Source organism: Quercus lobata, chromosome 12 (assembly GCF_001633185.2).
Source record: "Quercus lobata isolate SW786 chromosome 12, ValleyOak3.0 Primary Assembly, whole genome shotgun sequence".
Lineage (NCBI taxonomy): Eukaryota > Viridiplantae > Streptophyta > Magnoliopsida > Fagales > Fagaceae > Quercus > Quercus lobata.
Window position 1 is genome coordinate 16168681 of NC_044915.1, and position 70877 is coordinate 16239557.

The 70877-nt window shown below is 37.4% G+C and overlaps 3 protein-coding genes across 5 annotated transcripts; 1 reads left to right on the plus strand and 2 right to left on the minus strand.

Annotated features, from left to right (window-relative positions):
* Positions 1–37876: 37876 nt before the first annotated feature.
* Positions 37877–41060, minus strand: LOC115969912 (glyoxylate/hydroxypyruvate reductase HPR3-like). The gene is made up of 2 exons (XM_031089552.1): positions 40447–41060; positions 37877–38734 (listed from the first exon to the last, which is right to left on the minus strand). Exons 1-2 carry the CDS (start codon positions 40942–40944, stop codon positions 38210–38212), a joined length of 1023 nt encoding a protein of 340 aa, XP_030945412.1. The 5' UTR covers positions 40945–41060; the 3' UTR covers positions 37877–38209.
* Positions 41061–41895: 835 nt separating this feature from the next.
* Positions 41896–43854, minus strand: LOC115972570 (glyoxylate/hydroxypyruvate reductase HPR3-like). Its single transcript, XM_031092896.1, has 2 exons — positions 43357–43854; positions 41896–42741 (listed from the first exon to the last, which is right to left on the minus strand). Exons 1-2 carry the CDS (start codon positions 43789–43791, stop codon positions 42217–42219), a joined length of 960 nt encoding a protein of 319 aa, XP_030948756.1. The 5' UTR covers positions 43792–43854; the 3' UTR covers positions 41896–42216.
* A 6265-nt stretch (positions 43855–50119) lies between these two features.
* LOC115971519 (YTH domain-containing protein 1) lies at positions 50120–57835 on the plus strand. Of its 3 annotated transcripts, none has more exons than XM_031091486.1 (9): positions 50122–50301; positions 54100–54200; positions 54507–54736; positions 54817–55068; positions 55198–55274; positions 55412–55793; positions 56578–56634; positions 57079–57140; positions 57216–57835. In XM_031091486.1, the coding sequence occupies exons 2-9, from the start codon at positions 54110–54112 to the stop codon at positions 57274–57276; spliced, it is 1212 nt and encodes a 403-aa protein (XP_030947346.1). In that variant the 5' UTR covers positions 50122–50301; positions 54100–54109; the 3' UTR covers positions 57277–57835. The 3 variants fall into 3 exon arrangements, with proteins under 3 accessions (XP_030947348.1, XP_030947346.1, XP_030947347.1); XM_031091487.1 differs by having other exon boundaries at positions 54106–54200; XM_031091488.1 differs by lacking the exon at positions 57079–57140 and having other exon boundaries at positions 50120–50301.
* The last annotated feature ends 13042 nt before the right edge of the window (positions 57836–70877 follow it).

The window sequence follows — 70877 nt, forward strand, 5'->3', positions numbered from 1 at the left end:
TAGTTATTTTCGAAAACTTGTAAAACAAATGAATGTACATGCCTAGATTCAGCTGCAGAACCTGAAATACCAAAGCAAACCTCTATAGATAGTGTAGCACAAGATGTAGCATCAATATTATCCTAGCAATCTAATTATCTATTTGATCCATTGGTTGTAGTGGTGGGCCATTGAATTTGTGAACATTTGTAGAGTCCTTACTAATCTCTTAATAAATTTAAAATCTGATTGGATTAGTCATGATTTCAACCATTTTGCTGCATTACTTTTTCTAAGTGTAAAATGTGACAAACCTTGTAATGCATGGCTTATATTGCCACTATAACATTATACATTATAATGAATATGATTTGCATTTAATCTTTTAATACTGGACTAAATTGATCTCGTAGTTGCTTAACTATATATTATATCTAATTACAACTAACCTAATGAATATTTATATTTGCTAAATTATATGTTATAATCTGATTACAACCTCCTTAGTTTAGTTGAACTGAAAATAGTCAAAACACTAAAATTCTACAAATTTAAAGTATATGCAACCCAAAAAATTAGAAAGCAAGCAATCAACACCAATCCAATCAAATATGGTGATGAACAGTTCTATTCAAGCATTTCTTTGAACACTTTCAGTGGAGTTGAGAAACCAAAGGGAAAAAAAGAGTTTCTTAGAATTGAGAAACCAATTAATATAATAAAAAAGAAAACTGTACTGGAAAAAAGAAAAGAAGTTACACAAACAGTGTGCAAAAATACTAAATAGACTTCTTCATGTTATTGTCTTAAACATTAACAAAGAAATTTTATCTTCACTCATCCTATGCTTATCCACTTAAAGCTTTTTTTTTTCTTTTGGTAGCAAATCTAAGTCATGGATGTGTACGGGATAGAACAATATAGTACCACTTTAAAAGGCTTAGACACATAAACTTACCCCAAGAGGATGAACTTCTGATGGAATCATTGATTTCATAACTACTACTTCTAAAAACCTTTCTCATGGACATGCAAGGCCCCATATTTTTGGGTTTTACGTTGCCAAAAAAATAAACATTCTTAAGGAATATTATAGAAACAAATCATTTTGATCTTTTGCAATTCAGAATCACTTGGAAGTGATTGTTTCTTACATTAAATTCAAAAATCATAAAATTATACATAGAAAAATTGGATATTGTACTTCCATAAGGATAGACTTAATCAGGAAATTAGAAATCTCAAGCAAGAAGTTCATGGACTTAATCGGCAAAACAGATCTCTGAACTCAGAGTTGCAACAACCGAGGCAACTGGTGTCCTAAGTACCACAATCAACAGAGAACATTAGAGGTTTATCTTATAGATCCCATATATGCTTGTTTTACTATGACGGTCACCTTTTTAGCACACATTCGTTAGTTTTGTTTTTGCTATGCATATGTAACCAATTTGCACCCAAAAATCTGGGTTAATGGTCAATTTCTTTTAGTCATCATCTCCTAAAGCTCATGCTAATCAAATAACCTGTAGCTAAGCATACTGCCTATTAGGCTAATTTCACCTCATGTATTGATAGCCACAGAATCAAATCAGAATCAAGCAGTTCAGTAATGGAACAAAATTTACAAAACCCTAGTTAAATTTCTAGTCCCTTGAAAATCCATAGAGATTTTACTCAAATCAACAAATAGTTTTACAGATCCGAACACACACACACACACAAAGTTGAAGTACTCAGTATTAATCGATTGCTAATTAATCAAATCGAACCCTAGGTTTGATAAAGAAAAAAAAATCAACTTTATGCGATTTTGATCGAAAATCTCAAAAAATAAGAAATATAAGAAGAAGAAGAAGAAAACGAACCCTAATTTTCTGAAACAAAGTTCTAATTCAATCATCTGATGCAATCTGTATATTTTTTAAAGAAAAAATGCAAAAAATTTCAGATCCAATGTGAAATCATATAGATTACCTGAAAATACACCGAAATCAGCAAAGAGCGAGCAAAGCAAGCTGAGATAAAGCTTTAAACTGAGCGAATGAGCGAATGGAGATGGCTTGTAAGGGAGAGGTTTGAGGAATAAAGAGAGAAAGGGGAAACGGCAAAACCTAAGACAAAGCGGAGAGAGAGAGAGAGCTTAAAAGTTAGGGTTTCGGGTTTTAAGAATGCATATAGGTTAGAGAGAGTGAATGAGTGAGTCGCATAAAAGACTGAAAAAGATAAAAATTAAAATAAAATAAAATAAAATAAAATAAAAAGCGAAATTTAAAAAATAGAAAAAGAAAATTTTAAAAACGAAATTTAAAAAATAGAAAAAATAAATAAATAAATGCTGACATGGAAAATTGTGGGAGCTTTAAAAGCTTCGGTTTTATATATATATATATATATATATATATATTGTAAGGACGCGATTCGTGGCGAACCGTAACAGTGTCGGGTTCGCACGTGAAAAGGCCCCTAACAACATCATTTGTAGAGCGTGGGTTTGGAAGGCTAGGCCTTGATCGATAGGCGGTGGGTTTTTCGCGGTGTTCGTACCAGTTTAAGTTTTCCTACACCCCTGGAGTCTTTCTCCTAGAGGTGGGCTGGGAGGCTCTGGTTTTTGGCCATTTTTCCCAACCCCCTATTGGTACACCTTCCTTTTTATTATATAGTCCGTCTTGGTTGATCCTGACCCTCCACTTGTAGGTCAGGCAGGAGCTTACTTCTGTATCCATCCCATCAATCGTCCCGTCTAACTTTCTATTAGTTGCATGGATCGATGTTTGCACCGCCCAAACGTCTTTTCTCATTAACCAGCTCTGGGTATTGGCAGGTGCATTTACTGAAGGGGGTGGGACGCACTTTCCTTGGTCCGAGTTCACACCCTGCTTCCCTTTGGGCCCCATTCCGTTCACATCCCCTTGAGGGGGCTGTTCGGGGATTGCCTACACCAGGGTGTTGGTCTTCCTGTTGAAGCTATGGAATGCCGAGGACAGGGTAAGTTCTCAGCCGTTCCCCTTGCTACCTCGGCCACTGATCATTCGTCTTCGGCAAGGTACCTCCTCGGCACGGGCCCTGGGCCCAGATAGAGTTTGGGCCGGACTGCAGAACTCTCGGACCCACAATAGCCCCTCAAAATCCTGCTATCCGTCCCCTCGGACGGATAGGAGGGTTTTGATGACATCATGGATCTGCCAATGCCTATCAATCCTTGTCATCTAGCGATTCCCGAGGTTTTTCACCTGCCCAAGGCACGTTCCTAGAGCCGTTGGAAGGCGAAACGTGGCCTCATTAAATACGGGCGGCTTGGTGCTTCCCACGTTCAACGGTGTGATGGAAATCGAACGGTGGTGATCTCCTGGCCTCTTTGGGCGGGAAAAAGGGCGTGCAGTTTACCCTAGAAAGTATAAAAGATTTTTTGGAGATGGATCCGTCTCTCCAGTTCTGTACTTAAGAGTTTTAGTGCGTGTATCCAGGGTTCATCCGAACTTCCGCCTAAATTCAAGTCTATCTCAAGCACATATAGCCCATTCGAAGCGTAATTCTCCTTTTATGTAAGTTCCCTACCTCCATTAACTCGCGTTTTTTCTTTTCTGAGTTTATTTCTCTTTGGCTCCCTTTCTTTTCCGTCTCGGGTTAGGTTTGTTTTAGCAAATGACAAAGGCGACTAAATTGAGATTGAGGAAGTTGGTCGATACTGAAGAGGCGATGAATAAGTTCATCGTTGATTATAGGATTCCCCCCAACGTAAGTCTGGAGCACTGTAAGATGGGGGAATGGCACATTAAGAGGGGAACGGGCGCGGTTGTAATTCCCGTCCTCGCCTTTGTAGAGGGAGGTATGAGAATCCCTATGGGACCAGTGACGAGGGGTTACCTCAGGCATTTCCGTTTAGCCCCTACCTAGTGCGCCGGCAACGTTCTTAGGATTTTGGGTTGCGTGGACGCTTTAAACGAGAAGATGGGTTTAAGACTGACCCACCATGATGTAAACTGGTGCTATAACCTCCAGAAATTGAAAGGAAAAACCTACTACATGAGGTCGAGGGATGATAGGGTTCGGTTGATCCAGTGCCTCCCTGATTCCAACAAGGGACTGAACAAGGATTTTCTTATTGTCTCTGGGGAGTGGCATGATGGCGATCCATGCCCCGTAGTAGAAGGAGAACCAGGTGGGGTATTAGGAATGGAAGAGGGATAACCCTTTAAACCACTCTAACCTAACTTCCTTCGATAACTAATTACGCATATATGTTTGTTGCTTTTGTAGATGAACGTGCCTATAAACGGCATTTTCATTTAGTCAATCGGGTAGACTTGGAAACCGTTTTACAAGCGGCAGTTTTTGTGAATGACAGTGATGACCAAGTTCGTGCAGCTTACAAAATACTAGGGTACCCTCCGGTTCAGAAGTCGTTCGGGGACGCGAAGCACGTGATCAGTGCCCGCCGTTCTTGGCTTCCAAAAATTACCGTGGTAAAGAAGGGATTTTTGATCTCGCAGGAGCCAGCTGTCCCCAAGAACATCCCCTTGGCGGGCCCCTCTTCGTCTCATCAAGCAGCAGAGGACGAAGGTGAGCCAGATCAGCCGGAGGAAGGGTTCGGGGTATTTGACTTAGTCTACCAATCCGAGGACCCTCCTGGTGACCTAGGTGACCCAGCCTTGTCCGAGGCGGAATTATCATTAATAGGCACCTCTTCTCAAGCCGAGATGGGAGTCAAAAGAATACCTTTAACCCCCATTCTCCAACTCCTCGAGGACCAACCAGGGAAGGATACCCAGGAGGCACTACAACCCAATGCTCCTCCTCCATCAGCTCGGCCCCTTACAATCCAAATCAGGTCATCCTCCACCAAGTCCCAACCACAATCCACCCGCTATGAACCTCCCACCTCCTCCTAACCAGCTCGGTCTCCTCGACCCGAAGGTGCTGATTCCAAGAGAAAGAGGAGCCCCAAGGGCAAGGACATCGTGGACGAGGGAAAATCCCAACCTCCTAAGGAGAAGGATGAGACTCCGCCCACAAAACAACCGAAGACCGGACCCCAAGGCAGAGGCAAAGGACCCGCAGTTCAAACCTCTCAAGGAAAAGGAAAAGGAATTGATTCCCAATCCCTTCCGAGCGCCTGGCTTCCTGCCCCAATGCTTCACGGGGGTCCATTACTGGAAACTGCCTCTCTGAGGGACCTTGGAGACGGCGAGGGTGGATACGTGGCAGATGCATTAGGGAGAACCATGCTACTCCCTAATGACATGGAAGAGCTGAAGAGAATGAGGATGCAGGAGGTTTTTCTCAGTACTAAGAGATACTTGGGCATGGTAAGATTTCTTGAAACCTAACACTTTACTAATTCTCGTCACCAGTTTGTCACTCACTACACGTTCATCTTTCTTGACAGGCTCTCCAGGCAACCTATAGGATGGAGGAAGAAGTGCATGACAGGAGTAAGGTGGCCGAGAACGAACGCGAGAGGCGCATAACGGCCTCAAAGACTCTCGAAGCTTCTGAAAAGGAACTTGCCAAAGTCAAGGATGACTTAACAATGACCACTCGCGAGAGGGATAACGTCTCGGCGGGCCTTGCTAGTGCCCAAAAACAGGCCAAGGACCAAACCAAGCGCGCAATTGAAGCCGAGGATCAGCTGCAAATAGCCAGAACTCTGATCGAGGATTTAAATAAGCAGCTGACCACGGCTCTGCATGAGAAAGGAGTGGCAGAATATGCCCGTGATGAAGCCGTAAGGGCAAAGCAGGAGGCCGAGTTTGCCAGGAATGAGGCAGAAGCTGCCAAGAATACGGTCGAGGACAATGGTTACAACATGGGAGTAGCCGAGACCCAGGCCACCCTTAAGGCGCAGATCCCTGGTGTGTGTAGGTTTTATTGCTCCCAGGTTTGGGAGGAAGCATTGAAGCGAGCTGGGGTGGATGCCTCATCTAATTTGTGGAAGGCGGAGAGCATATTCTACCCGGCAGCCATCCGCGAGGCCACTTCGACCAGCCCCGCGGCTACTCGTGATCAACCCGAGGAAGAGATCACCCCGTTGGAAGACTTGCAGGCCAGCGGTTCTTCTAGCAAGGCGCCCAAAGAAGGAGAACTTCAGGATGTGACAGTGATATCCCAGCACATGGATTCTGAGGCACCTAAAGAGGTTGCCGAGCCCGTGGTTGGCATTCAGGTGCCTAATACAGAGGAACCCACCATACTTGCAGAGCCGCCACAGGCCACTTCCCTTGCTGTGGTTCCCTAGAGTACCAGTGCTGGTCCTGTTCAGCCTTCCCCAGAAGGGACCATCCTTCCAGGCACCGAAACTGAATCTGCTCCCATCTCCCAAAATGTCACCGACAAAGAAGCAAAAAAGTAGAAGCCTTCGTTGGGCTTTTTGTATTCGTTTCTATTTGAACGATTAACTTGTTTCTTTTCCTTTCACAAACTTCCTAATTTATTGATGGTTTACAAGCATTTGAACATGTATATATGAAATCTTGCTTTTCCTTTTTCCTTCTGATTGCATCGTTAACCGCCCTCGTTGATGCGCACTATTTGCTTATGAACTCTGCGCTGATTTATTTTAACATGTACAAATAGCTATGCATGTAATACATTCATCATCATGTTCCCCGAACCCTAATTTACTTGCGCCCACAAAGGCCTTAGATTTATTCCTAACCTTCGTCTTACGAAGATATAAGCACCATTTTCAACGTCACGCATAATAGCTAAAACTCGCTTAGTGCCTGGTTTTCCTCATCCAAGTAGTTGGTTTCCCCATAGGCTTGAGTCCGAGGACCATGCAATGCCTTGGTTCTGTCCAAAACCTAGTTTTCCACATCCAAGTAGTTGGTTTCCCCGTAGGCTTGAGTCCGAGGACCGTGCAATGCCTTGGTTCTGTCCAAAACCTAGTTTTCCACATCCAGGTAGTTGGTTTCCCCAGAGGCTTAAGTCCGGTGGACCATGCAATGCCTTGGTTCTGTCCAAAACCTAGTTTTCCACATCCAGGTAGTTGGTTTCCCCAGAGGCTTGAGTCCGAGGACCGTGCAATGCCTTGGTTCTGTCCAAAACCTAGTTTTCCACATCCAGGTAGTTGGTTTCCCCAGAGGCTTAAGTCCGGTGGACCATGCAATGCCTTGGTTCTGTCCAAAACCTAGTTTTCCACATCCAGGTAGTTGGTTTCCCCAGAGGCTTGAGTCCGAGGACCGTGCAATGCCTTGGTTCTGTCCAAAACCTAGTTTTCCACATCCAGGTAGTTGGTTTCCCCAGAGGCTTAAGTCCGGTGGACCATGCAATGCCTTGGTTCTGTCCAAAACCTAGTTTTCCACATCCAGGTAGTTGGTTTCCCCAGAGGCTTGAGTCCGGTGGACCATGCAATGCCTTGGTTCTGTCCAAAACCTAGTTTTCTCTTTGTGTGGGATCTTGGATTTAGGGGAGTTAGCTCCTCAGCCAAGCCCCTAGAGTTTATCCATACGGTTAACGTTACCAAGTGCCTAGTTTGCTCTTTACGGGGGACCTTGGCTTTAAGGGAGTTAGCTCCTCAACCAAGCCCCTAATCAAGAAACGTAGTCCGTAACAGAACTTTGTACTAGAACTCTATAACCAACGGTTAGATATAACGAAGAAACTCTATCGACCCACTCCCTATACCAACACACAAGCCTTCCCCACAGACGGCGCCAATTGTAAGGACGCGATTCGTGGCGGACCGTAACAGTGTCGGGTTCGCACGTGAAAAGGCCCCTAACAACATCATTTGTAGAGCGTGGGTTTGGAAGGCTAGGCCTTGATCGATAGGCGGTGGGTTTTTCGCGGTGTTTGTACCAGTTTAAGTTTTCCTACACCCCTGGAGTCTTTCTCCTGGAGGTGGGCTGGGAGGCTCTGGTTTTTGGCCATTTTTCCCAACCCCTCTATTGGTACACCTTCCTTTTTATTATATAGTCCGTTTTGGTTGATCCTGACCCTCCACTTGTAGGTCAGGCAGGAGCTTACTTCTGTATCCATCCCATCAACCGTCCCGTCTAACTTTCTATTAGTTGCATGGATCGACGTTTGCACCGCCCAAACGTCTTTTCTCATTAACCAGCTCTGGGTATTGGCAGGTGCATTTACTGAAGGGGGTGGGACGCACTTTCCTTGGTCTGAGTTCACACCCTGCTTCCCTTTGGGCCCCATTCCGTTCACATCCCCTTGAGGGGGCTGTTCGGGGATTGCCTACACCAGGGTGTTGGTCTTCCTGTTGAAGCTATGGAATGCTGAGGACAGGGTAAGTTCTCAGCCGTTCCCCTTGCTACCTCGGCCACTGATCATTCGTCTTCGGCAAGGTACCTCCTCGGCACGGGCCCTGGGCCCAGATAGAGTTTGGGCCGGACTGCAGAACTCTCGGACCCACACATATATATATATATATATATATATATATATTATTCTTTTTTGTATGTTTGATTAATACTTTTTAATATTATTATTTTTGCATGTTTTGATTAATAATTTTTTAAGGTGAACCATATTCTTTTAACTTATGTATTGTAGTATGTTATATTTACCTAATATACAACTAAATTGAATAAGTTTTAAATTTATCATTCAAATTTCTCATCTCTTAAGGAATAAAGAGATTATCATAATAATAAAAACTCATAAAAATTTACAATGTTATCTTAACCAAAATTAAACTGAAACTAAAGGAATAAAAGATAGACTATATAATAATTTATTACTCAAAAAATTGGTAGTATATTCAAATTCATACTCATGTAAATTGTGTTTTGATATAAACTCAAGTTCTTATTTCCAAAAAAATACTAAGTATTAACCCAAACCAAAATTCAACCAAAGCAATAAAAGGGAGCAAGAAGACTTTGTGATGAGAAATTTTAGAAAACAAAATACCAAAACACATATTTAATATTAAAAAAAAAAAAAAAAAAAAAAAAAAAAAAACCCTTCAACCTTAGTCAGAGTTATAAGAAAGAACAAAAATCCCCTAAAAGAGAGAGAGAGAGAGAGAGAGAGAGAGTACTCATAATTTTTTTGTGGGAAAAATATGGATTAAATGGGAAAAATAATATTGAATTTATACAAAATAAAATGGAAAAAAGAAGAGTCAAAATATATAAAAGAGAAAATGAAGAAAAAAGTGTAACAGTAAAGTTGAGAGTAGTGGGGAGATAAAGAGGCAAAGAGAGAGAGAGAGAGGAAATATTGAAGGAAGTGTAACAGTAAATGTGAACTAATAGGAAGAAGAAGGGTGTTTTTTTTTAGTATAGAGAGAATAAAATTTTAAAAAGAGAAAATAAGTGGTTGAAAATAAGTGAATGATGTGGCCACTGACGTAGTTCAACAAAAGCGTAGTTACAATAAATATTACGCTTCAACATATATATATATATAGATAGATGAGTACATTTAAAGTACATATAAGCATATGTTATGTTGATTTTAAAAATTTTAAGTAAATACAAGGCGAAACCACACTATTGGTCCCTGAAGTTTATCCTGTGAGTGCAATTGGTCTCTAAAGTTTCAAGTGAGCACTATTAGTCCCTCAAATTTTAAAAATGAGTGATATTAGTCTTTCTGTTAACTGTCGTTATTGATATTTTCTATGTGGTTAACGGAATAATGACATAACATTTTTAATTTACTAAAAGTACTTGATAGGACCGATGATCTCTCTCTCATAGACAAGAAAACCAAATATCTCCGTCAATATATCCACGTCACTGACGAAGGTAGGGAAGCTATTCGATGCAGTCAATGATGCTTCGGACGGTTACAAAACCAGCTGTATAGACCATTGAAAACCCATCAAAGTCCACATTACTGAGCATGAAGCGTTACCAAGAGAGGCATTAAAACCACAATAATAGCCACAACGGCTAGGAGCTATGGAAACATATATAATGCCCTCACAATACCAACACAAGGTACATAGACACACTAAAAAGCACTCATAGTTATTATGATATTCTGTGTTATTCTCTAAAGGCTTCCTTATACTGACTTTGGCATCAGAGATGTTGTGGCAAGTACCACACCGGTGACCACCTTGAGGGAGTCATCTTACCATATTTGCAAAGACACAGACGAGGACTCGGCTCCATCTAGACGCACTTACAAAAATTGACGATTTGCACTTCATTAGTTTGGCGCCATCTGTGGGAAACAACATTTTCGTACCTAGGTTTGAAAGCGTAGTTTCCAATTAACTTCTATATTCAGATGGAGTCCAACCAGGATTCTGCAGCATTAGCTCTGCAAGTCCAGGCTCTTGCGACTAGCTTCAAAGATCTCACTAGACAGAATCATGAAATGAGGCTACGGCTTCAACAGAAGGAGAACCGGTCTAGAGCCAATTAAGAGGATGAGGGAGATAGTCATAGAAGGAGCAACTGTCGAGGACCGACTACTACAGATGAACAAAACTCAAATCTTCTCCAGGAGATGAGAAAGGAGATGGACAAGCTGAGGAACGCCATTAAAGGGAAAACAAACCAAAGCCTGGATAGAATGGTCAGGGCAACAAATTCATCCTTCACCACGGCGGTCTTGGAATGCCCTGTGCCGCCGAAATTTCGCTTGCCTCAGCTTGAGCCATTTGACGGATTTAAGGACCCTCGGACCACCTCAACACCTTCAAGGAGCTGACGAAATACTGTGTCATTCCTTCCCTACCACTCTTAAAGGAGCTGTAAGGGAGTGGTTCATAAAGTTACCAACATCGTCCATCGACAGCTTCGAGCAGTTAAGCAACGCCTTTTTGCGCCACTTCGTCAGGGGACAACGCCCAAAGAGGCCAGCAGACCACTTACTCACCATTAGACAGGGAGAGAAAGAAACCTTGAGGTCATACGTGAAATGCTTTACTCGGGAGACTCTGGAGGTGGACGAAGCTGACGACAAGGTGTAGTTGACAACCTTTAAAGTGGGATTGAAGTCCAGAGAGTTTGTGGTTTCACTCGTGAAGAATCCTCTTAAGACGATGGTAGAGATGCTCCTGAGGGCATAGAAGTACATGAACGCTGAAGATGCTTTAGCTGCCATAAAGGATGTGGAAAGGCCAGGAGACAAAGGAAGGAAGGAGGACAATCGTAGAGGACAAAAAAGGGAGCACCCAGATCTTAGAGGACAATCGTACATTCGTTGCCCAACGTGCGTGACAAAAAGAAGTATTGCCAGTTCCATAAGGATCACGACCACTGCACAAAGGATTGCAGGGACCTAAAGGAGCAGATAGAGGAGCTTATACAGAAAGGGAAACTGTAGAAGTATGTGAAAAAGGGGAAATCTAGTAGGTTCAGAGGCGACAGCAAAACCAGCGCGAATCTTCACCAAGGGACGAGGATCACACATCCCAGCGCCCACCAAGTGTGATCAGGGAGATAAAGACAATCACAGGTGGCCCATCCACAAGTGGATCGTTCAGATCCCTTAGGAAAGCATGCCAAAGGTAGGTGAACAATATCCACAGAATGCCTCCATTTAAGTAAAGACGGACAGACCGTGACATGTTTTTCTCGGAAGAGGATGCTAGAGGAGTGAAGTAGCCTTATGACGACTCATTGGTCATAATGCTCATGATAAAGGGATTAAATTTCAACAACTAAAGCTAGATCCAGGAAGACTTCACCCATTTGATTCCCCCCTCGTCAGCTTCAGTGGAGATAAGGTGTATCCCAAGGACAGAGTGACACTGACGGTTACAGTGGGGACTCACCCGAGACAGCTGACTCGTCAATTGGACTTCTTGGAGGTAGACGTCCTTGGGTTTCTGAAATAGTATAAAAAGAAGTGTTTTGAATCATTGCTATTTGACTCGGACCTGTTCTAAAAAAGTCGAGGCATTTCGAATTGTTTGTTAACACGGACAAAGTCAAGCAAACCTCTGAAATTATTTCAATATTGGACCTTGGACATATAATAGTTCCAAATCGAATCTCTTTAGAAAGAAAATCTTTTGTCTCATGGTAGCCTACTCCTGTTCCCTTACGAAACTTTCGTTATTGAGTCCTTTATCTTACAATGTGATCATCGGGAGACCCACGCTTAACCGTTGGAAAGTAGCCACGTCTACCTACTGCTTAAAGATAAAGTTTCGAACAGAGAACGGTGTGGGCGAGATAAAAGGAGATCAAGTACTGGCCAAGGAATGCTACCAAGCCATGCTAGCTTCCAAAGAAAAACATATATGGATGATCGAGGAGAAGGAAGAAGATAAAGTGGAAGCCCTAGAGACAGTGGAGTTGGTTGAAAGAGAAACAACATGGACGACCAAAATAGGGATGACATTGAGTCCCGAGATGAGGACGAGACTCGTCCAATTCCTTAAAGAGAACCTAGACATCTTCGCATGGAGTCATGAGGACATGCCAGGTATATCCACGAAGGTCATCCAACACAGGCTAAACGTGGACCCCAAGAAGAAGGCAGTCCAGCAGAGACGGAGGGTCTTCACTCCAGAATGGAACCAAGCAATCACGAACGAAGTTAGCAAGCTGTTATCAGTAGGCTTTATTCGAGAATTTTACTATCCAGATTGGCTCGCCAATGTCGTCCTTATGAAGAAAGCGAATGAGAAATGGAGAATGTGTGTAGACTTCATGGACCTAAACAAAACTTGCCCAAAAGACAGTTTCCCTCTGCCAAGGATAGACCAGCTAATGGATTCTATAGCAAGGCATAAGCTACTGACATTCATGGATGCATTCTTAAGCTACAATCAGATAAAAATGGCAGAAGAAGACCAGGAGAAAACTGCTTTCATCACAAGTCAAGGACTCTATTGTTATAAGGTAATGCCCTTCGGACTGAAAAATGCAAGAGCAACCTACCAGAGGTTAGTAAATAAAATGTTCAGCAAGCAGATCGGGAGAAATATGGAGGTATATGTGGATGACATGCTCATCAAGAGTAAAGAAGAGCTTCCTCATCTAGACAACCTCAAGGAAACATTTGCCACACTCAGACAGTACCAAATGAAATTAAACCCCAGTAAGTGTGCCTTTGGAGTAGTCTCAAGGAAGTTCTTAGGGTTCATGGTGTCCCAAAGGGGGATAAAGGCAAACCCGGAGAAGGTGCGAGCCATACTCGACATGACGTCGCCAAAGACCGTCAAAGAAGTCCCGTAGCTCACAGGGAGGATAGTGGCACTCAACATGTTTGTTACTAAAGCGACGGACAAATGCTTACCCTTCTTCAAGATGTTGAAGCAAGCCTTTGCCTGGACCGACGAATGTGAGGCGGCATTTCAAGAACTCAAGCATTACTTGAGCAATCCACCCCTCTTAAGCCCATCCAAGGAAGAGGAAAACCCTATATCTGTATTTGGTAGTATTAGCCACAGCTGTGAGCATAGCCTTAATTTGAGAAGAAGGCAGGAAACAGCTCTCGATTTACTACGTCAATCAAGCTTTCCAAGGGGCAGAAGCCAAGTACCCAAGGATTGAGAAGATTGCGTTCGCATTGATAGTAGTTTCGCGCAAGCTGCAACCTTATTTTTAGGCGAACCCCATCTTGGTAATGACGGACCAACCCATCAAGAAGTCCATAAACAGGCTCGAGGCAGTAGGGAGAATGGTCCAATGAGCAATCGAGCTTAGCCAGTTTGACATCGAATACCACCCCAGGACAGCCATTAAGGCTCAAGCTTTGGCAGACTTCATCGCCGAGTTCACTCTTCCAGACGAGGACAGCCCCACTGACGAGACAGAATGGTGGGCGATACAAATCTATGGTTCGTCAGCCCAAAAGAAGGGAGTAGTAGGGGTCGTCATCACCACTCCAGACGGAGAAATGCTTAAATATGGAGTTTAACTAAAATTCCCGACCACTAATAATGAAGATGAGTACAAAGAAATTTTGACGGGGCTAAGGGTCGGAAAAGCATTAGGAGCTAAAAACTTGCTTCTCTAGAGTGATTCTAAGCTGGTAATAGGGCAGATAAAGGATGAGTATGAAGCAAAGGAGGAAAGAATGCAAAAATACCTTAGGCTGACGAAGCATTTGACACAGGAGTTTGATAGGTTAGAATTCATGTAGATCCTCAGGAGCCAGAACATGATAGCAGACGAAATCGCGAAGCTAGCATCGTCAAAAGAAGGGGTAATGAGCATGGGCTCAAAGATGAAAGTCCAGAAATGTCTAAGCATTGAAGAAATCTCTACATTTGCAATCCAGAGCACAGGTAGCTGGATGACCCCGATCATATCATTCCTCCAAGATGGCCACCTCCCACAAGACGTTGAGGAGACCAAGAAAGTTAGGAAGAGAGCAGCCAGATTCATGATCCTGAATGACACCTTGTACAAGAGAGACTTTTCCATGCACTACCTGAAGTGTGTAGATGAAGAGGAAGTCAAATATATTCTGTAAGAGATTCATGAAGGGGTTTGCGGAGACCATGCAGGCCCTAGATCCTTGGTAAGTAAAGTTGTCAGAACAGGTTACTTCTGGCCTACAATGTAGGTAGACGCAAGGAAGCTTGTCAAGAAATGCGACAAGTGCTAGAGGTTTGGGAATGTCCAATGCCTTCCAGCCGAGAGACTGACAACGATAGCCTCCCCCTGACCATTTGCACAATGGGGAATCGACATCGTTGGCCCATTACCCCAAGGTAAAAGACAGGTAAAGTTCCTACTAGTTGCCATTGATTACTTCACAAAATGGGTTGAAGCGGAGGCATTAGCAACGATCAACTAAGAGTAAACCTGGACTACTTGGACGAAGTCAGAGATGGAGCCTCCAACAAGATGATGAAGTGTCAACAGAAGATGGCCGATTACTACAACAAAAGAGTGAAGCTTATACGACTTGAAATAGGGGACCTCTTCCGATGCAAAGTCACCCCGGCAACCAAAGACCTTACCCAAGGGAAACTCGGCCCAACTTGGGAAGGACCCTACCGGGTCGTCCGTTACTCCAGACAAGGCAGTTATCACCTAGAGACCTTGGATGGGCAAAGACTCCCATGACCATGGAATATTGTGCACTTGAAGATGTACCGCCAATAGATGTAACAAACAATTGTATTCATTTTTTAAAGCAATAAAAGAACTATTCAACCAACGACTTAATACTAGCAAACCCAGCAGCTTAAAAGCCAAAAAATTGGCAAAGTAACAAGATTCCGCCTAAACAGATGTAAGTTACTAACGAATCCAATAAATGGGTGCAAGCTAAAAAATTGGCTAAGTAATAAGATTCCGCCTAGACAGATGTAAGTTATTGATGAATCCCATAAACGGGTGCAAGTCAAAAAATTGGCAAAGTAAAAAGATTCCGCCTAGACGGATGTAAGTTATTGAAGAATCCCTTAAATGGGTGTAAGCCAAAAAATTGGCTAAGTAACAAGATTTCGCCTAGACTGATGTAAGTTATTGACGAATACCTTAAATAGGTGTAAGCCAAAAAATTTACTAAATAACAAAATTCCGTTTAGACAGATGTAAGTTACTAACGGATCCCTCAAACGGGGTGTAAGCCAAAAATCGACTAAGTAACAAAGTTTCGCTTAGAAGGATGTAAGTTATTGACAGGTCAAAAATTGGTTAAGCAAACGGGACTCCTCTTGGACGGGAGTAAGTCACTGACAAGTCACTACTCTTCAACAAAGGTGCAAGCCATTACAAAAAGTTTAAAGGAAGAAATGATTAAAGGAATAGAGCAAACAGAGATCATGCAAAAGGAGAAACAAGTAAGTATATGATCATGAATGCAATTAAAAGCCCAAAAACCATAGGTACCCATCATTGTTTCAAGATTGGAGTTAAAAAGCCCATGAACACTGGGCCCAAAAACATTGTTCTTAAAATAGAGTGAAAATATTGTTCTCGAATTGGAATTAAAAAGGCCCAAAACACAACGGGCACCCAAAACAAAACATTAAAAAAAATATACAAGTAACAGGTTCATGTATCAACAACCACATCATCATTAACAGGGTTCGGGGGAGTATTCTCGAGGGCATCACCTTTAGGAGTTGCGGCCTGGGAAGCCTTGTCAGCAGCCATCTCTTTGTCAACCTCCTCAAGATCAAGGTCCTCCATATCCACTCCAACTAGGTGCTTGACGAGATAGTGCCTCAGGAGTTCGAATCCCTTGAAGTACCAACTGAAGAGCATAGTATTGTGCTCTTCAGTTTGCTGAAAGGCCTCAACGGCCTTAGTAGCAATGGCCTTGATCTTTTCATTGGCTGCTTGGAGTTGTTCGTCTTTCTCCACCGTCAGTTGGCGCTCAGCTCTAAGGTCGTCCCCCATGACCTTGAGTTTCTCCTTCATGGTGTTGACCTCGCCCATGGCGGTGATCAAGTCCTTCTTTAGCTTTGAATTCTCCGCCTCCAAGGCCTCCACCCTCTACACTGCAGACACGACCTTGGCCTCTTGAGCAAGATACTCTGAGGTAATATGAATGCTCTCTCCCAGCACCTAAAAGAAGGAACTAGACCTCTAGACAACACAAAAAAAAAAAAAAAAAAAAACAAAAACAAAAAAAAAAACAAAAAAAAAAAGAATAAGAAGAAGTAGAAGAAGAAAGAATGAAAGAAAGAAAGAGAAACAAAGGGGAAAGAGATGAGTTTGCACAAGTACCTCAATGAGCTTGTGGAGATGACGACCCACATCCTTATTGGCAAATACCCCCGAGAGAACTTTCATCTCCTTGGCAGTAAAGGTATCTTGCGCCCGAGCTAGCGTAACCCTAGCATCGTCCCAGATGCTAGAAGATCAAGAGTCAGCCTTCTCTTTCTGCTTATCCCCAGTTCGCTGCCTTTTATTCCGTTGAGGAGTAATCACCTCAACCGAAGTGGCTGGGGAAGCAGTCCTTACCATCTCGGTGCTAGGAGCAAACGAAGTCGCTGTAGTGACAGGGGTCCCCTTCTCCATCACTCATACAGTCTTGGCCCCAAGATTAGATAGGAGCTTGTTCTTCTTAGCCCTCATCCGAGAGTACATTCCTTGGTTAAATTTGGTCGTCATTCCTACAAGAGGAAAACACTTGTAAAAATAATAATAATAATAATAATAATAATAAAAATAAAAAAAGAGGAAAAAGAGGGTGCAAGAGAATCAACATGAACGAGCCTAACACTTACTCTTTTTTTCCTCAATCTCAATATTTCGCAGGACGAAGGCAAATGGTTCTAGACCAAGGCAATAAAAGGCAAGAGTTCACAGATCCACTAGGTTGTCGAAATCCTCGATCGTCCTTACATACTCAATGGCGTTCTCAACGTGTCCTTTGTACCTGCTTTTAAGCTTGGGCCATCTCTTAACTGCATAAGACAATGGGTAAAGGAGTTAGTGACGATAAAATAAACACGATGAAAATTAAGGGACTAGGAGAAATAATGACGCACCTAAGTTTGGGGTACTCCACTGACGGAGCAACCTTGGGAGATCACCCCAAACCTCATTAGAGGGAGTCTTCTAGTCATCGACACAAAAAAGAACTGGGACTTCAAGTATTTGAAGGACGAAGGTAGGTCCCGGACGATCCTAGTCCTCCTCTCCCAAGGCACCTACTCATAATACCCATGCTCCTTAGAGTCCTTTAAGCGGTATAGGTAGATGAGCTCATCCACTCTAATCATGTCTCCGTCCGTAGCAGCCAGCCATATCCTTATACAGCTAACCACTATCCTCCACGAACTGGGCATAAGTTGCTGGGAGCAATACCATAATGGCCTAACAGCTCCATAATAAGTGGGTGGACGGGGAATCTAAGCCCACACAGGAAGGCAGCCTCGTAAAAGCATACCTCCCCAAGGAAGAAGTGGCAAGCTCGTTCCTCCTCACTGGATAGACGAACCCTAACCCTATCTGGGAACTAGAATCTATCCTTAATCCTAGAAAGTGTCTCGCCGTCCAAACCGCACACCTCCTCAAGGGCATGGAAAGCCCTAATCTCTCAAGGGACAGAGACGGTGGTATCCCTCTCCACAGGTTTGTCACTGACGATAACTCAGTCTCTAACTCACTTGACCTCACCTCTGACATTACTCCCTGCTCCCTTACTAAACCCTCAAACCAATCAATTGACTGATGGAGCAATGGTAGCAAATCACCCAATGCAATGCTCAAACTACTACCCTCTAATACAAAATTCTCAAGGTACGGGAAAGCACCTAAAGATCCCCCTAAACGTGCGCAAAGGAAAGAGACAGAGGGACAAAGGGCCCTAACCTCAGAGCTACTAAGCATAGAACCCAAAAAGGGAAAGGCAAAATCCTAGAAAGACCAAAAAAAAAAAAAAAAAAAAAAAAAAAAATTAGAAATTTCTACAAAGTTATCTATTTGAGAAAATAAAGGAAAAGGGAGGAAGGAACCGTACCTCAAAAGCACAAGCAAAATGCAGGATTCTCAGATGGTAACTTGGAAGCACAAGTAGCAATAGTAGCTCGGAAGCACAAGAACAGCAATGGCAACTTGGAAAGCACAGAGCAAAAGGGAAAGTGAAAAGTGAGGAAGAAAGAGAGGAAGGAAGTTTAAAAAGCTAAGCACAAAAAACTGGAAAAAAAAAAAAAAAAAAAAAAAAAAAAAAAAAAAAAAAAAAAAAAGGGAAAACCGAGAGTCACACAGAGTGAAGCATTAAAATCACCCCTCAGGTTACACCACGTGGCCACAACACACCCAGAACTACTACTGCGCATTGAATACGAAGGGAAATCCCAAGAGACATGAAAAAAAAAAAAAAAACAAAAAAACAAAAACAAAAACCTTTCACCTCTTAGTGATTGTCACTACACGGACGACCACAGAGCTTAGGGGGCAGCTGATAGGACCAACGATCTCTCTCTCATAGACGAGAAAACCAAATATCTTCGTCAATATATCCACGTCACTGACGAAGGTAAGGAAGCTATTTAATGCAGTCAATGGCGCCTCGGACGGTTACAAAACTAGCTGTATAGACCATTGGAAGCCCATCAAAGCCCACATTACTAAGTATGAAGCGTTACCAAGAGAGGCATTAAAACTACAATAACAGCCACAATGGCTAGGAGCTGTGGAAACATATATAAAGCCCTCATAACACCAACACAAGGTACATAGACACACTAAAAAGCACTCATAGTTATTCTGATATTCTGTGTTATTCTCTAAAGGCTTCCTTATACTGACTTTGGCATTGGAGACACTGTGGCAGGCTCCACACCGATGACCACCTTGAGGGAACCATCTTACAATATTTGCAGAAACATAGATGAGAACTCAGCATTTGCAAAAACTGATGATTTGCACTTCATCGGTACTTACAAATTGATGTGGCAACTTAAGTGTATTATGTCATTTTTAATTGATTTTTATTTATTCTTATGGAAAAAAATATATATATTGGCTTCAGCCCCACCCTCTCTTCCCCTGTGTAAGTATTTCCCTGTGTAAGTATTTCCCTTTCACTTCACCTTTTTCCAGTTTTTTGATCAAGTTGCCAGAATTCCTCAGAGCCAACAAAATATGCTGGGAAAACTCAACAAAAATCAAGAGCTAAGAGAAGTCTAAGGGTCAGTGCAAGCAACCCAAAAAAGAAGATTTTGAGTGCAACAAATGTGACAGGCAACAAAGATTCTCACAATAACTGCCACTGGTTCAGGGCGGAGAAAGAAAAAGGATCAATATTTCTTTCATTTTTTTTCCCAGATAATAAAACTTGTATATAATACTTAAAATTCTTCAAATATTTGAAGATTTCTAACTTTCATGCCTTAATTTTTGAACTTTCAAATATCACACCTAAGTTTTTGTTTGAATCCTTATAACTTAATAGTATCTGAAACAATTGTAATCCATTGCTATGTAGTTGATTCAAATAGGATCTAGATTTGGAGGTATATGGAGTTGCTCTTTCGTCTTTTTCCATAGGGCTTCATATGCATTGTGGAAATTTTGAATTAGGTTTGAAAAGAAGATCGAAATTATATTTAGATTTGAAACCCTAGTGAAATTGAAACAAAAGGGGGGGACTTTAGAAAATATTTTGAAATTGAATAAAGTTATTCATCGTTGATTCTGACTCATAAGAGATGTTGATATTGTGCAAATGAGTCAGTTGAATTAGAGTTTGATATTGGGTATTTTCTAGGAAATGGCAGATGAAGAACATGAGAGAGAAAGGCTGAGGGGAGAAATATGTAGTTTTTAATTTTTTTTAATTATTAAGTTTTTACCAAAATGATAAGGACGCCTAGACGTGTAAAACTATTTTTTAAGTCACTTACGTGGCATAATAAGTTTGTAAAACTTATATATACTAATATTTTTAGTAATTTCTAATAATTTTTGTAATTTTTTAAATTAAAAAATGACACATCATTAAAAAAAATGACAAGTCATTACTCAGTTAGCCACATAAGTAATATTATTAATTGTAACTAACAAAATGATTAACATTGTTCATTTTTAAAACTTGAGGGACCAATAGTACACACTTGAAATTTAAGAGACCAATTGTAATCACAGGGTAAACCTCAGGGACCAATAATGTAATTTCGCCTAAATACAACTATCAAAATCTTTAAAAACAAATTTAGCATTGTAAAATAAGTACTTAATTTTTTTCTTCCTACACATTAATTGTAAACACACATACAGATACAGGGGTGTCTCCGACGTGTTTGGTTGGGGATTTGTTGTGAAACATGTATTTTCTTTTCTTTTGTTTTTTGAATCAAACTTGTTTTATGCACCATCATTTTATTCAAATAGATGAAAGTGTACTTACCAAACAAATACGACAGAGTAAACTGGAATTTCCAATCGGTTGTACTAAAAAATTTTGGCAAGTGATTTTAGGACGTGCTACAAAAATTTGGCTGAGTAATTTTAAGACCACAAATTACTTAAAAACTTTTTACTGCATTTATGACGTGATAGGTTGTGAGTGGTTGTCTATCACTTATATATGAACTCACTATTTTTTTTTACCGCTCTGCCATATCACATTTGTGACAAAAAAGTGTAATAATTGTGACATAGATTTTTTTGAAATGATTGGCTTCAACCTAAGATATTTTTTGGCTTGGATAAGGGAGTGTATCTCAACATATTATTTTTCTGTGATTGTAAATGGTGGCAAAACAGGCTGATTTAACCTTTCTAGAGGGCTTGAGCGAGGGGACACCCTTGTCCCCTAACCTCTACAAACTTCGTAGGAGTTCTATGGAAGCTTATTGAAAAAGAGCATGTGGATGGAAGATGCAGTGGGATCAATATAATCATCGGTGGACCTAAAGAACTCTCATGTGATGTATGCAAACGACATTATGATGTTCTCTAAAGAAAATAAAAGAGAAGCAAGTGTCCTCAATGAATGTTTGGAGAAATATTGCAGTTGGCCAAGGCAAATAACAAATAAAAGAATATATTTAGGCGAAAGCTATTGAGAATTAAAATAAGTTAGTCTCAAGGAGGGAATTAAAATAAGTTCATCAGGTGAAAGCTATTGAGAATTATGCAATGTATTTAGGCGACCCTTTTTTCACCTCAAGAAACAAAATCTGGGACTTCAAGTTCCTCTAAGACAAGTTGGAAGCAAGATTAAAGGGATGGAGGAGTAAATGTTTGTCATGGGCTGGTAGAAGTGCCTTGATAAAAAGTTAAAAACTGTGCAGGCATTGCCAACATACTCCTTATCAACGAATGAAGCTCCTATCAGGGTATGTGAAAAGCTTGATGCTACGACAATGAGATTTTGGTGGAATTGATGCAGGACAAAATCTGTAATTTAATTTTCGTTGTTAATTAATTTTGATATTTTTATGTAATTTTCAGAATTTTAAGTTTAAGGTTATTATTTCCTTATTTCTAGGTCCTTTTAATACTTTTTAAAAAAGACAAATTAGAGTCCTATTATGATAGGATATCAATTAGGATATGTTTTAGAATATATTTTCAATTAGCCTCTGTGAGAGTGCATTTTTTCTGAGCACACAGGCCCAAGTGGAAACAAGGATCCTGGGCCCTTTACTTGTTGTTTGGTGGACTGGGCTTGGTTCAGCGCAGCTAAATGGAGGCTGATTACGAACCAGGTTGTGCGCAAGTCACATAAATCTCCTCAAGGCAAAAATGCGATTCCTCCTAAGCAATAAAATTCCATTATAAGAGTTTTAGTCTCATAAAATGACCGTTTAATAACTAAAATAAGTATTCATAATATTCACAATGAGAAAGAGATTGAAATAGAATATTTAAGGCTTATCTTTTATCGTATAAACATTTAAAAGAGTTCCTTCACTTGGTACCCCGGGCGTACTGTCGTAAGATCCCGGGGCATACTAGGCCTGTAAGAACCCAGAATGCTGATTCTCTGAACTATATGATCTTTCTCCATGTTTATTATGCAATAGAATTTTGTCCTTTCCCTTTACCTCTATAGGTGCTATATAAAACACACTATACAATACACACATCTTCAAATAATTGTTAGTTTCTTAAATTAGGATATATATTTTAATACATATACATATATGTAAATAAATTTCATAAGAATGATTCAGCCACAAGGATCCTGACCCCAATTCTCACAGACTTAGTGTTTTTGTATAAGACTTGTGGGATTTGGAACTCAAGTCCGAGTGGCTTTGCTTGGGCATTACCTTCCAAGATGGTTAGGTGAGAAGGATTTTTGTGGGAGAGAGAGATATTTGATGTGTGTATGTTTTGGTATATATTTCTTTGGAGGCTAAGTGTGTCCAAGGCCCAAGTTGAAGTGAGGACCTCGGTAAAAGGACTCAGTTTTTGGCTGAGTAAAAGGAAAAACTAACAAGCAAGAATATTTGTATTGAGCAGCAAGAAGCAGTAAAGGAAGATAATATAATAAAGAAATACGAGAAGTAATTATTAGAAATCCTCAAATCAATATGAGATATTTCATTATTTTTCTTAATTGTGGATTACAATGTGCTCACTAAGACATGTTACAAGGTCCAAATAAGCTCAAAAATTACAAACTTAGATGACTATCTAAGCCTCTAAGACTTGCAAAGTTTGAATCCCTTTAAATCCAAGTATGTTCTATAGTGGCTGTTTCTGGGATACCGAGCGCTATTTTCTACTTTCTTTGAGTTTTTGACCGAGTTTTCCTCAACGATTCTTGTTTTGATTCCTTATTTCTAAATCCCCTCTTCAATGTTGGCTGTCTTCCCCTTTTATAGTGTCATTTTAGAGTTTAGGATACCGTTGATTCTCCCCCCTTGGCTCCCTAGGTACCAAAGCCACTGTTATGTCAGTCACTTTAATGGCTGGTTTTTTCCCTGTTTCTGATAATTTTCATCTTTTAGTGTTGTTTCTCTAAAAGTCACTTGCTGACTTTCCATTCCGGGGCATCCTTGGGCAACTAACCTTCAATCTCTCTTCTTTCAAGGTTTCTCACTTTTCAGACTCAACTGTTGGTTGTCTTCCTTACTGTCATTCTTCTCAGGTGGGCAGAATCCATTTCTGCTGGGTTAAAGGTTTTTCTAGCCACTTCCTCTTATAGTTCTTCATTCTGGGTTCCCCAAGGTACCAGCCTTTTTTCATGAATTGTCACTCTCCAAGCTTTCTGGTTCTTTGGTGCACCACTGGGTGCTTGGGAAGGACATATCTGTTTTTCGTTTCTTGTATTTCGTGGTACCCCTCTGACCTGTCTCAATCCCACGCTGTGCTGCACGTCCTGAGGATCTCGAGCCTCTGGCAGCCTCTGGGTATCCCAACCCAATTCTTTCACTAAATTTTGCTAGATTTTTTAATGGCCTTTTTTGCTGGAAATCTGAACATACATAGGGCATTGATGTTGATTCTTCTTGTTGCACAAATTGGGCCTTTTTTACTTTTCATGGAATGGGCTTTCTTGTGAAATTTTGGACCTCAACATTAGCCCCCCCGAGCTCGTGGGTTACCTGTAGCCCACGCGCAAGAAAATAAATTGTTTTTGGACACTTTCCTGGTTTGTAGAACCAATGTGTAGATCAAATAATTCTTGAGGGAACCTCCAAAGGAATTGCTACACTTCCTTCATGGGATGAACTAACATGTTGCGAAAGATTAGAATTCACCTTCATGTTAGTATTAAGCTGTAGATTGGTATTCAATAAATAACTTTGTCAAACTGACAATAATATATGCAGATATATGTGTATAACCAAATTATATTGGTATCGTATTTGATGCTAAGAGTATATTTCTAGAACTAATGTTTTTGCTAGCAATTCTAGGATATGCTTTTTTGAAAGTAGCATACAAAAATCATGTTGAATGCATATTAAATCTTAATATGAGATAGCATAGCTTTGTCAACAAGATTTTGTTTGTTTTACAAAATAGGTCGAATGAGGGGAGCCCTCATGAACTTTGCCAAAGATATTCTATGCATTGTAGTACATGCTTGCTACGGCTAAGGTGAATAACACCAAGATGTTTGCCCCGTGAGATTTTTAGTCCATGGATAGTGACTTAACAATGGGACCATGATATCATAAATCATTGAATCATAAAACATGTTGATTTAGAGTCTAATCAAGATTAGCTATTCTTCTCAAAATATATTAAGAGATAGAAACTTCCCTGAGGACATGACTTAGAAGGCTTAAGAATATCTCCATGCCATGCTTTAGCTAAAGACCTTGTTCTTCTGGTGGATGCTCTTGATCTTTGCCTTATTCTTTTTCCAGATTGTGAGAGATTGTATAATATTTCAGATTGCAGCAAATTATTCACATACCATGCCACCAATTATATTGTTGTTGAGTTACTATATACCATATAGTTCATGAGCCAAAGAAAATAATAGTGACTGAACTTATGTACAGTAAAGTTTGCACTAGACTTCTCAATTTTTATCAAGTGAAAGATATATCTAAGGAAAATTTTTAATCTTGTCTTAGACCCCAATGTATGCACTGGAAAAGCCAATTGCCAAATAAGATATAGCAATAAAAATTACTTCATGTATATGAAACCATGTGAGGATTTCAACCACACAAGAATTCCAAATTTTGATTTTTGATAATTGGTCAAGTAAGAAGACCAAAATATTAGAATTTTTGTTTTAATCTATATGAATAAAATATTAGTGGGGGTGATACCTCTTGCACAACATTTTGCAGTATTTTGATATATTCAAACATGGTATTAATGAGTGGGCTTACCGAAAGGGTACCTTTTCTTTTGTTGAGTCAAAGTACCTCCAAGCCTTTGGTGAGTTTGCACCTTGTAGGAGGAGGGAAATGTCGCAAGCTGGTTTGCAATATCATTGACTAATCTCTTTGTATAGAGACTTGCAAAAGTATCCATGCTTTTGCGGCTTTGAGTGATGTACTCTTAGAATTTTTTTAAGTTATGCCTTCCTTGCTTCCTTAAGCTCCCTTAAACCAATTCCTTTCAAGGAGGTCAATCTTGTGCACTTTGCACACCCACTTTTGGGTTTTCATACCCATTCGAGGCTCTTTCTCTTTGTACCCTTCGTTGGGCCTTGCTTACAATTTGCATCCTTTGCTAGGACGTGCTACGGCTTGTACCTATTGCTGGTACGTGCTACAATTTGTACCCAGTGCTGGTACGTGCTACAAGTTGTAGCCATGACTGGGATATGCTTACAATCTGCACTTTTACCTATTGCTGGTATGTGCTACAGCTTGTACCCATAAACTTTTGCTTTTGACCATTTTCTTGGTCGTACTTGGAAACTTTTGCTCTTGGCCAATTTATGGGCCACGTATTTAGAAAAATTATTCTAGGCCAAGTCTTGGGCTAGGTACATTGAAAATTTGCTCTTACTAAGTCCTAGGCCATGTCACTTGGAAAAATCTGTTTTGGTCAAGTCTTGGGCTAGGTACATGGAAAATTTTCCCTTTCCCAAGTCCTAGGCCATGCCACTTGGAAAATTTCTTTTTTTTTTTTATCAAGTCCTGGGCTAGGTACATGGAAAATTTGCCCTTTCCCAAGTCCTAGGCCATGCCACTTGGAAAATTTCTGTTTTGATCAAGTCCTAGGCTAGGTACATGGAAAATTTTCCCGTTCCCAAGTCCTAGGCCATGCCACTTGGAAAATTTCTTTTTTGATCAAGTCCTGAGCTAGGTACATAGAAAATTTTCCCTTTCCCAAGTCCTAGGCCATGCCACTTGGAAAATTTGTTCATGACCATTGAATTTTTCGATCTTCAGAAAAAGTTTCTTCGTACCCTTCGTTTTCAAGTGGGCTCACTGAATTGATTTCTTTTCTTTTCTTTAAAGGGTTGAGGATTTGTTTTCTTCTCCGAGGATCTTCTAAAATATCCTCTCTTGGCTGTGAACAAATCCTTTATGGAAATAATCTTCTTTTATCAGTCATCTAAGGTTGCTCTCACTGGTGAACTAGTGGCCAGGAGTTCCACCAAGATGATTCTGCCATGGTGTTTTCTTCAAGTGGGGATCCTCTTACAGGAATCCTGGAAGAGGATGGCTTCCTCTAGCGTTGAAGGCTGTCTTCACAAACCTCATAGTCTGTTTCTTTACAAGGATCTCTACCGCTACTATTTTTTTAGAGATCTTCTCACTTAATAGGTACTTCTCTTCTTCGAGGAACTGGGTCAGTGAGCTTGTTACAGCTTAGCTCTTGATAGCTTTGAGGATCCTTCAGGACTATGTTGTATTGGGAAATTAATATTAACCATCGAGCTACTCTTCAAGATCGCAAGGGCTGATTGAGGAGGGCTCTTATTGGATGAGAGCTTGTCACTAATAGGATTTGGTGGGATGAAAAGTAATGATTCAGTTGTTGAAATGCATAACTGCCATACACGCCCTTTCTATGTTGGGATACCTCATTTCGGTGTCCTTCAATACTTTGTATACTTAGGATCAAGATTTCAGGTACAGCAATAGTGATTTTGCCATGGACTAGTACCCATATGGTAGGCAAATGACTCATGATCTGTTGAAGTTTTATGAAAGACATTTGGTTGCTCAACTCCCCATACGAAAACATTCCCCTTTTTCAACAGTTTGAATAGTCCACTAGTGACCAAGGCTGGTCTTGGTGTGAACTTCCTAATGTAAGAAACTCTTTCTAAGAAGCTTTTGAGTTCCCTGACCGTGGTATGCTTCTTCATGGTTGATATTGTTGTTGCCTTAGTTGGATCTATAAGGAGATCGATGTTAAGGAAAGGAAATTTATCCTTTGGACGCTCCTTATTTAATTTGAAGGAGTTCATGCCAATAAATCTTCATATTTTTTCAATAGCTCCACCAGTTGCTTTTTTTTTTTTTTTTTTTTTGGTACTGATAGCTGATTGCTGATTAGGATGGGCCCCGGGTTCCTTGGGTCAGCCCCCAAGTTCACCTCCTCTATTTTTTTCTTTGGTAAGATTTATGCCTTCCTTTCCATATCTGTAAGTTTCTCCAAGACCTTCATAAGCAGTATATTAGCCTTCCTCCTTCTGTCTTTTTATGTCCAAGGGATCCCTCAAACCATGGGTATTGCTTCTTTCATCTGGGATGGGAGACCCCCGAGATCCTAACAATGGGATATTCTCTAGTTGGAGCTGATTCACCATAAAGTATATTTTTCACAAAGTTTACTTTATGCTGGATGAAAGGATTAAGATTGATAGCGACTTTTGTGGGCTTCCCATTCAATCCCTCTTTCACATACTAGTAGTACATTGAGAGGATTAGGCAATACTTGTGATGTCATGGTTGGCTTTTAGAGCTAGTTGTAGGTGTCCTCCAGTGGTCTCTGTATCTCCTCCAAATCCTATTATTTCCATGGGTGAGCCCAATTATTGAGCTGTAAGAAATGATAGATGCACTGTATAGTTGTTGAGCTTTCAATAATGTTGATTTTGTTGCTGACTTGCAATATAGTGTTTCTATTGATTTTCTTCAAAATATATTTAAGGTCCACTGCATAATAGGCTTTAGCCCCCAAGACATGAGACGGTTGTTGAATCATGCTTGATCCACCTTCTCTTGATGCTATTATGAAACTTCTATCCATTTTCCGAATGCCTCCATTTTTTTTTTTTTAACCATTTTACTTTGCTGGATTCGTGGAAATACTTCACCTTTGCTGGAACCAACGATTTTTTAGGCTTTGCTGAAATTGAGGGTGTACTTAGCCTTGCTGGAATTAAGGATCTTCTCAGCTTTGTTGACATCAAGGATCTCCCAGGCTTTACTTTCCTAGAGTCAAGGATCTCCTAGACTTTGCTGGAATTAAGGATGTACTCAGCCTTGCTGGAATAAAGGATCTCCTCAACTATGTTGGGATCAAGGATCTCCTCATCTTTGTTGGGGTCAAGGATCTCCCAGGCTTTGCTTTCCTGGTGTCAAGGATCTCCTAGACTTTGCTGGAATTAAGGATGTACTCAGCCTTGCTGGAATAAAGAATCTCCTCAGCTTTGTTGGGACCAAGGATTTCCTAGACTTTGCTGGGATCAAGGATCTCCAAGGCTTTGTTGGGATCATGGAACTACTCCATTTTGCTAAATCCATGGGCGGAGCCAAAGAACTTGTCCATTTTGTTAACCTGCACCATATGATATTATTATCAAGTTGCTGCAAAATTATTTAGCCCCACAACGTGAGGAAATTTCTTTGCTATGTAATTTACATTTCATCAAATCTCTTTGATTCACTTACTTCTCTTTCTTCTTTTTCTTTTTAAACAAATGAAACAATATCAAGAATTTTTTTTTTTTTTTTATAAAGAAAAATACATTAGCCCCCAAATGTGGGGCCATTTCTTTATTATGTAGCTCATACAATCTTCATTTCATCAATCTCTATTTTTTTTTTTTTTTTTTTTTGCTCACTTCTCCATTTTTTTTTTAATAATGAGACAATGTTTTGATTGTTAAAATATTATGACATGACCCCTCTTACCCCCTTTTTGTAAAGAGTAGAATCCTCATGAGAAACAAGATTTTGCTTCTTCTAGCTGAGTTCAATATTTATTTTCAACTTTTTGGTTGTACTCTATAGGTTGGCTGTACCCTCAAAACACCTTTAGTATTAGTTAAGTTTTTATGAAACTAGTGAGTTGCCTTCGGAGACCAATGGTACAAAGTAGTTTCACACCACCAATACCTCATTTAACAAGCATCTTCAAGTTTTGGACTTCAAAGTTTAGGACTAAACTAACTGCATAAATGCTAATCAAACTGACCAACTTTCTTCTCATCACTCCCCCCTACCCTTTCTATTGCTCAGGGTGTGGAGTCATCAACAGCCAATCCCATGCCATGTTCAAAACATTGTGAACTTTTGGATCAATGTCAAAACCATTTAGCAACATGGTCTCTACCACCAATAAGCTGAAATAAAACAATATTGCAGTACCCCACCTCCAACATAAGGTTGAAGAAGAAGTTGAGCTGAGCTAAGGGCTTGGCTACCAGAGATTCCAAGTCCTTGTGGAGCAAAGGAATTATCCAAGCCAAAATAATTTTTTTTAAAATAAACATGAGTTTTTTTTTTTTAAATAAATAAATTTAATTATTTATTTATTTATTTATTATTTTTCGAAACTAATTAATTCAGTTGGGCAGTTATCTTTTATGAATATCTTTAAATGAGGTCCATTTAATTGGAGGATAAGTATGACAACTAAACTTATCTATGATTCTATATTGTGTAGAACAAGTGTCTACTTCTATTACTAAACAATACAATGTTTTTGCTTTCATGCAACATAGTGATAGCTATCCATTTGAAAACCATAGATTTCAGTCCATTATGTTCAAAATATAAAATGAAGAAAATAATGATGCATAAAACTTATCTTGTGTTGGGAAGTTCCCCAAAATTCCATATAGAGTCCCTCGATAGAACGTTCGTTGGAGGAACCCGGACTTTTGGGATCTTGATGTTGAATGCACTAAGGGGAACTTTCCTTCCTCTAGGTGTTTCCCAGCTTTGGAGCCATACTTGTGAAGGGACTGCTTTTTCCCTCTCCTTTTTCCCAGTCCCCATTAGAGTCACCAAAATGTGAGAGTGCATTTTTTCTTAGCACACAAGCCCAAGTGGAAACAAGGATCCTGGGCCCTTTACTTGTTGTTTGGAGGACTGGGCTTAGTTCATCGCAGCTAAATGGGAGCTGATTACGAACCAAGTTGTGCGCAAGTCAAATAAATCTCCTCAAGGCAAAAATGTGATTCCTCCTAAACAATAAAATTTCATTGTAAGTGTTTTAGTGTCATAAAATGACCATTTAATAAGTAAAATAAGTATTCATAATATTCACAATGAGAAAGAGATTGAAATAGAATATTAAAGGATTATCTTTTATTGTATAAACATTTAAAATAGTTCCTTCACTTGGTACCCCGAGCGTACTGTCGTAGGATCCCGGGGCATACTAGGCCTGTAAGAACCCAGAATGCTGATTCTCTGAACTATATGATCTTTCTCTATGTTTATTATGCAATAAAATTTTGTCCTTTCCCTTTACCTCTATAGGTGCTATATAAAACACACTATACAATACACATATCTTTAAATAATTGTTAGTTTCTTAGATTAGGATATATATTTTAATACATATACATATATGTAAACAACTTTCATAATAATTATTCAGCCACGAGGATCCTGGCCCCAATTCTCACAGACTTAGTGCTTTTGCACAAGACTTGTGGGATTTAGAACTCAAGTCCGAGTGGCTTTGCTTAGGCATTACCTTCCAAGATGGTTAGGTGAGAAGGATTTTTGTGGGAGAGAGAGATATCTGATGTGTGTATGTTTTGGCATATATTTCTTTGGAGGCTAAGTATGTCCAAGGCCCAAGTTAAAGTGAGGACCCCGATAAAAGGACTCCGCTTTTGGCTGAGTAAAAGGAAAAACTAACAAGCAAGAATATTTGTATTGAGCAACAAGAAACAGTAAAGGAAGATAATATAATAAAGAAATACGTGAAGTAATTGTTAGAAATCCTCAAATCAATATGAGATATTTCATTATTTTTCTTAATTGTGGATTACAATGTGCTCACTAAGACATGTTACAAAGTCCAAATAAGTTCAAAAATTACAGACTTAGATGGCTATCTAAGCCTCTATGACTTGCAAAGTTTGAATCCCTTTGAATCCAAGTATGTTCTATAGTGGCTGTTTCTGGGCTACCGGGCGCTGTTTTCTACTTTCTTTGAGTTTTTGACAGAGTTTTTCTCAACGATTCTTATTTTGATTCCCTATTTTTGAATCCCCTCTTCAATGTTGGCTGCCTTCCCCTTTTATAGTGTTATTTTAGAGTTCAGGATACCGTTGATTCTCCCCCCCCCCCCTTGGCTCCCTGGGTACCAAAGCCACTGTTATGTCAGTCACTTTAATGGTTGGTTCTTTCCCTGTTTCTGATAGTTTTCATCTTTTAGTGCTATTTCTCTAAAATTCACTTGTTGACTTTCCATTCCGGGGTGTCTTTGGGCAAATAACCTTCAATCTCTCTTCTTTCAAGGTTTCTCACTTTTCAGACTCAGCTGTTGGTTGTCTTTCCTTGTTGTCATTTTTCCCAAGCGGGCAGAATCCATTTCTGCTGAGTTGAAGGTTTTCCTAGCCACTTCCCCTTATAGTTCTTCATTCTGGGTTCCCTGAGGTACCAGCCTTTTTTCATGAATTGTCACTCTCCAAGCTCTCTGGTTCTTTGGTGCACCACTGGGTGCTTGAGAAAGACATATCTGTTTTTCGTTTCTTGTATTTCGTAGTACCCCGCTTGAGCTGTCTTAATCCCACGCTGTGCTGCTTGTCCTGAGGATCTTGAGCCTCTGGGTATCCCGGCCCAATTCTTTCACTGGATTTTGCTAGATTTTTTAATGGCCTTTTTTGTTGGAAATCTGAACATACATAAGGCCTTGATGTTGATTCTTCTTATCGCACAAATTGGGCCTTTTTTACTTTTCATGGAATGGGCTTTTTTGTGAAATTTTGGACCTCAACAGTCTCCAAGCCTGTAAACAAATTTTCAATTCATATCCATATTTTAAAAATTACAGAATTTTGTCTCTATTTTCTGGTGGATGAATGTCCTGAGAATGAAGTAAGGTGGGTGCTAATCGGTTTAGAAGAGATTCAGCAAAGTGGCTAAGTTCAAAAATGAGGAGAGAAGATTCAAAATAGATCAATTATTAAAATTTAAAAAAAAAAAAGAAAAAGAAAAAAAAGAAGCATGTTTTCTAGTGGGCCATGGGCTTTCTGAATGCGGCCCTATACATTTTAGGGCCTAAGGCAAAGATTAAAATGAGGTCTTTTTTATATTTAAATATTTTAAGTATTTCTTGAAATATTACTTAAATTCTTCTAAAAAAAAAAGTATTACTTAAATAAATTTTTAATTAAAACCTATTCTTCTTGCTTTTTTAGATGCAAAATTACATATTAAATTTTTGTATTCAAGCTCTTCTAACATTTCTTTTTTAATAAATAATATGGTTAATCCACTTCATCTCTCTTGTGACATTGTCATTCTTAAATATGATTTTATCAATTTTAATTAAAAAAAATTTACCAAAGTAACTGTAACATGTATTGTTAATAAAATTCTATAAGCTATACGTACACATGCTTTAAAAAAAAAAAGATAAAATATAAATAAATAAATAAAAGAAGAAGAAGGAGAAGAAGCCTTACCTTTTATTATAAATTAGTACATCAATTGGGCTATTTTCTTTTGTTTGTAGAACTTATCTTTTATAACTTTTAACTTTAAAAATAAATCTAAACCGTACAAAAAAAAAAAAAATATATATATATATATACACTCTATCCATAAAATTATAATAACTAGAGAAAAACTTCAAGTATAGTAAAATAGAACCTGATTCATAAAATGTAAAATTATAGCTCCACTTAACCATGAAATTATGTATTTATTAAATCACTCAATAAATTGGATTAAACAATACAATACAACAAAAAAGAACAACAAAAAAAATTAAATACTAGAAAATTATAATGAAATTATATTTTTCATAAGTTAATTTTGATTATAAATTAATTTAGTAGTAATTAATTATATATATTTGACATTTTATTTTTCACAAAAATTAATTTATTATTTAAAAAATTAAAAGGACAACAAATTTTGCTTGAACCAAAAAAAGAAAAATGATTTTAATATGGTGAAACATGTGGTATGTGGAGAGGATTGTGGACCAAATAAAAGAGGTCCACTACTCATCTTCATGGATAAGAAGACTAAAGTAGTAAAGCTTAGGCAGACTAGAAATTCTCACTCATCAGTACTAAAGAAACAAACAAAGACAATCTAAACTCTAAAGCAATGGAGTGGCAAATCAACGCAAGACTACTAAATCAAATTCAGTAACAGCAAAAAAAAAAAATATATATATATATATATATATTAAGAAAATAAATTTTTTTTTCACAGATGTGTACCAAAAAAAAGAGGTTTTAGTTTTTTTTTTTTCGGTGGGGCCCGTGGGTTTGGGGGGGGGGAGGAGGTATATATATGTCAAAAGAGAATTAATTTTTCTTTCTTTTTATATATATATATATATATATATATAGGGTATAATTTATGACTTCTAGATTGGGGCCTTCTTTCCCCATTTTGTTTTTCTTTGACATTTTTGTTTCCTAATTTTTTGGCTCTAATTGGAGGTTTGATTTATTCATTTTATGGATAAATAATTAAATATATATTTTTTGGTAGAGGGTGGAGGAAATCAAAGAACTAACTTAATTGTTTAATCGCTCTCAAAAAAAATTATAATTAAAAAAAAAAAAAAACCTTAATTATTTAAAGTTTGGGAGCTTTAGGCAGTTTTCTAACTCGCCTAAAGGCAAGAGCCGCCCGTAAGGCTTTCAATTGATATGTGGAACAGTAGCAGGATCCTTGGGTCCCATGGCCTAATGGATACAAAACAAAGTTTAAACATACCTCCATAATATGTAGGGATGGCAATGGGGCGGGGCGGGGCCGAAAGATGAGATCTTTGCCCCCGCCCCGCATGGATTTTTCTTGCCCCATCCCCGCCCCGCCCCGCATGATGGGGAAAATTTCTTGCCCCATCCCCGCCCCTTAAGGCCCTGCGAAGACCCGCGAAGCCCCGCACTACACCGTAAAACTTTATTTCTTATTAATTTTCCCTACAACTATTACCATTTTTTCAAATAAAATGACATGTTTCAATAATAAAAATATACTTGAAATTATAAATAAATTTATCCTATCAAATCAAACTAATTTTTAGCAAAAACTAAATAATATTATCTAAATGTTTAACAAGACAATATCACAACAAAAATCTCATAACATGATAAAATAAAATTTTAACAAGCTTAAAGAAACAGTGTTGTTAAGCAGCCAAATGTCCACACAAAATTACAAAAACAATGACACAGACACATATTTAGAGCCACAGACCCGTAACTCATTAAAAAAAATTATATTATGTTCATGATGAAAAGTAAGTTGAAAAAGACCGTATGAATCATGAATGAAATCATCAATTCAATAGTATATAAATTTGTTTCCAAAAAAAACAAAAAAAAAAAAAAAAGAAGAAGTTAAAATTGGTACCTTATTTCCAACTTTGCTAGAGAGAAAAAAGAGGTAGAGTCACGTTAGGTAAAATAAAATAAGCTGATAATATTTTTGTTTAAATAATAGGGTTTTAGGGTATAATAAAATTACAATTTAACCCTTATTAATGCGGGGCGGGACGGGGATGGGGCGGGGTGGGTCTAAAAAGTGTAAACCCATCCCCGCCCCGCCCCGTGGTGTGGGTCTAAAATCTCGCCCCATCCCCGCCCCAACACCTTTGCGAAGCGGGGAAAACCCGCACGGGGCAAAGCGGGGAGGGGCGGGTCAAGCGGGGCAGGGAAAAATTGCCATCCCTAATAATATGCAATCCCATGATGGTATCAAGCCTCTTTTTTTCAAGATTGTAAACATTGAGAGATTGGTGGAGCTATTTGATGCTAAATCTGTGGAAGCTATTAAGAAGAAGATTGTCATCCCTTCCTTACCAAGACAAGATTGACTGATATAAATTAAAGACCCAAAGGGAAGTTTTGTTTTATATCAGCAAATGTGACAAGTCAAGACCATAGGGTAAATCATAAATGTAAGCACGGGTTAATTGGAAAAGTCTATGGAAATCCCAACAGGCATCCTACCCCCAAAACAGAACATAGCTCTGAGATTGCAATTGCTGGTAATTTCCCCTTACTTTGTGTAGAATAAGTAGAACATAGCATTCATTTATTCTTCAAATGCCACATTGCCAGGGATATTTGGTTTGGAAGCTTATGGGGCTCTGAGATCTGAGATTCTCCCAATAAGATATTGTGAAGTTATTGCTGGACCCCATAGTCTGTCCAAATTTGGATTCTCCTACAAATTCGTTACAAGAACAATGTACTGCTCAAATTGCTTTCACACTTGAAGTAATCTGGAATCTCAGAAATCAAGCAAGGTTTTCAGACCCGGACCGTTCAATGAACCGTAAAACGAAGAGGTTCAAGGTTTTTGAGGTTGGACCGAGGTCGAACCGAGGTCGAACCGTGATGACGTCATAATTAATTTAATAATTATTTAAAATATAAATAAATATATTAAATTAGTACAAATAAAAAAAACTAACTAAAATAGTCCAACTAAATATAAAGATTTGTTTTTTTCAAATGTATTTTTCATATTATAACTTTTATAAACAAAAATATAGTGTTTCTTGCTTTATTTATATTTTGATTAGTTAAACTTATGATAATAATAGTTAATAATAATTATTATAATATAAAAATTAGAAGGGCAACCACCCACCTTAAATAAATTTTTTAAAAGTGACATATTTTATTAAAAAAGAAAAAAGAAAAAAAAGAAGATACAAGCTGGTATCAACACTGGCGGATAGTAAAATTTAAAAACATTTGAATAGTCAAATCACTCTAATTACTTCATTGGGCTTCACAAGGTCAAGTGGGTAGTGGTGTTGTCAGCAAAACAGTGCAGCACACTTAACAAAAACATGAATCCAATGAAGCTGGGCAGCAAGTGTCCGTGAACTTCAAAATTTAAAAGCTTTCATTATTTCCAAGGCTAGGCAGCAAGTGTCCATGTACTGTAGACACGTGGAGAGCTTAGGAAGTTTTCAATATTTCCAATACTAGGTCCGTGTCAGTGTAGTCAAGTCATAACAAATACAAGGGAAAGTGAGAAATCAGACCACATACTTAACAAGGTTTCAGCAAAGAAGAGAGAGAGGGAGACGGATAGAGAAGAAGAAGAAAAAAAAGAAAAAAGAAGCAGAATATGAAGAAAAAAAAGAAAGGAGAAGCAGAAGAAGAAGAAGCAGTTGCTTCATGGCGCCACTCCTGTTTCGTCGTTGTCTTTCCTTTTCTCCTTTTTTGTGTTTTTTTTAATTTTTGGTTCAGATTCAATGGGTTGCTTCATGGCACCACCCTTTCTTCATCGTCATCTTCTTCCTTTTCTCCTTTTCTGTGTTTTTTTTTTTTTTTTGGGTTCAAATTCAATGGGAAGTAGAGAACCGTGAGAACCGGTCTGATCACGGTTCTCAGAACCGTGAGGTCCGACCGCGGTTAGCACGGGTCCCTGTTTTTTGCTCATAGAACGATTCTTGATGCTAAAAGAACCGCAAAAATGAACGGTTCGAGGTTTTTCCGGTCGGACCGTACGGTCCGGTCCGGGTTTGAAAACCTTGAAATCAAGTAGAGCACAATGATTCACAGATCAACATCATGACCACTATCAATTCAATGGAACACAAGGTAATTGTTTCTTGTGGTGTGCTTTTGTATTAAAACCTCTTTCTCTCTCCCTTATGTGTGTGTGTTTGTTTCTAAAAAAAAGGAATGAGTAATTGTCCCACATTGCTTAAGAAAGTGTGTTGTGTAGTATAATTTGCCTCACCCTTGCTTAAAAGTTACCATGACTTTTGAGTGGAGTTGTGGTATGTCATTATGCTAAAACTATTTTCCCTTTCCCTTGTGTGTGTTTGTTTCTTAAAAAAAAAAAAAAAAATTATGAGTCTTATCAAATAAACCTGGTATCATTATTGATAAAAGGGTCTAAATGGACACATGCCCCTTAGAGCATCTTCAACAGCTTATTTAAATTTTTGTATTATTTGGACAATAAACAGTAATATTTAGTTTTTACATACTTACTTTTTCAAATACACTTTCCAACAGATTCTCTATCATTTTCTCCATCTCATTTGAATATTATTTCTTCATTCATTCTTCATTCATTATTTATTCTTTTTTTAACAACTACACATCTTCCAACATTTTTTTATTCAATAACTGATTATTATAATAGAAAAAAACATTTGAAGTGTAAACAGTAAATGCTACAGTGTTCTCTACTTGTAGAGAAGCACTATAACAATTCTAATCTAAAAAATGGAAAGGGAGAAGCTGTTGGAGTGGGTTTTTGAGGTGTTTTCTCTTTAAAATTGGCTTTAAAGAAGCCATTGGAGATGCTCTTGGGGGTCTAAATCAAGATTTTTCAATTGGTTTAAGCAATGGCAGAGCAAAATTTTCATATACATGCACACACTCAAATATAGTATTTGAGATCAATATGAAATATATAAAGTCATTCAAATGTATATTAAGTGAAAGTTTAATGTAATAACACCCTCAAAAAATAACATATTTGTTATATTTTATTTATGTGTTAATAATTTTTTGATTGAATAAGTTTTTTTTTCCGATTTTTTTCCAAATTCAAAATACCTCTTATAATTGGGGGAAAAAAAGAGTAATAGCTAGATAGACAACAAAGATAATTTACATAAATTTATGTTATTAATTATTTGCAAAATTTTATTGTTTATTATATAAATTTTTTTGAAGGAAAATAAATAATTATATTATTAAGAATTTGAGGTCCTATCAGAATAAATTTTCTTACACACATGCACTCGAACCCTCTCGCTCCACCCTTGGTCTCAAGAACATTTAGAACACGTTAGGGTTAAAACAGAATTTGGAAAACATACCGAGTGATTTTATGTAAATGGCTGGAGAACATTTACAGTTATACATGTCTGAGGAACCCAACTTCCTATTTTCCCATCTAGTCTTTATGAGCCATTTATTTCCAGCTCAAGGGAAGTCACTTGAAATCAAAATAGCACTAAAAGCAGCCTACAAAAGAAGGCAATGCCAATACAGGAAATGCACAAAGTTTTCAGCAACTTTGTGTTTGTTATGATTCAAGAACTTGAAGCTAAAAAAATGATCACTTGAAACTGAAAATACAAGACGTTTGTGTCAAAACCATTGCACAAAAAGTGGAAATGATTTGATAGTCTTCTTATTCACTTTGAACAAGTGACACCAAAGGTTTATTTGAAAAGAATGCCTTAAGGTTGGCCATCACCAGATCCTGCAATGCTTCAAAGGATTCTAGGGTCACAACAGCACAATGCGGAGACAACACAACATTGTCTAATTTGAATAGCTCTTTCGGCACATCAGGTTCATTCTCAAACACATCAAGACCTGCACCACCAATCTCACCTCGCACCAAAAACTGCACCAGTTCCTTCTCATCGACAAGAGGTCCACGTCCAATGTTAATTATCACTCCTTCCTTTCCCAGTGCTGTCATGACATCCCTGTTGATTATGTGGTGAGTGTCCTCTGTGAGCGCACAACAAACAATTAGGACATCACTATTAGCCGCAAGGTCCCAGACATTTGCATAGTAAGGGAATGGAACGGATGGCTTTTTCTTCCTTGAGTTGTAGGCAATGCTGCAGCCAAAGGCCACGAGCCTTTTGGCAATTTGGGAACCAATATTTCCCAGCCCCACAATCCCAACTCGCTTTCCTCCTAACTGAAACCATAGTGATGTTGAAGAGAATTTAATTACACAAAATTCTTCAAAAAGATGCACAAGTGATCTAACCAAAACAATTATAGAAAAGGTATGTGTTCAACAACAACAAAAAAGTGCAGCATAGGAGCAGCTCCAAGGCTCCAACCTTGATATTGTTAATTGGAACAATGTTCTCCACATATGGAAGATTCAATTAACAACCAGATCTGCAGCTATTCAAAATCCTAATCCACAAAGCAATGGCCACTCATCCATAACTTTCTTTATACATTGTTTTTTTGGGCAAGTACATCCATAACTTCTTTAAATCCTCCTAATGAATTTTGAAGTTCTAAAGGGAGTTACACTTAGTCACATCCTCTCCATTTAAAATAGATTCATTTTATGATTCTAATCATTAGATTTACAATTCTAAAATTTGGATATTATATATATATATAAAAAATAGATATTATAAATTTAAAGTGTATCATGTATCATAAAATCTTCACTATTCACTTGAAATGGAAGACATGTTCCCCAAATTAGTCCATTTTCCATCCATCAATATTAAATAGTGCGACCTCTAAAACATTGTAGTGTGCATAATTAAAAATTAAAATTATTTCATTATTCAGTTTATTTTTGTTACTATTCATGGGTCCCATTATACTATTTCAACTAACTTTTACTTTTATCTATAATACTTTCAGTAATGATTCTTCTCTATATATTTTTTTATTAGATGTGAATTTTGACAAATTCACCAATGTATTATATTTTCTTCTTACAACCTCATCTTCCATACTTGCAAAATTTTAATAAAATCAAAGATCAATAGTTATGTTATCAATTAAATTTTAAAATTTTAAATTGTTGTAGTCTAAAATTATATATAAAAAATAAGTTTATAAATTGAGTAGTAAATAACATCTGATTAATATGAAATTTGACATGTGTTTTAAAAACATGCAATTCAACGATTAGATTTTCAAAATATATAACTGAATTAATTTGTTTAGTGAAAGTTGTAGTTTTAGGCTACAGCTAAGTTTAAAGCCAAACTTTAGTCCCTTGAATAATATATTAGATCCTTAAAAATAAAATAAAAAAAGTCCAAGAAATTTTTTGAAAGATATGTAATTTGTAGCATTTTGATAATGGAACTATTATGCAACAATTTCAAAATAAGTAAATTTATATAAGGAAATTGTAAGACTATGTATTTTCCTTCCTTTTTTTTTTTTTGTCTGAATTTTTTTTATTAGATTTTATAAAATTTAAGTTTCTTAATAACCCCCTTGAAAAAAAGCTTCTAGCACCACCACTAAAGCTAGTCTTAAACATAACTCTCAAACCCTTCAAACTCCTCCAATGTCTTTTTATTGGATATTTGGATATGAATTTTGAAAACCTAATACATTTTGTTTATATTTTTAACACAAATATCAAATTTCGTTCAAATTAAATATTATTTACTATTCAATTAATTAACTTTTTTTTATGTATAATTCTATACTGCAAAAACTTAATATTTAAACATTTGATTAATAACATAACTACTATTTTTTTTTTTTTTTTAACTTTACAAATATGAATATGGAGGATATGATAAAAACATACCCTCTAAAATTCCAAAATTCATACTTAATAAAAATATATAGGAAGAATTTAAATGGTAAAAACTTTTTTATTTGTTTATTTGAGAAACAACAAATTCAAAAACAAACCTTGAAACCGAGTGGATGTTCTCCTTTCACAGGCCATAACCTGCCTCGAACAAAACGGTCAACAGCCGATATTCGACGCAGAACATCAATCAACAGTGCCACGGCATAGTCAGCAGCGTCCTCAGAGAAGGCAGCACTAGCACCGGTGACCCTGATTCCACGGCGGCGACACTCGTGAAGGTCAATGTGTTCAACACCAGCGCTGGACCCAACCACGAGTTCCAGGCTAGGGAGGAGACCAAGGGTGTCAGCAGTGAGAGGGGTCAAGCCCACGCAGAGTAAGGCACGAGCCGAGTGGGCATGGTGAGACAGGAAGGACTCGGTCGACTCATCAGGCGAGTCATTTGGGTCAAGTAGGTGGAAATGACTCTGTAAGCGGTCTTCGAGGGGAAGGTTGAAGTTTTTGGGACGAAGCACAACAACTAAGGGTAGCTCACCATCCTCCTTTGGTTCTTCTTTGTTTTCCAAGACTTGCGGCTGTTCTTCTTTGGTAGCCATTGATTGATGCAAGGCTTTGCCGCTTTGGGGGGGTCAACTGGAATCTTTTAATTTGCAGTGGTTTTAACGATTGTATTTTATTAGTGGTGGGCAAGCTTTATAGTTTAGAGTTATCCATCAAATGGAGAAAACGGATTATAAATATCACTAAATTTGTTTATGATGGTTTATTTAACAAATCAAGCCTTCCTTGAAATATGAATTAAAAATAAAATAAAAACCAACTTAACCAAAGTCAGGCATAACATAGGTTTTAACTCCACCATTAAACAATATGAATTCAAACAAAATATTTTGTTAGCGAACAGCTCATGAATAAGAGGTTCCATTTATACCTAGCAAAAAAAAAAAAGTTCAATTTATATATATATATATATATATAGAGAGAGAGAGAGAGAGAGAGTAAAAATTAAATTTATATAAATTTATAGAGTATTAAATTTTTATTTGTAAGTTATTAATAATATAAATAGTCAATTTTGTAGTAAAAGTGATATATAATTTTTAACAATACAAAGTTCGTGAAACTATTTTTTATAAAAATAATTACAATTTTTTATAGAAATAATTACAAATCACTTACTTATGGTTAGGGCTGATTTCATTGCCATCAATGCTTTGAAAAACGTTCACTTTTTACCACTTAAGCATAACTCTATTATTTAGTTGTAACCCATGTCTGTATTACCGTTAAAAAACACAATAAAACATTAAAAAAATCACATATTTAAGAATCAAAATCCCTCCTCTCTTTTTCTTTAGACTATTGTTAGAGACACGTATTTGACAATTCATGAAACCACAAAAGAATACATTTCTCTGAACATGTAGTGTGCGTTTAAATACCGCTTAATTTGCTGAAAACTAAAAACTAAAAATAATAAAAAATAATAATTTCTGCAACACTGATCACTCTTTTAAGAGCAAAAACACCAGACGTTAAGAGCAAAATACTATCCAAACAGGGCTTACAATCTACATTCTAAATTTTACAAAAACAAAACTAAAAAGCTCCAAGTTCAACTTCAATTTCTTTGCCGTATAAGGATTTATATACATTAATATTCACCATGCTGTTGAATTTGACCTCTAAAGAGTCTTTAATCTAATAATCTTATATAGATGGAAACCTTCCAATCATACACCCATATGTGAATATTATTACTTCATTCATGCGGGAAAGGCCACAACAAAGGCTTATTTGAAAAAAAATACACCAATCATACAAATGGAAACCTTCCAATTATACAACCCTGCGTGCATATTACTACTTCATTCCTGCTGGAAAGGCGACAATAAAGGCTTATTTGAAAAGAAAGCCTTCAAGTTTGCTATAATCACCTCGTTCAAGGCTTCGAAGGATTCTGGAGTTAAAACAGCAAGATGTGGAGACAACACAACATTGTCCAGGGCAAAAAGCTCTTTTGGGACATTAGGCTCGTTCTCAAACACATCAAGACCTGCACCACCAATCTCCCCTTGGACCAAAAATTGCACCAATTCTTTCTCATCTACAAGAGCACCGCGACCAACATTAATTATAACCCCTTCCCTTCCCAATGCTGTCAAAACATCTTTGTTGATTATATGGTGAGTTTCATTCGTCAGCGCACAGCAAACAATAAGAAAATCACTGTTAACAGCAAGGTCATGGACATTGGCATAGTAAGGATATAGTACAGATGGCTTCTTGTTCCTCGAGTTGTATGCAACTGTGCAGCCAAATGCCACAAGCCTTTTTGCAACTTCAGAGCCAATACTTCCCAGCCCCACAATACCAATTCGTTTCCCCCCTAACTGTAGTCATAACCAATTCATATAAGAACCGATTGGATAATATAATGTTTAAGTTTAATCAAGATGCAAGTATAACTAGTGAATACAACCAGATTTGTAGCAACACTATTCTAATGTTTACAAGGTTAGTAGTACGGCTACTACATCACTAGCACTTGATCAAGGCCCTGAATGTTTCTTACCAGCTCTGTTCCCAGATTCATAACAATTTCATTTCTATGACAATAAATTCAATTCCCAAAACACAGATACTAGTTATGCTCTTTCAAGCTAAATGAATATATTTACAAGGTTAGTAGCTTTGAATTATATACCCTTGCTTCTCTTTTTCAATCTTTCCTAGCTCATCACACTGAAAATCCCAGCTAATCAACCATAATTTATCTAGATCTGTATTTCGTATCTCAGTTGTATGTTATACAAAAGTTCCACACTGTGAGACAAAACCTTAACATTCACTATATTACACCAATCTCCAGATGCTAGCTCAGCAACTATGAACATGTATTTTTGTGTCATTCACTATACTTGTCGTTTTTAACCAAAAAAAGCCACCAATCCAGATGTGCTAAAAAATGACAAAACCCATATAAAAATAAATAAATAAAAACTAACCTTACGGCCAAGTGGGTACTCTCCCATTTGAGGCCACAAACCAGAGCGAACAAATCGGTCAGCAGAGGAAACTCGGCGCAGAACATCGAGCAAAAGCGCGACGGCGTAATCGGCCACGTTCTCAGAGTAGGCGTCGCCGGAATTGGTGACGGCAATGCCACGACGGTGGCACTCGGCGAGGTCGACGTGGTCAAGGCCGGCGCTGGAGCCAACGACAAGTCGCAGAGAAGGGAGGTGGTCGAGGGTGTCGGCGGTGACGGGCGTGGGGCCGACGCAGATGAGAGCGCGTACGGAGGAGGCCTCGGGCGAGGCCAGCGAGTCGAAAAGGCGGAAGTGGGTGATCAAGCGGTCTTGTAGTGGAAGTTTGAATGAAGAGAGGCTGTGTATAAGGACGAGAGGACGGTGGTCTTCGACTTCGTTGTCTTCGCTAGCCATTGATGGAACATGGATGGTTCAGAGAAAATGAGGTTGGGAAGTTTATTAATGCCCCCAAAAAAAAAAAAAAAGTAAGAAGTTTATTAAATGATTTTTTTATGGATAAAATCATAAAAGTTAGAAAAAAAAAAAAAAAATTTGATAAGAGATAAAAGTTAGAATTGATTTAAAAGGGTTTGTCCGTTCCATTTTTTTATTTATTTAATAATACAAAGTAGGAAGTTTTTATTATGCCATATTTTAGTGGCACATATTTTAGTACGCTATGCATTTTTGCTGAATTGGTATGAAAGATGGCTCCCTGAATGTATTTGGCAAGAATTCTAGAATGATTGATCTTCTTATCGTATGTAGAGTCTGTTTAGATACTGCTTATTACTGAAAACTGAAAATATTGTAATAAAATAATTTTTAAATGTGTGAATAGTGTCGTGAAACTCAGTTTTTAAGTTGTTTTTGCTGAAAAAAGTACTTGCGGATCCCGTGAACAGTGCAAGGGACCCACTAGAAAACATGAGACACAGCTGAAAGGTGCTTTTCAGCACTATCCAAACATACACATAGTGTGTGATAGGCAAAAATTAAAAAACTAGCTTATTTTACTATTTATCTTATTTTTACTACTATTTATGGGCTTCATTGCACTTTTAGTAGTCTCACTATATTATTTCAGCTAACTTTTATCTTTATTTACAGTACTTTCAGCAAAATGTTTTTAATTTCAGTAAAATAAACGGATCCCAAATAGTAGTGTGCATTTGGCAAAAATTATTTTTGCCAACTTATTTATTTTACTATTTAATTTATTTTTGCTACTATTTAAGGGTCTCATTGCACTCTTTGGTATAATTCATAGATTACATTGTACTATTTCAGCTAACTTTTACCTTTATCTATAGTACTTTCAGCAAAAAAAATTTAGTTTCAACAAAATAAGCAGATCCCAAACCGACCATAATGTTCCAGCTTTGCTCTGTTTCTTTGAAGAAATACCTTTCTTTCCTCTCAAAAAAAAAAAAAAAAAAAAAAAAGAAGAAAAAAGAAAAAAGAAAAAAAGAAAGAAAGAGAGAAGAGAGAGAGAGAAAGGAATAGGGAGAGAACTTCTTACCCTTTTTTTTCCAGATAAAAGAACTAAGAGGCTGTTTGGCCACCATTTTTTGGTCACTCAATTTCCGTTACTCATCACTCATCACTCATCACTCATCACTCATCACTCATCACTCTAAATACCAAGGCTATTTGGCACCATTACTTACTTTCCATCACTCAATATTTTTCACACTATTTGTGAGTCCCATACCTGTCACTGGTGCAACTTTTTTTTTCTTCAGTACCCAAACTCACCGAACCTAGTGAAAAAAAAAAAAAAAAAAAAAAGAACAGAACAAACCGAACCAATGAAAAAAAAAAGAAAAAAAAAGAAAGAAAAGAAACCCAAACCGAACAGCCAACCCAGGAGAAAAAAAAAAAAAAGTCCGAACCAGTTAAAAAAAAAAAAAAAAAAAAAAGAAGAAGAAGAAACCCAGATCGAACAGCCAACCTAGAGAAGAAAGGAAAAAAAAAAGTCAAAGGTCAAAAATTGCAGCTGAGTACTGTTTGTGGGTCCCTTATGTGTGTTTAATTACAAAAATGTCATTGACTTATGAGTTATGAAAACAGAGTTATCATTTGTCAAACAACCTTTTTGCTATGGGTCCCACAATTTTTGAGTTATGAGTTATGAAAACTGAGAATTGAGTTACCAAAATTGACAATCCAAACAGCCTCTAAACTTCTCTCCCTATTGTGTGTTTCAAGTTTCAACCCTTTTTTTTTTTTTTGAGTTTGACCGTGTGAATGTGTAGTACCTGTGGGTGGCAGTTGAGTTAAATTCGTTTACCAATTAAAGGGTTTCTTTTAATTAGGATTGCAAATTTTGTCAATTATTAGAACAAATATAAAATATTCAAATTTGACTTGAGTTTGAACCAAACTTATAAATTATGTTTAATCTTGAACTGGTTAATCAGGCCAAAAACTTAAACTTAAACTTAGCTTAGCTTCACTTGATTCATTAATCAAGTCAAGCTTATGCTCAAACTCAAGTTTAATATCAAATTTTTGAGTTTGAGATACAATACAAGTACATTACTAAACCCATGTTGAGCATATTATTAAGCCCATCTGATTTAGATACGTGGTCCTAACTCCTAATTAGTTAAAACTTTAGTAAGATATTAGTTTATATTTCAATCTCATATCAATCTTATTACAAAGTCCATATACCAGCTTAAGCGTAGCTTGAATTTCTAGAGCCCTATTGTTCACGAGTTTGTTCATAAACAATTTTTTTTACTAGGTTCAACTTATTTATTAAATAGGGATAATTACAGTAAACCCACCTGTGGTATGGCCCATTTTCACTTTGTTTACCCGTGGTTTAAAACTTTACACTTTGCCCACCTGAACTTCAATCCATTACCCATCCGTTACTTCACCTCTGTTAAAATCAGGGGTAAAAATGTATTTTATCTTCACTTTTATGTCTCTCTCCTCTAAAAACAAAAAATAACAGAAAAAACTCAAACAAACAAGATCAAAAAGGGAGATTTTGTAGCTTGGGTTCAAGAACACACTTCCTCTTGATATGAACAGTCTTGAGCCAATCAATCCAAATAAAATTTTCATATTCGCACAAATCCAAAAAAACATTTACAAAAATCCTACACTTGAAAGTTCTCTACTCTAATTTTACAAAAATCCTTTCAGACACTTTTAGTCATTCACAAAAATCATACACGACTTCACCTTAGTTCTCTCTCAAATCTCAAACCAAAACCAAGCAAACCCCTCTTCAAAACCTAGACCCACCACACCTAGCAACACAAACACAGACCCACAAGAACTGACACTCCAAACCAAAACCAAAACCAATGGCGCCCTAATCTAAATCCCAACTCCAACCCTAACAACAAGAGCAAGAAGAAGAAAGGTGGACCCATTTCCATTGGATCACGTGCTTCTGGCATTGTAGGAGACCAAGGACGAGAGGGATCTCAGAATCCAAGCTCTGTTTGATATCTTCGATGCTGCCAACCTGGGATACTTGGACTATCCCCAGATCGAGACATATTGCTCGCTACTACTAATAAATTTGTTTTTTATTCTCCCTTCTTTTTTTCCTCTCCTCGCTGAATCACTCTCTATTCTCACCTGACTATGTCTCTCTCTCTCCCATACACACTGATCAACATCAATAGGTGGTGGTGGTACTAAGTTTTGGTCACGATCTAGTGGTAGTGGATGTTTGACTTGGTAGTGGCAAATCTGGGTGTCTGAAGGTTGATTTTTGTGGGTTTGTGTTGATATTTGTTTGCTTTGTCGGTGGGTGATGGGTTTAGTTTGATTTGTGAGATGGTTACTGGGTTTGTGATTATTTTTGGGTTGATTTTTGCAGTAGGTGTGGTGGTTTCCCAAGTGGGTGTGATGGTTTCCCAAGTGGGTGCGGTAGTTGCTGGTGCACGGTGGGTGGACGTGCTTCGACATGTTCGCAAATCAGAATTTGTGGGTTGATTCTTTGGTCGATTTTTGTGGTCGTTCTTGCATATCCAAATTTGTGGGTTGATTACTTGGTTTGGGTTAATTCTTTGGTTGATTTTTATGGGTTGATTTGTTTGGTTTGGATTGATTTTTTTGTAGTTGGGGTTGTGTTTGTTATGAGTTGGGGAATGTTTAGGGGAATTTCAATTAATCTGGGTTTGAATTTTTTTTTCTTTTGGATTGAATCTAGGTTTTTTGTTTGTTCCTCCAATTTGTTCTCATTGAAGTTCATGAGCAATGAAAAACCCTAACTTTTTTATTCTTGTTATATTTGTTTTTGTCTAAAAATGTGTTTTTTTAACGGCAAACGGAAAGATGGGTTACGGAAGGCTAACGGAAGTAACCTCAGGTGGGCAAAGTGTAAAGTTTTAAACCACGGGTAGGCAAAGTGAAAATGAGCCATACCACAGGTAGGTTTACTATAATTATCCCTATTAAATAATATTAAATTAGCCTCTAAGGCTCAAGCTTGCCTCGTTTATAAACAAACAAACATGAACGAATTTTTATTGAGCTAAGTTTGAGCTGTTTATTAATAGTTTGGTTCATTTATAGCCTTACTTTTAAATTTGTAGACATTTTTAGCTTGATGGCACCTCCCTAGGTACTTAGAAAGAGGGAGGGGGTGTTTGTGGTTCAAGACCCTAGGGTATAGGTTGGGGTAGATTTCTAACCATGATTAAAAAAAGGTGTTGAGATTAAAAAAATCACAATGTTGTACCAAGGCCCAAAACAACACAAATGATTGAAATCTAGAAAAAAAACCATTTGGGCTTTCAATAAAAAATGGGAGGCCTAAACCCATTAAGGGTCCATAAAGAGGGACCCAAATCCATGGATGAGCAAGCTTTGGACCTTTTGAAACAAAGAAAGGAAAAAGTCCAGCCCGGCCCTCAAAGATCAAGAAAATCGCTGGGGAGCCCAGGGAGAAAATTGGACTAGGATACTTGGGGATTCTCAAGAGCCTGAGATCCTCGGGATGTGCAGCAAAGCTAGGTTGGGACTAAGGCAGTTTAAGGAGGCATGCCCAGAAACACGAAGAACAAGCACAGATATGTCTTTATCAGCCACCCAATGATGCAAAGAAGGGCTCAAAAGATTTGGGGACCAACAACTCATGAGTAAGGGTCTGGTCCATCGGGGAACCCAGGAAGATGAACTATGAAGGATGGTGACTAGGGATCTTTTAGCCTGGAAGGAAGGAATCAACTCACTTGGGAAAATGACAAAGGGAAAGGTAGCCAAAAGATGGAATCTTGAAGCCTTGGAAAAAGAAAGACCAAAGGTCAGCCCTCTAGGACCCTCCAGAATGGGAAAGTCAGCTAGGGTTTTTTGAAGAAGGAACCTCAAAAGAAGGAAGTAATAAAGAATGAGAAAGGGACCAACCACTAATTTTGCTGACACAACATTGGTTCTGGTACCTTAAGGAGCAAATAGAGGGAATCAATGGTACCCCAGAAACCCTAGGATGACATTATAAAAGGGGAAGTAGTCAATAGTGAAAGGTATTTAGCAAGAGTGGAATTAGAGTAAAATCCTTGACCAAATTCTGTTAGAATTTAAAAAAAAAAAAAGAGAAAAGAGAGGAAAAATACCATCCGAGATTCTCAAAACTGTCACTAAAGAATACACTTGGATTCAAATTTTGCAAGTCTTAGAGGCCTGAAGAGTCATTTAAGTCTGTGATTTTTGTACTTATTTGGACCTTGTAACATGTTCTAATGAGCATAATGTATTACAAAATTAAGGAAATAATGAAACATTCCATATTATCCTAAGGATCCCTAACGTTTTTTACTTTACCTTCTTTTTCTTTTTTTCCTTGTTATTTCATTTTTTACTGTTCCTTTTTTTTTTGGTAAACTTTTTTACTGTTCCTTACTGTTCAATACGTATATGCTTGTTGTATGTTAGTATTTATTTAGTATTTATGTGTTGTAGGATCTGCGTTTTGTGCACTACTTGGTTCGAAATCAGCCCTATTTAACTGTAGTGAACCAAGCCTAATCCCTTAAAGCATAAAGTACCAGGGCCAAGTCACACCATCGCACCAAAGGTTAGATTTTAGCACTATACATGAGACCATTATAAATTTATAGGAAACTTGTTTAAAATAAAAGAAAAAGATAAAAAAAATTTATTTTGGTCCCTAAACTTTACAAAAAATTTGTTTTTCATCTCTTAACTTAAATTTGTTTTTTTTTTTTCATTCTTCAACTTTGTAAACAATTTTAATAGTTTAAACATTAGAAACAAAAGTGGGGAATACAAAATAACTTTTTCAATAGTTTGAAAACGAAAGACAAACTTTTGGTAAAATTTAAGAATGGAAAGTAAAATATTTTTAATAATTTAGAGATAAAAACAATTTTTTTAATATAAATAAAAAACAAACATTTAATAAAGTATAGAATTAAAAATACTTAAAATTTTTTTTTAACTGCACCATTCACAAAGTAATATTTAAAAATAATATTATAGATTTTGAGCATGTACTTACTTTTTTATGACTTTAGATATCCTTCCAAGTTCAGAAGTCGGAACTGATTGAATTTATTTATTAAAAGAAAAATTGAAACTCACTTTGTTTTTGGTTTGGTTTTGATTTGTATTCAATTTTAAAATCCAAGAATCTTTCCCTAGAATCAGACACGTATAGTGAAACTCAACCAAGTCCGTCCTGTCCATCACCATCAAACATTTGTAGTGGCGCTAGCATTGCTCATCTCCCAAACAAATTTTAAAAAGAAAAAAAAGAAAAAAAAAAGAAAAAAAAAGAAGAAAAACACAGAGAGCGAGAGTGAGTGTAAGAGATAGAACAAAATAAACTAGGGCTCCGAAATTGCAGAAAAAAGCTTTACCTTATCGTCGTCGTGAACTACTTTTACTCTCTCTCTCACTCGCTCACTCACTCTTTCTCGCTCTACACAGGTATGCTTTTACTTCGAATCTTCTTGCAGTGTTTAGTTACTTGTAAAAAATGCTTGTACAATTTTTGCTACGAGTTCTGTTTGGTCGAACCGAAAATGTACGGAAAGAAATTAATTGGTTTAATTATTTATTGTGACTTTTGTTTTTGGTTGATAATTCACTGTTATGAGTATTATCTTTTGAGTTGACTGAGAATGATTCAACTAGTTTCAGTGTGGATTTTTATAATATGCTTTTTCGTATTTGATGAAACTTAATTAGTGAGTAATTGAGTGTTTGCTTGAAGTTGATTAAAGGATTTTTTTTTTGCTCATTATAAAGAAAAACAAACATTGTCATAGTGAAACTCAGTGCTATATTTGGTAATTGGTGGGAAATCTGATCTTCAAGTAATAGCCTTATTATCACTGTATGAATGTGAAAATTTTGTGGAGTTTTAAGAAACAAGTTTGTTGAAGTGAATTAGTGCTCTGTAAGAGAGTGGGTGTGGAAGAAACAGTATATTGTAGCATTGTCACATAAATGATAAGTTTAGAAAGTTTGAGACCTTAGGCAGTTACTGAAGGTTTTTTCAAGTAAATGGATGATAACCTAGGAAGCACGGACACTTCAAACTTCTTTGGCGTGTTTGTGTCTGACATTTGCATGCATACATGTCCCAGACGTATCTGACGGATCAATGAAAAATGATTTTAATTTCGAATATGGTGGCATGGTCTAGACAAGGTCCAATCCCAAAAGCAAAATATGCAAAATCAGAAATACATACATTAAGCTGTGCAACGATTAAAGGGAAAAGCCTATGAAAATGGGGACTACAGAACTGAAATTATTAGGTAAGAAAAGATGCCTTGAGATTAAATTATTATTTAAACCCAATAGATTTTGATAAAATGAGATGTAGTACACCATAATTCAACACGTGTCAAGTCTCGAGTCTAATGGTTCATATAATAATATCACCTTATATTCATATCATTTTACCCTGTTGATACTTATTATTTTTTTTTACACCAGACGTTAATGTAACATATATCTAAAATTATATATTTATTAATTGTTGTGTCTGTATTGTGTCATACCCTTATCTTGTCTACATATTGTGTCATACCCTTATCTTGTGTCCTTGCTTCCTAGATGATAGCATTAGGAGCGAAGGGTCAGTGAGAAATGGCTAAGATGGGGGTTTTCCCATGTATTACTTCCACTGAAAAGTTACTGCAACAATGCTTCATATCATGCTAACTGTCTTAATGCATGGCTAAGAAGTTGGATTAGGTTTGAAAAGTTCTGTTTTGATAAGTAGGTTTGAGAAGTTCTTTATTTGGATGAGTGATGATTTACATTTTTTTTTTTTTTTTTTTTGCAATTAATGAATTTTTTTTTTTTTTTTTTTTCAAATCATAAAAGTGACGCTTTACTTATTTTGAGCCACTTATAAACTGTTTGGTTTTTGTTGACTCTTGGGGCTTTACCAATGCTTAAGTCAGTCAAAATTTGGAGACATTCTATTTTCTTTGATTGTTATCAGGAGCTGGTAATAGATTAGATCCCATTATTGTAGACAATACGAGAAGAGATATTGATATAATAAGGCTTCTTTACTTCTTTTAGGAATATCCTTTTCATTCATAGAAATTGCTTTTGAAAGACATTGAAAAGACATATGACCGAAACCATGACAAGTATGTTTTACTTTAGAATTAGAACTACCACTTTATTGGGATGAACAAGTACTGGAACAAAGGGAGAGTGATGCAATTACCTTGAGACTTGCCAATAGTATTCTCCCAATTGGCATCCACAATTATTCTCTCACTTCTAATATTGCTTACTAATGCTTTCTTTTTAGCCTCTTCTTCAATTTGGTATGCAACTTGAATTGCATTGGCCATGGTATAAAGTTTATTTGTAGCCAAACTTGAAAAAAATATTAGGATAGAATCCTTTGAAATATGTAGAAATTCTCACATCTTCATTCTATGGAAATCATGATCTCATAGCCAAGCTATCGAACTTGTAGGTGTACTCATCAATAGAATAACTCCCCTGTACCAACTTTGTGAATTGCAAGTGAGCTTGTTGCTTGTAATGAGTTGGTACAAAGTAATGAGTCATAGAAATTCATTGGTCCTCCCAAGTTTGAATGGCTGCATAGTTAGTTTGTTAATAATATTCCCTCCAAATTTCTGTTGTCCCCTTGAGTTAGCCTTTGTAAAAAAGAGTTTTGGCTTGAGTTACCTTTGTGAAAAAGAGTTTTGGCTTGAGTTACCTTTGTGATAAAGAGTTGTGACTCTTCATTTAAGCTAGATCATCTAAAAGCTTTCCAAACTATTCATTTCCACCAGTCAAGAAACACCTGTAGATTGCTCTCCCCATAAAAATTGCTATCTTTTAATTTAACACCTCTATCCACATATGCTAAGGCTTCTTTTCTTTCATAAAGTCAGCACCTCTATGTGTGAACCCAATATTGGATTGTGTTTGCTGTGGCACCTGACTAGTGCTTGGTCCATAGGAATTTAAGGAAGAGAAAGGTATTGAGATTTAGGGAAACATAGGGTTTGAACTTGGATTTGATTTAAAGGCTTTGGGGTTTTCTATTAGTGGTTTTTTTAGTGGAAATCTTGCCAAGAACAATGGCTTATAGGCTATCTAAAGTTTCTTTCATACCGGATAATTCTTTGAGTTTTTATTCTATTGAATTCTATAGAATGATTTGGAGGTTGAAAGGGAGTGAGGATTTCAATGTTTTTTCCTTTTCAATGCCTTAAGGGCCCATTTGGATTGAGGGATAGGGAGGGGGAGTGGAGGGGAGTAGAGTAGAGTTGGCTGAAAATAGGCTAATTTTGGGCCAACTCTACTTTACTCCCCCTCAATCCAAACAGACCATAAGGGTCCATATGCAGAGCTTTTCTCTTAGAAGAGTATTTGGTGTGTTGATGCCCCACAGAGGGTCCTTCTTGTTTGGACGATGGCATGGGGGAAGATCTTCACTTATGATAATCTCATTAAGCAAGCCTATAAGCTAGTAGGGTGGTGTTGCATGTGTTGGTGTTGTGGGGAGATGGTGGATCAGCTATTGTCAAACTGCATTGTTGCATTTGATTTGTGGAGCTTTGCTTTTAGATCCTTCGGTATTTATTGGAGGTCACTGACCTGTTGTTTAGATGGAAAAATTGGGTTGGTAAGCATTCTTTGAATATTTGGAACATAGTCCTGTTAAGTTCAATGTGGACATTGTGGAGGGAACGAAATCGTTTTATGTTGAGGATACGGAAATTTCATGGATTTAATAGATAGTAATGTTTACTAGTCTTTATTTGATTCATCTTGGCCGTGGGTTTCACTAATAGTAATTCCATTGATTTTATAGACTTGTTGCCTTTCTGTACGTTATACTCTTTCTTTGTAATTCTTTTGACTTCTTTGTGTTCATTATACATGTACATGAAGTCTTATTTTAATAAAACACTTGATTATATATCAAAAAAGAAAAAGAAAATAAAAGATAAGATAAAATTCTAGTAACCTATCAACTACCATGGGAAATTATTCTTGGACTTCACCTTAACCTTAGGTTTCCAGAGAGTATATTTTTTCTCTTATCACACTATGGTTGTGCCAGCTCAGTAGTTGTCCTTGTATATTCAGCAAAACTGAGTGCTATGGATTTCTGATGGTCCATATTATTTCAAGTAGGTGATAATACTGTTTGTTCTTCTTCCTGTACATCAGTGTTAGACTTCTATACCATCCAGCCTTTATTGATATACACCTGCTTTGTAACATGTTAAGTTGTAGGGATATGTCTTCTGACACTGCAAAGGAGAATGCTTCTGTAGTTGATTCATCAGTGACTGAATGGAAACAAGACATGGGAAATTCAGATGATCCAGGTAGTAAATGATGCAAGTTATATTCTCTATATACAATTAATATGTAATTTAACTTCTTGGTGTATTGTACATTTTTTATGTGTTTTGTTTAATAGTAACTCTCATTTGCAAATGTTGATCTTTCAATAAATGTGGCAATTTTCTGCTTCGCTACCTATCCTTTTGTGGGAGTTGAACCTGCTTGCAGTGGATGCTAGTCAATTATACACTCTACTTATATGACATCCAAAAAACTTATTCCTCTTCCAAAATTTCATCTTGAAATCTGAATGTTTGATATAGGAATAATATGAAATTTCTTGTCAGAGAGTTCTAGTTACAAAGTGAATGAGGATGGCTATCCATCTAGGGAAGATAAAGTGCGGAACTCCCATGATCCTCTGGGAAAGTCAACCACTAGCAAAAAGGGTAAATTGTATAATACAAGATATTTCATCATTAAGAGTTTGAACCACGATAATATCCAACGATCGATTGAGAAAGGAATTTGGGCAACTCAGGTCATGAATGAACCAATTCTGGAAGAGGCCTTTCTTGTAAGATCCCTTCTATTTTAATTTTGTGTGCTACTTTCTAATTTCTATGTGTTACAGAGAAGCACATGCTTGTCTTGCAGAACTCTGGTAAAGTAATTCTTATATTTAGTGTAAACATGAGTGGTTTCTTCCAAGGGTATGCCCAAATGATGTCTTCTGTTGGGTGGAGGCGAGACAATGTTTGGAATCAAGGGAGTGGAAAAAGCAATCCCTGGGGGCGCAGTTTTAAGGTCAAGTGGCTGCAGTTAAATGATTTGCCTTTTCAAAAGACTCTTCACCTCAGGAATCCATTGAATGACTACAAACCTGTCAAAATTAGCAGAGATTGCCAGGTGTCCTTTATATTAATTGCTTTTTGTTTCTTCTTCTTTTTATTTTTTAGAGAGGGGGGGGGGGGGTTGTTGTTTACAACCTTTGAAGACGGTTTTTAAAAAAGATTCTGAGTCATGTATTCTTTCCAGGAGTTATCTCCAGATATTGGAGAAGCTCTTTGTGAGCTCCTTGATGGGAAGAGTGACGTGGATGACTCGCTGAGTAGGTAATATCTCTTAAGAAGCTCAATGGTGAATATGTTTAGTCTTTGATAAATAGAAGGGGAAAAAACAAGGAAAACCCCATTTGTCAAATTCCAAATTCATAACCTTATTGGTAATTATGTGTGTTATGCTGTACCAGTTTTTACAGGGATGATATTCCTTCCAAAAGGCCTTGTGTAGATTCTCCATGTTCTTTAGGAAATGAAGAGTATAATGTGCCTCCAGTGCATATGCCATGGTCCAGAACACCTATGCTTTATCCTTCATTGCTCTACCCACATCAGCCTGAAGCAAATAGATTTCATTTAGGATACCAGAGTTCCACAGGGGTTATGTTTCCTAACAATCCACCTATTACCACTGGATCATCACAAGTTGATGGAACAAAATGTTCTCGCATTAATGGAGACCTCTCTAATTTACAAGTGGATGTGGATATGTCTTCTCGATATGAAGTTTGGGGTTTGTCAGCAGAAAGCCCATTTACAAGTACTCTGACTGATGATGATTTTCTTGAAATGGTATTGGTGTCCTATCTTAGTTTCTTTCTTCTAATTGAGATCACTAATGCTTTATTTCTTTCTTTTGTAGCTAACAACTCAAGGCTATTTATTAAGTGAACATTTCCTTAACAAATGTATGAACATCACGAAAACAATATTATGCTTGAAATTTTCATTGAAATTGAAATCAACTTTTTTATGGCTAGGGTAATTATAAAGTCTTAAATCAACTTCCCTCTTCCCTCTCCTCTTTTCTTAGGGATTGAATTCAATTGTTGTGAACTTATTGGTTCTGTCCTTGGAAACCTTGATGGTTGAGGTGTTGAATTTATTATGTATTATTTTTATTGTACAAATGTAAAAATTTTATTGCTCTTTTCTTTTTGGAGGAAAGACTCTCTTTCTCTCGTAGTGGTTTTATTTCTGATTAGAAAGATAAGTCAATCACTTTGTTGATGCAGATAAAGAGCTCCCTGCCTGCAGTTCTTATCTCTTTTCTTACTGAGGAAGACTTATGCTTGTTAATGCAAAATACTTCAATATCTTTGTGTGTTGTGCCTATGCTGTTCATAAAGCCAGACTGGCACACTGTACCTAATTTGATGTTGAATCCTTGGCAAATGTCAAGTGTTTGAGTTCTTTGTTCAAATGGCTGTTCTGTGAATGGTCTGTCATCTGTTATTTTATTAAAGATGAAATAGGAACAACTGTTGTCTGTTGAGAACAATCTCATGATACCTTCAAATTTATTATCATTTTTTACTCCACTGATATATGGAATTTTCCTGGTTTGTTATTGCAGTCTTATGAAGAATATCTGGAGGCCCATAGCAGAAGCAACAAACAGTTATGCCTCCCTGTCAGTATGCTTATCTTAAAACATTTCAATGTTTTTTATTTGTCTTTTATTTCTAATTAGGTGCTTATGGTTTTTACACTTTCATTTTCCCTATCTGTGAAGTGAAGCATTTGTTGCATGTGATATATCATGTAGACATGTGGATAGTCTGTTGCTAATTCCTTGCTAATGATCAGTCCAGCCACCATCTGATTTTGAAACCAAGATATTTCTTGAGGCACATCAATTGGATATTCTGATTGATGATGCTTTAAATTTATATTTGTCTGTCAGCAGTCTGGATATTGGTGGTTGGTGCTGTTCCAATAACCTGAAAAAGGTTCCTGTTGACTCATTCTGTCGAGGTCACAATAGTTAGAAATCTAGGAAAATGCCAGACAGGTGGCTGGACCATCCATATACTCAACTATAGTCCTAAACTGAGTCATTACCACCATTTGGCAGGTGGCCGGACCATCTAGGAAAACACAGGAATCATCAAGAAGTAAAAAGCATGATGAAGATTTGTAAGTATATTACTGAAAACCTGAACGATAATTTCACTCATCTCTATTTGTTTAACTTGATGAAATGTTTGACAGAAACTCAAGCTGTATAGCTGATCGGTGTTCCTCACGTAAGAGGACTCATCATTCATCCTAGAAATAATCGTATCTTTGACAGTGGAAGCTTCCCTTGGTTTTCTCCGGATGGTGTTGGTGATTTTAGGAGAGTTTCGCCATTATCCTGCAAGGAATGAGACTGCAATTTATTCTAAGCTCTGGGACTCATTATGTTGTCGTGTTGTATACAATTGTATCTTACCATAAAATCTCAATACTGAACTTTACTGGGGCCTGGTTACCAACTTGTACATAAATTGAGGCAACATTGGCCCAACTTATCTCTTTTTTTTTTCTTTTTTTCTTTTTTTTTTGATTTGATATTTTACTCTTTTCTTGATAGAGTTTAGGAAGATGCATAGGTTAGGTGGTACAAACCTAGATTTTGATACATGTAATTTGGTTGGGCATGTAAACATTATCTGATCGTAGTAGTAGAATCTGGTAACGTGAAATCATAAATTTCAGTGTTGCCTGGAATAAAAGTAGTAGATAGTGGAAATTGGTATACCTCAAAGTTAAAATTGGGGTGATTTGAACTAATCAATCAATATCAATATCATATCATAAAAATACTATACATAATTGCTTAAGACAAATTCTTAAGACAAATCCATAGTTCTCTCCCGTTACTACATGTGTTATGTAATGCTTTATGTTTTATATTTATATAAACAAAACACGTTATTTATTTTTAGGCGAAAAATACCTTTTAGTCCTTACATTTTCAGATGATTCTCATTTTAGTCCTTACATTTTATTTTTATCGCTTTTAGTCCTTATCTTGAAAAACGCTTCTCATTTTGGTTTGTACTATTACATCAGAAACGGAGAAAGTTGACATGGCAAACAGTAAGAATAAATAATACTAAATTAATGTCCACGTGGTTTAAATTAATAATAAAAAATGTCATGTCAGTATTTAAATTAAAAAAATTAATTTATTAATTTTAACTAAATATAAAAAATTAAAAACAGAATTAAAAACCAAAAATCATATGAATTGAGATCTAAATGTGTCTTGAACAAGAACAACAAAAACATAAGCTCAGATCTAAAAACACAAACCCAGTAACTAAAATCCAAAAATAAAAAATTTCAAAATCACAATTTTCTCAAACCCAGCAAAATCATAAAATCCTAAAACCTCAAAGTCTCAAATCAATCCAAAAATACAACACAACCAATCCAAACAAAAAAACCTCAAACTCAGAAAAACACATCCCAAGCAAGTTGAACCTAGCAAACCGACCTCAAGCAAACCCATATCCGGTGGCTATTACTAAGAGAAAGAAGAAGAAGAAGAAAGGCGTGGCCCGAAAGTTTGCGAGGGTTCGAGACGTTTCGGCATATGGTCACGTGACGAGCCAGTAGTACATCCATAAGGTCTTCAAGGTGTACACAAAGCTCTGGAAGTACCAGCAAGATCATCGGTCGGAGCTCATCGTCTCCACTGCTGGGAAATCGGTGAGATCGCTAGTCGGATTGGCCAATACATGTGGACCAGCGAGGCCAAGTTTCTCGTCGAGGCTTACGTGTTCTATGAGGCGATTCTTAATAGGCGCTACTTTGAAGGATCCAAAGGCTTCGGTAAAGATCTCGAGGTTAGGTTCAAGGAATTGACATTGGGTGATGGGGTTTTTTGTCCCCGAATTCGTGGCTTTCTTCAAACGTGGTGGTTGATGGGTTTTTCTGAGTTTGAGATTTTTTGTTTAGATTGGTTATGTTGTATTTTTTGATTGATTTGGTACTCTGGGGCTTTAGGATTTGATGATTTTGCTGGGTTTGAGAAAATGGTAATTTTAAAATTTTTAATTTTTGGATTTTAATTTTTGGGTTTGTGTTCTTAGATTTGGGTTTATGTTCTTATTGTTCTTATTCAAGACACACTTAGATCTCAATTTATGTGATTTTTGGTTTTTAATTCTATTTTTAATTTTTTATATTTAGTTAAAATTAATAAATTATTTTTTAATTTAAATGCTGACGTGGCATTTTTTATTATTAATTTAGGCCACGTGGACATTAATTTAGTATTATTTATTCCTGCTGTTTGCCACGTCAGCTTTCTCCGTTTCTGATGTAACGGCAGGGACCAAAACGGGAAACGTTTTTCAAGATAGGGACTAAAAGCGGTAAAAATAAAATGTAGGGACTAAAATGAAAATCGCTTGAAAATGTAAAGATTGAAAGGTGCTTTTCACCTTATTTTTATTTAAAAAAAAAAAAAAAAAACTTAAAGTTACACCATATCAGTATTCACTACTTCTAAAGGTTTACTTTATGAATGCAAAACTTCTATACTATTTTTTGTGTATCATTCTATGTTTTACTGATCAATACTTATCATGTGTATGATTGTTTTTCATTTTAAACTTCAGTTATTCTATAAAGAAATTAAATTGAAAACATGGCGAGTAGTAATTAATGGAACATAGAGTAAGTGGTACAGAAATAAGTGGTTTAACTAACTATTAGAAATAAATGGTTTGCAAAAAGTTAAAAACAAACTTAAAAGGAGTTTGTTGAATAGAGCATCGGTAAGGTAGAGCATTGGCATCCCACGTCTGAGATGCATGCAAAAAAAAGTTCTATTTTACAACCTCAAAATTTACTTTATCTATTTTATTATATTATTTTACAACTCACCCAATATACTCACTTAATATCCTAGTTTTTATTTTTATATATAACTCATTAAAATAATATAAAAAATTATGTTCTCTCTCCTCTCTTCCAAAACTCAGTCACCATTATCAATCACCAAAACTCAGCCATAAACCCCAATTTGTCACCACCAAAATTACCCTTAAAAAAAAATTTCCACCACTAAAATTACCCAAAAATAATTGCTGCCACCACCATTGAAAATCCAAACCACAACCATCAAAACTCAACCCCCCATGACCACCACCACTGCAACTCACCACCACAAAAAATTACTCACTATCACCATTCACCACAAACATCAACAACCACCAAAACCCACATTTTGCCTATACCACATCAAAATCCACCCACCATCATGGGGTTTGTGGAAGATCATGACTGTGAGCAAAACCCACCAAAAAAAAAAAAAAAAAAACAAACCCAAGGTGAGCAAGCCCAGATCCACGGCGAGCAAAACCTAAATCCACGGTGGCAAATCTACGGCGAGAAAAACGTAGGCCCACGATGGCAAACCCAAAAATGATCTAGCCACCACTCCGTCTACCACTCCCAACCCAGCCACCTATTTCATCCAAGCCCAGCTAGCCACCACTCCTAACCCACCTACCCAAAATCAAAACCCACCTATCACCCACCACCACATACACCCTAGTAACCACCAACAAAAAAAAAATAGCAACCCCAAAGAAGAACAAGCGTCAAAACCACTGATCAGCAACCACTGCTGCCTGGATCCATCACCACCACCACCACCACCACCACCACTTACATGTAGTCTGCAAACCAATATTAAAAAAAAAAAAGGATTGCAGATCAAGTGAGAGAGGAGAGAGGGGGAGAATGGTGAAAAGGAAAGAAAACAGAGAGCAATGAGAGAGGACCCGATCTTACCCATAGCCCAATTTGATGGAGGTCGAAAGGTAAAAGAGGCAAGAGATGGATGTAGAATGGTGAAGAGGAAAGAAAAGAGAGAGCAGTGAGAGAGGAGAGAGAGGGACATAGATTCAAAGATAAGGAGAAAAGAGAAAGTGAGAAAAAAAAAAAAAATTTAAGCATCTGCTACAGTAAGAGCACTAGCATTAAAAACCCCCTAGTTAGAGCATTCGCATTAGGAAATGCAATCTCATCTCATTTTATCATTCCAAAAAGCTACTTTATCAATTATACAATAGCATTTTATAATACATCTAGCATCCCAACTTTTATTTTCCTTCTACTTATTAAAATAATATTTCTACACAATAAAATAATATAATTTATACTACCCAATAAATTACCCACACAGCCCACTACCACCACCACCAAGCCAAAACCAACCCAACCCAACCCACCATCCCCACCACCACCATTAACCCAACCAAAATTAAAACTCTCATCCAACCACCACCATCAATACAACCAAAACCACCACCATCAACCCACTACCCAATAAATTACCCACACAGCCCACTGCCACCACCACCACCACTAAGCCAAACCCAACCTAACCCACCGCCACCACTACCATCATCAACCCAACCAAAATTAAAACTCTCATCCAACTACCACCATTAACACAACCAAAACCACCACCATTGACCCATTACCCACACCACCATCAAATTACCCACCACCAACCCACAAAAACCACAACCACCAAACCAAGGAACACAGAAATCCGGCCACCCACACCACCAAAAATGAAACTCATCCATTGATCTATGAAACCCATACCTCCAAAAATGAAACCCACATCAGGGATGATGAAACCCAACCACTGATCCATGAGTCCCACGCCACATCTCCACCATGGAGGGTTGATTCAAGGGAAGATAGAGAGAAAAAAGAAAAGAAAAAAGAGGTGAGAGAGAAAGAAAGGGATGAGAGATCAGAGAAAGAGAGAGGAAGATGAAGAGGGAGACAAAGAGGGAAACCCATGCCGCCACCATTGATGACAACCCACGCCCACGCCTACCTCCGCCACTGCCACCAACACACGGGATTTTGGGTTTAAGAAAATGGGTTTTGGGTTTGAGGAGATGAGAGAGCAAACTAAAGAACCAGAGTGAGAGAGAAGAGAATAGGGATGGCAATTTAGATCCGACCCGTGGATACCCGGCCTGGCCCAACCCTAATGGGCCAGATTTTACTCGGCTCGATAAAGAATTGGGTAGGGTATGGGTTTTTAAAAAAAAACCTGAACCGGGCCCAAGTCGGGTCCGGGTTTTATCAAAAAAATCCGAAACCCGACCCGGATAAGACTTGGTTACCATGAAATTACTAAAAAACCCCTTATATATATATATAGCTATAAACACTAACCCTAACTCCCTCATTTTTCAACTCACGCCTCCAGCCTCCTCACCCTCACTCCCTCATTTCAACTCACACCTCCTCAGTCCTCACCCTCGTCCCTCACTGCCTCACCCTCGTCCTTTATTGCCTCACACAACACACGGCCTCACACAGTACACGACCTCACACCTCACGTAGTCACGCTCCGTCTCACGCTCCTCTCACCCACCCGCATGGTCGTCGCCCCTTCACGGACTCACTCTCACCCACCTTCATGGCCTCACTCTCACTCTCCAGGCACAGCCAATCGCACCAGATCCTTCAAAGCCCAGCGGATGTTTTTCCCTGTTGGCTGAGTGTAAGACTCATCTGTGTCAATCAAAATAGTGATGTCTTCCTCCAACGATCTATGCAACCTAGCCTTAGCTGCACACGCCGCCGCGGTGCGTATGTTGCTCGGCGACATCGACGCCGATATCGGATACAAAAGAATCGAAATAGGTATTTATTGATTTTGTTTTCTGTTTGTGATTTGTGTTTTTTTTTTAGTGAAAAATATGTATTAACAGAGAAGAACCAAAAAAACAAGCTGATTTGTGTTTTTGTTTATGTTTGGGATTGTGATTTGTATTTTTTATTTTTTTGATGGTGAAAAATCTGTATTAACAAAGAAGAGGAAAAAGAAAAAAACTGATTTGTTTCCTCTTTTTTTTACAAAAAAAAAGAAAAAAAAAGTGGAAAAATCTTACACTATGGCATAATGCATATACTTATACTCAAGATCTTACACAAGCTGATTTGGTGTAAGATTTTTTTTTTCTTCATATTTTAAGCTGGTTGGGCCTTTTTTTGGCATCTAGGCCTTAAAAAAAATTGATTGTGATTGGGCCATGATTTGGTCCGAGAATTAGGCCAAAATTTGGCCTAGCAGGATGGGGCCTGCGGAGCCCGGTGGGTGTGGGTCCAGGCCCCAAAAAAAAAACCCGTTTAGTAAATGGGTCGGGTCCGGACTACAGGTCTTGGCCCGCGGGTCGGGTCCTGGTATGGAAAAACCCGGCCTGAACTCGACCCATTGCCATTCCTAGAAGAGAAGCAAGACGAAGAGAGAGTTGAGAAGTCTGACATAAAGGAAAGAGAAAGAATAAATCAGATTAAAAAACGTATCTAATAGTCTACAATGCCATTCTACATGTAGAATGGCACTGTAGAAAGATTGTAAAAAAATTTACAATTCTGAGCATTTGCAATTCCGGATGTGGGAAGTTTTTGAGGGAAAAATGCTAAAAAACCTTACATATGACATTTAGCATTCCGGATGCGAATACTCTTACTACTTTAGCAACCAACCATCCAAAACACATTTACAACTGGGTGTGGGTTTGCAACTTGTGAATAGTTGGTTCTTATATATAAGAACCAACTGTTCATAGGTTGCAAAAAAAAAATATTTTATTTGAAAAATCTACTCTCTCTCTCTCTCTCTCTCTCACGCTAGACTCTCTCTCTTTCCCAAATCTCCTCTAGTCAGACTCTTCATTTTTTCCCTCTATCTCTTTTCTTCTTTGTTTATGTGGCTGGAATCTGACTCTTCCTTTCTTCTCTCTATCAACTCTCTTTTTATTTTTTGTTTTTGCTTATTGTAGTTGCTGTGTTTAGGTGGCCAGATCAGTATTTTAAAGGGTGGCAGGATCGGTTTGGAGTTTGGGTGACTATGGGTTGATCGGATTGGTGGTTTGGAGTTTGGGTGGCTGTGGGTTGATGCCTGGATCGCGCGATGTGGGTCTGGTGCGATGGTGGCATGGTTTGGCTAGATCAGGCGACTGTAGGTTCTTTGGCTTCTAGTCAAGTCTGCGCGGTGGCGTGGGGATTTGCCGTGGTGGTTGGGGTGGGTTTTACCGTGGTGGTAGAGGAGGCTGTGGTGGGTCTGTGGTGGTTTTTTGTTTTGGGTTTTTAGTGGTGATTTGTGGTTGTTGTGGTTGGTGGTGTGGGTGATTGTGGTGGTTATTTTGGTTGTTGGTGGTGGTGGTTGAGTTTTAGTGGTTGCTTGATAGGGTTGACAAAGATCTTAATAGTACTTTATTGTCAATTCATTAATGTCATAGAGGTTATCTCAGTCCAAAAAAAAAAAAAAAGGTTAATTTAGTTTGATTTATAAACAATTTCCTACTAATATAGAGGTAATGGATGTTGCATGGTTTAATTCATTGTAGCATTTTATGTAGGATATATTTGAAATGGAGCCTAGGCCATTCGATCATTCTCTGCTAACCCAACAATAATATCACATCTCTAATGATGCAATGGAAGGCAATGTATGTTGCGAGGGCAAAATTTATTAATGTCGTAATAATATCTACAATTATTCAATTTACATGAAAATAATTTCAACATTAGCAATATAACATTGTACATTTTTTTTAAAAAAAAAATTTCAGGTTTCCACCTTACGAATGCCACCTCAACCGTTTGCATCCCCCCCCCCCCCCAAATAGGCAGTCAGGTGAGCGTATCACCTTATATTTGCATCAATGTAGACTATACTGTGTTACTCGCCTACCACATATAGATATTGAGTGGGGTCTTATCACTTCTTTGGTGGATCGGTGGCGATTTGAAACCCATACATTTCACCTACGTACTTGTGAAATGTCAATCACTCTATAGGATATTGTAATCATTACAGGATTGCCTATTGATGGCAATGCAATGTACGAGCCCACTAATTTGAACTGGGGAACAGTTTGTTAGAATTTATTTGGAGTGACACCATCTGTATAAGCATTAGAGTATGGTGGCCTTAAAATAACCTGGGTAAGGAATACATTCTCAAACCTACCAGAGGGAGCCGATGCTGTAACAACCCAGCAGTATGCTAGGGCAAACTTGTTCCTAGTTTTGGCTTTACTATTTGGAAATAAGAGCAAAAGTAAATTGCATTGCTGCTTTCTCCAGTTGTTAGCGGACTTTGTGTAGTTGGGGAATATAGTTGGGGTAGTGCCACACTTGCTTTCCTTTATAAAGAGTTGTGTACTACTGCTATTAAAAAAATCAAGGAGGTTGCAGGCCCTGTTTTTATATTACAATTATGTGCTTGGGAGCATATTCCATATTTGACCCCAATTCCAATAAATCCAACAAATTTAAATGTTGACGACCCATACAGATGCAAGTATAATATTTACTTTCTATTTCTATACAACATTGTATACTATAGCGTTTATCCTTGATACTTTGAAACCCTAAAATTAGTGGCAATCATTAATTGTGTATAGGTGGGCGACCAAGAGAACTTTTACTTACACACCAACGCATGTTCTACATGCGTACCGTTCCAATCACGACACACATCATAATGAACAGGTAATATATGTTGTCACAATACTTTAATGGTTAATTTACTAGTTATATTATTGTCTTGATCAATTATAACATAGTGATTGTAATTGAAATTGTAGGTTGTTTGGACACCGTACAATAATTATTTGCATCCATGGTGTCTTGCATAAAAACATATATGGACTACAACAGCGCCATTGCTTTGCTTTCAAATTGTGGAGTATTACCATCCAGAAAGAGTCATGCGACAGTTTGAGTTGTTGCAAATATGTCCAAAGTGATCTACTGATAATTTCAATAAATCTGTGCATTGTATAAAGTTGACAGGAAAGTCAGTGTCAATTGGAGTAGGTAGCATGCACAATACTGCCAACTTTGGAACGAGCGAGGTCAAAATGTAGTTGGGGATGACAATTTCTTTTTAGGTGTGGACTACACAACATGGTACCATCAACATGGTCACTTATTCATGACACCAGAGGTGGTTGTCTATATGTATCAGGTTATTATTTTAGCTTTTTCAATTATACTGCACTAATATTGATAACAAATTATTTATACAAACAAAATATTGCACTAATATTGATAACAAATTACTATTTTAGCCTTTTCAATGATACTGCACTGATAATTTTTTTTTTCTTTTTATGTGGCAACAAACTGAGATCAATAATACGTTAAATTTGGCTGTTGCAAACCAACAAAGGAATGACCTAACTACACAACAAGTCCTTCCAACAATAGTAGAGGGCCTTGGTCGTGAAGTTATCGATTGAAGAAAATATTTCCTCCTTCTCTACTGAGAGGGTGACACATTTCGGGCAATGATAGAGGCATCAAGGAAGACAGCACCCACAAACCTTTATTGAAATTTGCTTGTCCACCTCTATATAGCATGGACAACGTGAAAATGATGAAACCGGACCATCCACCTCTACACAGTACAATATGTACAGCTTTACCCAAGTTAGGCCATCAACATTTGCCTGTAATGAGCCAACCACCTTCAATGAGTATAATCCAATTAGTGTCAATGAGTATTGCATGTCTTTATATCAACAAATTGGATCATCCAATTCCCTAGGACAAGGATTTAAGGGTTTGCATAGCTATAATCATTATCCCCAACCTAGTTCAACACCTCCCTCCTATCATCCATCACGACCTCCATCATATTCTGGTCAATACAATTATGACTAGGATAGCTAATCCCTTTCCCCACAACATCCGTATCCAACTTTATATGATGGCCAACCCATGTCTAATCCATTTCACAATAATCCATATCCACATGGGCAGTACAGCTATGAACAACATGACTTGTTCATCACACCACAACCTTCCTAACCATCCCCTCATGTTGGTGATTTTTGCAAGCTGCCAAATACACGAGCATGTGCTTCGAATTCTAAGGAAGAGGCCTCCATAACAGACTCTGAGGAAGATGCCTCAATTGAGGACAGTGGAAAAGATGCAGAAGATATGGAGGTGTCATCAGATGATGAAAATGACGAAGGTGGTAATTATCAAGCAGATTATGATATTAGAACGTAGCCAAGGCGCATGGGGAAAAGTCACTCTTCTGAGACAGTTGTACCTGTGCAAGCATGAAGGTACCCTCAACGAGTAAATAGGCATCCTTCATGTTGTGGAACTCAACAAAAACTTCATGTACCCCATTGTGGCAATCACTAATCAATATACTATCTATTAAGAATATATTAAAGTATTATCGTTGTTTATGCATCATTGTAGCAAAAAATATTATGCCTAGATAGTATACATATCACATTATACTACTAACCACAAGACCTTTGCGAAAATAAGAAATGTGTACACATATTTTGGTATTTGAAATTAGTGCCCAATTAATCTAATCATATATCTATTTAATATAATTGTCCAATCCTACAAATTCAACATAAAATCTATATGTGTAGCCACAACTGTAGGTGCAGAATAGGCTAAAAAAATAAAGTGTCAAACTTCTATTTTTGTAGTTGTTCTTTTTTCCTTTGCATGATGGCTACTGTGGTGTATATTTCTATTTTCGTTCTCTACGGCCTCTCTTCCAAACCCTTGTAAAAGTGTCAAAAAAAAAAAAAAAAAAAAACTTTCACCATATAATTTTGGTCCAAATTTACAGCAACAACTTGTGAGTTAATTTTGGCCTTCAAAAAATTGTGAATTTCAAAAAACTCAAAACTAGAAAGTTGTAGATATTTAAGTCACGGTTCCAGCCCATCCAGCCTTGAGTTAATTGGATTTTTGAGAAGAGAGATACGTCCAAAATACTGATTAGTGCTCAAATCTGATTTTTCCTCTTCAGATTGTGGCCCTTTGATTTCTTTCCTTATTTGAAGCTTTTAGACATGGTAAATGACCCAAGCACTCAATAAAAAGTATACATTTTAAGGTGTTATCGAACCCCTAAATTGTAACATGCAATATATATATATATATATATATGCACACACACACAGAGACAAACAAAATAAACGTACACCCTAATCCAACTTGTAGTGATAGAAAACATCATAGCATATATGCTTGTCAATGGAATTGGTACCAACTTATTCTTTCAAATAATACAAACTAACAATATGGTCCGACTCCTAAAAAAAAAATGGTCCAACCAATCCATTGAAGTAGATTGAATACTTATGTTGGGTCATTCAGTTTGACCACTAGTGAAGCCAGCCACAATTTGAGTGGGGCATGTTTTTCTATTATCGCCTTCTTGCCTACAGAGACTGCACAATGGCCTTGGTTGATGCTCTGTCCCTAAATTCATTTCATTTCGAAGCCGAGTTGATCTTGGTTGACCTTTTGCACAGCGTAGATTGACATTAGGATACAAGACTAGGAAATCAAGCTCATTCCAATGTACACTCTTTGGAACCATGCAAAATCTAGGTGCATAACAAGCAACTTGTTCTTCCAAATGGCAGCAGCGGTCGATATATCGCATTACAGAGATGCTTTGATATTTACACATGGCAATGACATGTGAGCACAGAATCTTATAAACTTGCCATTTTTGACAACTACAAGTGCTCTGCCTCAAATTTACCTCATGACAATGATTACCCCTATATGTAGAGTTAGGGTTTATTGGTGTTTTGACTTCAAACAGACCATCTTCATGACTGAACACAGCAACTGAATGCTTTGGTGCCTTTTTCCCATTTATTGAATTTATTCTTTGCATAGGCTATAATGAGTTCACCGGTTGTAACCTCTGTGCGTGCCTTACTATACCGATCGGCAAAGTAGGTTACACAATGGTAGTATGTAAGTTCGACTAATGCAGTTATGGAAAAATTTCTAGCACTCTTTAGAATACCGTTGAAGCTTTCAGACAAGTTCATGGTTATTGCCCCATAACAATGTCCACCATCGTGTGCTAACGTCCACTTCTGCACTAGTATATACCTTAAATACTTATCACCATTTACATTTAATTGAATAATTTTATCCTTGGTTATTTGATACTTTTGTAGCTAATTCTCCATGTCTGCCCACATTACCATAGCCTTAAAGTTTTTATTCCCAATTCGTTGATTGAAATTGCTAGCCACATGGCAAAGGCAAAACGATGATACCAATGTGTCGATTAACATATAGTTCGTATCGCTGACATTATACCAGGGTGACGATCAGATATAACACATAACCCATCCCAATTAGTGACTTAATCTAAATACAACGTAAAAATTAAAATGTAGTAGAAAATAAATTGACATAGTGATTTGTTTATGAATGGGGAAAACCTACACGGCAAAAACCCCACCAGGTGATTTTAAGGTCATTACTCCTGAGAATTCACTATTATCACAACAAGTGGTTACAAATAAAGAAATCCTAGTACCTTATACCCACCTACAGTTGAAATCTTATCCAAATACCTAATTAGACTTGTTCTGTAGTGATAATCTCTTCTTTTAATGCATAGCTCCTAGTATGTGACTAACCAATTTGATGCGCAGATCCCATTACGTGGCTTACTCACCAACTTAAGAAAGATGTTGGCTACAAAGTTTTTCAATTCCTCACATGATGAAGACCACGAAACTCCTTGGTTACAAAATCCTACGGTGTACAAACACAACAGCTTCTTGAGTAGAAAAAGATGAATTAGGGCATATGTCTCCGGTTCACAATATGTTTACTGAAAAACTTTTACATTGAATTGCATTAGCTGTGATTGCCCTTAAAACAATCTTTATATATTTTTAGGGTTGTGAGAAAAGAAAGCCCAAACATCTATTCACAGATTGGAGTGAAATCAGCTCTGAAAAACTGAATTTCATAAATCTCGACAGATAACCTATCTATCGAGTAGCTGTTGAGCATTGGGCTGAAACAACTTTTTAAACCTTGATAGATACTAGTTGTCGAGCTTTAAAATCCAACACTTCTTCACTTGTTTCTTGGACAGACTTGCATGGCTTTAACACTTGAACTTGAAATCTTGTTCCTTGAAGTATTAAACACATCTAGATCTACCTAATTATAAGTAAAGTGCATTTTGTCGAAGGATTAGCCAATTCTATATTAACATATCTTCCTAGCAATGAATCACATATGTCCTAACAATTGGGGAATGAGCCACATTTATAGAATAATGACTAGTATGAGTGGCATATGGATCATGAAAGTGTCCGCCATGTGAATAACTAAAAAATGCACCCAGTCCTTCGTTGGCATATTGAATGGGAAAATTTTCTCAGTGGCTTCTTGTGGGCTTTACACCCAATTACAACTCTGCACCTACAAATCCATATTGGCAACCTAACATATTAAATATTGCATTGACACCATTATCATTTTCTACCAAAACTTGTTGGTAAATCACAAGATGTGGATGACATTGAAAATGAAATCTATACCAAAGAATAAGCTTTGAATGTTCTCTATTTATATGAACCATGGATGCTACTCCATCACATAGGTCTTCAAATGTAACATCCCGACTTAATGGAAGCATAGAAGGAGGTGACCCTTCGTAATAAATCTCATTTTCACCATGTTTAATTATTCCACTGGAATGGATGAAAAAAATGAACAATTTTTCTTCCATCTACACTAAAACATAACAATAGTATTAATATATTAACACTACACAACCATTAAAATGCAATACAAGAAGGTAATCCATTAAAAATATTCAATTTTTAAATAGCTAGAGCTGAGAGAATTCTATTAAAGATGATCGGTTCATTGATAATTTCTTACTGTCCATCATAGTAGTTAAAATTATTTTTTGTTTCCCTTTTCTTTAGTAACTTAGCATAACATTAACATTTAGAAGGATCTGTTATGGTTACATTATTTATTTTATGTAGCTCTTCATTTTGC

Coding starts and splice junctions, on each gene's coding strand:
- LOC115969912 (XM_031089552.1), bottom strand. CDS start 40,944: ATGGCTACCAAAGAAGAACAGCCGCAAGTCTTGGAAAACAAAGAAGAA. Junction 38,735..40,446: donor AACATCCACTCGGTTTCAAG/GTTTGTTTTTGA, acceptor CTATGGTTTCAG/TTAGGAGGAAAGCGAGTTGG.
- LOC115972570 (XM_031092896.1), bottom strand. CDS start 43,791: ATGGCTAGCGAAGACAACGAAGTCGAAGACCACCGTCCTCTCGTCCTT. Junction 42,742..43,356: donor AGTACCCACTTGGCCGTAAG/GTTAGTTTTTAT, acceptor TTATGACTACAG/TTAGGGGGGAAACGAATTGG.
- LOC115971519 (XM_031091486.1), top strand. CDS start 54,110: ATGTCTTCTGACACTGCAAAGGAGAATGCTTCTGTAGTTGATTCATCA. Junction 54,201..54,506: donor GGGAAATTCAGATGATCCAG/GTAGTAAATGAT, acceptor ATTTCTTGTCAG/AGAGTTCTAGTTACAAAGTG. Junction 55,275..55,411: donor GTGGATGACTCGCTGAGTAG/GTAATATCTCTT, acceptor ATGCTGTACCAG/TTTTTACAGGGATGATATTC.